This window comes from Panicum virgatum, chromosome 9K (genome assembly GCF_016808335.1).
Source record: "Panicum virgatum strain AP13 chromosome 9K, P.virgatum_v5, whole genome shotgun sequence".
In the NCBI taxonomy this organism is placed as follows: domain Eukaryota; kingdom Viridiplantae; phylum Streptophyta; class Magnoliopsida; order Poales; family Poaceae; genus Panicum; species Panicum virgatum.
Genome location: NC_053144.1, coordinates 20,670,149 through 20,740,220, shown reverse-complemented (window position 1 = coordinate 20,740,220; position 70,072 = coordinate 20,670,149). Strand labels below are relative to the sequence as shown.

General features: G+C 51.5%; 4 protein-coding genes and 1 long non-coding RNA gene across 7 annotated transcripts in view; 4 read left to right on the top strand and 1 right to left on the bottom strand.

The window, feature by feature from the left end:
- LOC120650688 (probable protein arginine N-methyltransferase 6.2) overlaps positions 1–4,514 on the top strand; it is a 5,576-nt gene extending 1,062 nt beyond the window's left edge. For 2 of the 3 annotated variants that reach the window (XM_039927901.1, XM_039927899.1), the window contains 10 exons: positions 1,377–1,412; positions 2,015–2,080; positions 2,307–2,375; positions 2,475–2,552; positions 2,648–2,726; positions 2,838–2,932; positions 3,123–3,207; positions 3,600–3,793; positions 3,912–4,030; positions 4,145–4,514. In XM_039927901.1, the coding sequence (XP_039783835.1) occupies positions 1,377–1,412; positions 2,015–2,080; positions 2,307–2,375; positions 2,475–2,552; positions 2,648–2,726; positions 2,838–2,932; positions 3,123–3,207; positions 3,600–3,793; positions 3,912–4,030; positions 4,145–4,187 (864 nt within the window). In that variant the 3' untranslated portion in view covers positions 4,188–4,514. The remainder of the gene's footprint in view (positions 1–1,376; positions 1,413–2,014; positions 2,081–2,306; positions 2,376–2,474; positions 2,553–2,647; positions 2,727–2,837; positions 2,933–3,122; positions 3,208–3,599; positions 3,794–3,911; positions 4,031–4,144) is intronic. The other variant, XM_039927900.1, reaches the window with a different exon arrangement.
- A 3,633-nt stretch (positions 4,515–8,147) lies between these two features.
- Positions 8,148–9,199, bottom strand: LOC120648575. The gene is made up of 3 exons (XR_005664997.1): positions 9,073–9,199; positions 8,290–8,440; positions 8,148–8,206 (listed from the first exon to the last, which is right to left on the bottom strand). It is a non-coding gene; the product is annotated as an uncharacterized LOC120648575 (long non-coding RNA).
- A 15,546-nt stretch (positions 9,200–24,745) lies between these two features.
- On the top strand, positions 24,746–27,484 carry LOC120647812. Its single transcript, XM_039924647.1, has 4 exons — positions 24,746–25,008; positions 25,176–25,353; positions 25,912–26,357; positions 27,418–27,484. Exons 1-4 carry the CDS (start codon positions 24,746–24,748, stop codon positions 27,482–27,484), a joined length of 954 nt encoding a protein of 317 aa, XP_039780581.1.
- A 22,237-nt stretch (positions 27,485–49,721) lies between these two features.
- On the top strand, positions 49,722–51,557 carry LOC120647811 (BTB/POZ and MATH domain-containing protein 2-like). The gene has a single exon (XM_039924646.1). The coding sequence runs from the start codon at positions 50,514–50,516 to the stop codon at positions 51,555–51,557; it is 1,044 nt and encodes a 347-aa protein (XP_039780580.1). The 5' UTR covers positions 49,722–50,513.
- Positions 51,558–65,152: 13,595 nt separating this feature from the next.
- LOC120648574 (probable eukaryotic translation initiation factor 4H) lies at positions 65,153–66,702 on the top strand. The gene is made up of 3 exons (XM_039925316.1): positions 65,153–65,892; positions 66,007–66,167; positions 66,272–66,702. Exons 1-3 carry the CDS (start codon positions 65,427–65,429, stop codon positions 66,581–66,583), a joined length of 939 nt encoding a protein of 312 aa, XP_039781250.1. The 5' UTR covers positions 65,153–65,426; the 3' UTR covers positions 66,584–66,702.
- The last annotated feature ends 3,370 nt before the right edge of the window (positions 66,703–70,072 follow it).

The window sequence follows — 70,072 nt, the reverse complement described above, 5'->3', positions numbered from 1 at the left end:
TAGTTATTAACTTTGCACGCGTGTATTGCTGTCACATAGGGGAATTTCCTTATATGCTTTTGCGCTAACTGATAGATTTTCTTTGTATCTCTCGCTTACTCTATAGTTTTTTGTTGCATTCCTTATATTTGTTGTTTTTGTGCCTGCACCATCCATCCACATAGAACCTCAGTACTCAAAAGACCCACCACCTTGCTGATACTTAGCTGACAAACATTGATAATTGTATGATGATCTATCCAGATTCAGTTATTTGCATCTTTATTTTCTATTTGAAAGTCATATGCCGAACCAAGAATTCATGTTAAAATAGTAGCATTCTCTATATCACACGCACTGACAAGTGGAACTAGGGGTGGTAATGGGCCATGGCCCTAGTGGCCACTTCACTGCCCAATTTGGCCCTTTAATTTTTTAGCTCAAAATTGTATAAGATTAGAGCCTGGCCTTTTTAGGGCCCGGCCGTCAGATTATCTAGGCCAAATTTGAGGGCCCTTAACCACCCCTAAGTGGAACAGGCCACATCTCAGTAAGTGAATTTGGTGGCAAAAACAGTACTTTCCCTTATGAGCATTCACATGCAAGGCTAAAAAAAAACATTATTCAACGTCATTTAATCGAGATTAAACTCTAAATGGAGGCCTAACGTCTACGTTTAATCTGCGTTTAACCTTCCTAGGCGAGCGCCTAGCGTTTTCTTGAACATTGTTCACATGTCACTGGAAACTGGAAAGTGTCATGATACCAGACATGACTGTTTCTGTGAAAGATTGTTCCTGGACACACATGCCATTGCCCCAATCGATGACATATCTGAGATTGGCACAGTTTCTGGGTGTCATGTAAGGAATGACCCAAAACAATATTTTTTTGTTCAACGTGGCAAAACTATTGCTTTCCACTGCTACTGTTCCAGTAAATGGAACATCGTCTTCATACTTGATTTCCTCCCAAGCCCTGCACTTTGTTGTATGCCAATTAAGTGCGATAAACTTGGACAGTTAAGTGTGATTAACTTTGACATAATTTACTTCACTCTTTTTGAAATCCAAGAGTAATAGTTGAATACTTGGCTTGAGAAGTTGTACATTTTCTCATTTCAATTAGATACAAAGTTGCTTCAATGCATTGCTCATTTTGATCTGTACAACAGCATCTCTAGTACTAGATGTCTACTAAATACTAGCAGCATTCATGTTTAGTCTTAGTTTTTTAAACTTTATGTTTGTTACAGTGAAATTTGACCTTTTCATTTTTTGAGAAAACATGTGGTATGTAGTGTAATATAATTCTTTTTTGCATGAGTGATGTAAATTGTTGTATAGATGAAATATTCTTTAGTTGTTTTATTCATTTATAATTCATCTCCTTGTCAGGTTTATGCCGTCGATGCTAGTGATATTGCAATACAGGTAGATCCGTCTCACCCCCTCTTTTCCCTTTCAGTTGAGATTGCCAATCTACTATCATACATTGCTGAGATACAGTAATTTTTTGCTGCACAGATATATTAATTTACGTTGTCAAATTGGAGAATAAACCTTGTATCGAAAAGGTCCATTCTCCCAGCCCACCTTTGTGCCTACTTAACAACTTATATAACTAAATATATCGGTGTTTACGAGCATTTTGTGTTGGTCCCAGTTGGAAGGGTGCCAGACCAAGGACACCCCACCCTTCTGATATTGTTAGTGAAGTGCGCGCGAAGAACTGAGCAATGGCTTGGTTGATAGAACCTCCAGTTGAGAGACCCTCCCATTCGGGCTCGAACTGGGTTGCTTGCAGGTCTCCTGAATATACCTAAAGGGTTCTGTACTGTCCTGTCCTAAGACAGCCACGGGACTTTTTCTCCCTGTGGTCGAGTTTTTCCCTTTTTCAGATACTATGTTTGTCCTTATCCATAAAATTGCCATTTTCCATTTTTGCTGATAACCATTCGTAGTTTCAGTTTTCTGGATTTTGGTATTAGCTTCTATAAATTCTATTATTGATTCTTAATATTCTTTTAAACTAGGCTATGGAGATTGTGAGAGAGAATGAGCTATCTGATAAAGTTGTGGTTTTGCACGGCCGAATTGAGGTATTTGTTTCTATCTAAACTTAGCTATTTTGTTGCCATTTGTGTATACCTGATGCTTTATTGTACTTTAATGTTAGGCTTTGGATTTTCTCATGCTTTTGAGATCATAGCCTTAAGTTACTATCCATGAAATTTGATCCAGTTGTCATTTGTCATTGTCTTTAAAATTCTACTTCGGGGGCTTCAATGTGTTACACAATATGAGTGTTTGAATATTCAATTCCAGGATGTAATTATTGAAGAAAAAGTTGATGTAATTGTATCTGAATGGATGGGATACATGCTTCTATATGAGGTACCTTTCAATATCTGTATAGTTTGGATAACTGAGCTAATTCCATTCTCATTTTACGCTGGTTTGTGTGTAGTTTTAAATCAAGTCTTGTTAATGCAGAGTATGCTGGGAAGTGTAATTTTTGCTAGGGATAAATGGCTTAAGCCTGGAGGTCTTATTCTTCCATCACATGCATCGGTATGAATTCAAGACAAGTATTATCTAGCAACTAGGTAGTTGAAGTTGGTCTGAACAATTTTAGCTGACATACAAGATATACTTTTTTGTTGAAGCTTTACATGGCACCTATAACAAATTCTCAGAGATATCATGATAGTGTTTACTTCTGGCGGGATGTATATGGTATAAAAAGTGAGTTGCATTGCCACATTCTCTCTCAAAATATATAATATTTCTGTTTAACTACAGCAGATTCCAAAAATACGAGAACTTAACTTTACCCTTTTTTTTACTTCACTTCAGTGTCCTCTATGATGCCTCTTGCAAAACAATGTGCATTCATGGAGCCATCCGTTGAGACAATTAGTGGAGAGAATGTATTGACCTGGCCAACAGTGGTGAGTCCCAATTATAAATTGTTCTAGCAGAAGCGTGTATTCTTGTCTGCTTGCCTTACGTTTTATGCACAGATCACTCTGACGCCTCAGCATATAATGCGTGTTGATTTAATCCTGCCTTTTATCGCTCTCCAAGTGTAAAGTGAGCTTATCTTTTTGGCCGAAGTACTTACTTGAGTTCCTGGAGCAGGTGTCACAGGTGGACTGTTATACCATACAAGCTCAGGAGCTTGAAACCATTATCGCCACATTTAAATTTACATCAATGTTGCAAGGTAAGTTGTACTAGTTCCTTTTGTACATGGTGAAAAGGCAAAAGGGTCCATGACTATTTAACAACTATTTGTCTTGCTGATGATTTGACCAGTAAATACCACATAGTCAAATTATAAACTCCTAACGGGAACAAGTACATTTTTGCTACCCTGTCATGATCTAAAGCGCCCTCTATCTATAGTTTTATTGTTTGGTTGGTCTTTTTCTGTGGTCATGTTAGCTGCTTTCCTAAATCAATCTGTCGGTTACATTGCCTTTAACCTTTGCTTAGCAAATGGTCATTGGAAGTTATGTTGATTTTATGTACCTGATAATTCTCAAGATTGTGTTTGTTTCATGTGTAAGGAGTGTACTAATCTTACTCTCCATGTCTTATTTAATGCCTCCTTAGCTCCGTTACATGGTTTCGCATTTTGGTTTGATGTTGAGTTCAACGGACCAGTTCGCCAGAAATCCAAGAAACAAGCAAACCAATCATTGGATGGGAACACCCAAAATGCTAGCCCGAGCAGTAAAAAGAAAAAACCAGATGTTTCCATTGTTCTCTCAACTGCACCAGAGGATGCCCCTACTCACTGGCAACAGGTGATTGTTTTCTGCAGTACCGACCTCTTTCTGTTTCAGTTTATATTATGGTTAGTTTGATATTTCCACAGGACCGCAATATTAACAACCCCAATATTGACTGGTACTTTTTTTGCAGACCCTTTTGTACTTATTTGAACCCATAGAACTAAAGAAAGACCAGAACATTGAAGGTTCTGTTACCATATCTCAGAGCCAGCAACATGCTCGCTTCCTTAACATCTGTCTGAAATATTTGTGAGTCCCTTTGCTGTGGTGCCACCGTGCTAGTCAGTTCTCTCATGTCATCTTCTGTTACTTGGAAGTTTGATGTTTATAACTCTGAATTCCGCTCTCTTTTTTTTTTTGCAGTACTGGTGATCAATGGTACGTCAAAGAATCCGTGATGCGATAACACAGGGAAACTCCAATGAAATGTTCTTTCTAAATAGATTCCAATCTATTGCTGCGCATCATGAACCTCACTGCCGGTCATTGCAATTTTGGAGCACTCTGGCTTGCAGCGGGGCATCGTGGTCGCGAGTAGATCAGAAAGGAGTGGCATTTGGTGTAAGGATTTTGTTGGAAACCTCTCCAAACTCTAGTGTTCCTTTATACCAAATTGATGACGAACGGGACTTAGGAAAAACTACATGTTGACCAGAGTATTACAGGTCCCCCTCCTGTTGCTTTGACATTTTAGTTCATATATCATTTGATTCGCTGGCACCTCGTTGTTTGTTAAGAACTGTGTGTTGAAAATATTTATGATTTTCCGGATGGTCGTATTAAGGATGAACGGGTGGTTTTTTTTTCCTGTGTGGGCCGGTGAAGCCGAGCAGGAGATCTAGTTATCGGGCAGGGGCGCAAGTGCACGTGGGGCAGGGACCGGTGGAGGGAGCGAGACTGCGAGGACCCAGTGGCCCACCTGCCAGGGATACAGAGACTCGGCGGTTTTTTTATATCTGTTTTTTACAAAAATATATTTTCGAGTTGGAAATTTACAGAAATATACGCCGGCCGCCCCGCTGTCGAGCGGCCGGGACCTGGCTGCCGGGCGGCAGGGGCTAATCTGCAAAAAAAAAGGGAAAACAAAATTGCGGACAGGTCCCTGGGAACCGGCAGTCGGGCGGCCGGATTTTTTTTTTCAATTTAGCCCTTTTCGTGAAATAATTGAACATATGTGTTCTTTTTGTAACTTTTTGCAGAAATAGACCCTAGGGGTGGGCGCTGTAATATGTGGCGCCGAGATAACACGTCTTGACGCCACAGATCACGGCGCCGAGGTGTCACGTACGCACAAGCAATCTAGTGAATTTTCGAACTTGCATTTAATATTTTTGGACATTTTCAGGGGACTAAAATACTGTGAACTACACATAAAATATAACGGTAAGAATTAAGAACTAAAAACTGCATTACACAATATAAATCATAGGAATTACATCATAATACAACGTTAATGAAACACACATCAAACATGCAGTGGCATGGCAGAACCCGTTGCAACTACGGTAAACAGATTCTGAACTAAGCTAACATGCCTTAGGTAATTTAGAAAAACACAACAAACACAACGATGCAGCATGTGACTAGCAATAGATAGTCCTAGTAGCCGTAACCCCACGTAGCAAACTGCGTTGAGCCTTCTCCGCAGTATCCACCCATTGCAGGTGGTGCAGGCGGTGGTGCCGGAGGGGCAGGGGCCTTCTTCTTGTGACAAGGGCAGTTGCAGTAAGGAATAGTGCATGGTTCATCCTGTGAAGCGGCAGCATTGCTGGTATCATCATCTTCGTCGTCTTTGTTACCGTCGCTCAATTCCTCGTAATGGTTTACCTTGCATTCCAGATCAAAGATCTTTATCTAGAGGTACTCGATGAACTCCTGAACTGAATCAATTGGTGCAGGATCGACCCATCTGGTAAAACCACAATTTTCTGGAGCATCTGAAGACTGCAAAATAAATTTCATGTAAGGTATCTCAACGAAGATAAAGAAATAAAACAATCGAGTATTACCCATGCGTGTGGGCATTTGAAGAAACGCCGACCGCCATCCATCCCGTCGGTGCACATCTGCACTAAGCAGTCCTCACCATGTCTGCATTTTGGCCACGGTTCTCTACGGTTATCGTATTGTCGTAGAGGAGTTTCATTGGTAAAATCACTTTTGTGCTGTGGCGGAAACTCAAACACTGGTTCCGGAAAGGAATCAGGTCCAAGAGGCCCCTCCCATATTATGGGGTCTCCCTTTCTTTCCCCTTTTTCTTTCCCAAAACCGTAGTAATTCTTCCCGCTAGACTCACCTCCAGACATTGGGTATACAATGAGCTTTGTTGTTTGAGTGCTGCTGGGAGTTCACAAACTTCGGAGTATTTATAGGCGCACAAATGTCTGATACCCGGAGTGTGGAGTGTAAATGGACCTGAAAAGCCTACATGACAACACAGTGAAGAGGCTAGCTGACCGAACACTGAAAAGGCTAGATTCAATTATCGAACTGACTACTCGATGCATCTCTGTGCATGCAGAGCATCTAAGTGCATGCAGACTCACAGCGCTGCATCGCTGCCGCTCGGTCGATCGTGCCTGGATGCCGCCTTCCCCACTACACGCCACAGACCTTCGCTGTAGAATGACAGTTCCGTCGTCCTCGCCCGAGAGACTGCTTTGAATGTGAGCTGGTGTGGTTGCCGTGTTGTCACATCTTTTCGAAATGGTGAAAGGGCACTACTATTGGGCTGTCGACTTTTGTCACATTTGTCTGGGCAAACAATGCGACATATGCGAAACCCGTGATCGCCGTGCTGAGCAGTGGCAACCTGTGATCTCGTACTCGCAGATAGATACACTATGGTCCCTATTTTGAGCTATACGAGCGTGTCACGAAGTTTACTCTGTATGCGGTAGTCGTCATCATCGTCGGCGGGATCTCGGCCGCTAACTCCTCCAGCAACTAACTTGTCCTTCATTAAATCACGGAAAAAATTCGCAAGAGATTCCCTTATTTCACAAGCATTATAGAACCCACAAACATAACAAGTTCACATCAATAATATCTATAGAAACAAATGACAAGTAAACTACCACAATCATAAACAATCATAATCCGAACAGTCGAAACAGTCCACAATGCCGCCGGAGAAACAAGTGCAAACAACTAATGACCCCTACCATTCCGACCTCTCTTACATTGTGCGTGTACGTGATCTGTAGGGTGGCTATGACGTTCCGGTGGCCCCACATTTCTGGCAGGACGGCGTAACTGAGCTAGAGGTGTATGCAAGCTGGGATCATCGTCCTGGGCAGGCGTAGCAAACAACCGTGTAAACTCGTCCAAGGAGGCCACGACGTTGTCTTCAGACCACCCTACAGATCACAAAAAAAAATTTTAAGTAACATTCAAAAGGTGAATGCAATTCCGTACAAATTATTATACGTACCCTGTGTTGGAGGTGGTGGTGGTGGATAGGAAGAAGCTCCTTCATATCCTCCTGGTGACCATATTTTCTGCAAAAATAAAAATTATGTGTCCATAAGAAAGGTATTGAGGGAACAATGTATGACCATAGTACGCATAGAATATAAATTTTTATCGTGTCCCATTTCATGGTGGGTCTGTCGTCCTCCATGTCACCGTACATATCCGGCGTGTACGGTGACTGGTCAATCATGGGACGACCGATCGCAATCCTCTCGTAAGACCAAAGCTGTAGCAAAATTGGGCACCCCGTTAGGACAACATTCCTATCATTCTGCATCACGCCTTGCAGAGTCCATGATATGTGCATGCAAGAGCCGCTGAACCCCAACTATATAAGGGTATGGTATCCTCATCTGCATCGGCGATCTCCTGTGCGTATGGCAGAAGCACCCTATCCACAAAGTGCCCGTGTGAGTTGTTGAACAGGATGTACCCAAATAACCACAGCAGGTATGCCTCGAGTGATCTAGTCACGCTGTAGTCATCAGCATCGGCTACCAACAGATCCGGCTGCAATGAAGTACGAACATTGAGAATAAGAAACACATGAGTTATTTCAAAGCCATAAAATACATCAATACATCAACACATCATTTTGTATGAAATTGTACCTGAAACTGTAGGAGCCATGACTTGGAAGGGCCTTTAGACTGTGGGTGCTCATTGAAATCTTCAGGATCAACCGTGGTGGCAACACCTGCAAAACGTTCCTCAAGATCCTCCAGCCACGTAGAAGGTACCACGCGGGGCCCGACAGCGTCTCCGGTGATAGGAAGACCAAGCAGCATCGCAACGTCCTGCAGGGTCAGTGCCATCTCCCCACAAGGGAGGTGGAACGTGTGTGTCTCAGGTCTCCATCTGTCAACAAGAGCTGAAAGTAGAGACCTGTCTAGCTTCACCAAAGCACTCTCAGCAAGACGAGCCACTGTGAGAAGACCTGCCTCGCTCAGCCTGCATCATACAGTGCTCAAATGTTAATACATTATATAACGAAATGTATAACGGATAAAAACAGAAAATATACGACATATCACCTGGGCACCCATCGTGGGTCTACAGCAACCAACTCTGCAGGTGGATGTGGACGCAGCACATTTAGTTTTTGGTGCTGAACCTTCGCAAGGAAGGACCGGTGACCCGAGTCTATTGTTGGGTCCAGCAACGCAGGAGTAACCCCGGCCATACCTACCACGTAAGATCAAAACAATACAATACAATCACACACATCTAAATATTTCTAATATTTCCTTATATTTCCTAAATAATTTATAAGATTTTCTAAGCATTAATAATAATTTCTAATATTTTGTAACATTTTAGAAATTTTCTAATATTATCTTGCAATTTTTAAGATTAATTAATTAGATTGCTAATGTACTATATCAACGCTAATCACTACAATTAACTACACCTAAATGTACCACTAATTAGTCCTAATAATAATTAAAATGATTGCTAATCTACTGTTTCAACAAAATAGTTTCTATAATTTCTTATAATTTTCTAACATTCTCTACAATTTTCTAACATTCTCTACAATTTTCTATAATTTTCTAACATTTTCTACAATTTTCTAACATTTTCTACAATTTTCAAATATTATCTTGCATTTTCTAATACTTCTCTAACAATTTTCTAGTATTTTCTAATACTAAATCTAACACTTAATGTATTATATCAACGCTAATCAATATAAGTAAATGCACATAAATGTACCACTAATCACTCCTAACAATAAATGAACTGTAGGTAATCTACTGTTTCAAAAAAATAATTACAACATAATCTATTTATAAAATATGGAAAATTTTAGTTACCTAAAGTCGCCGGCTTGAAAATCCGACAGGGCTTCGCCGCTTTGCCTCTCCCTCACCCCTCCTCTCCCTCCCTCCCTCTCTTTTCTTTTTTCTGGATATTTAGCAAGGCAAATGAGGGGGAGGGGCAACCAACACCCTTATATAGGGGTGGGGGGGCCGGCCGCCCCCCAGTCGGGCGGCCTGGAAGGCCGGCCGCCCGGCTGCCGGGCGGCCGGTTCCCAGGGACCTGTCCACAATTTTGTTTCCTCTTTTTTTTGTAGATTAGCCCCTGCCAGGCGGCCAGGTCCCGGCCGCCCGGCAGCGGGGCGGCTGGGGTATATTTCTGTAAATTTCCAACTCGAAAATATATTTTTTGTAAAAAACAGAAATAAAAAATATAAAAATAAAAAAACCGCCAGAGACTCGTCCGACTGGGAGAGCGCCAAGGGGGTACCAGGAGACAGGCGATAGGGTGACGAAGCTGGGGCTGGATTTTTTTTTATTTTTATATTATTTTTTGTCGATTTGTCAAAAATGTATGTCGTAATTTTTATTTTGCAAATATATCATCCAGCCGCCCGTTCATTCGGCGGAAGAAAGGTACCGCCGGATGAACCGGCGGTAAGTTCCTTGGCCCACGGCCCATCAAACATACCGCCGGATGAACTGGCGGTAGGTGCTACCGCCGGGCTACAGCGCGGCTCTAGCCGGCTGTAGCCGGACTGTAAACGCCCAGTGTCCTATCGCCGTTTGAAACGGCGGTAGGTATTCCCATATTTTTTAATTATTTTATATGTTCTCAGTGCTGTAATTAATTATTTAATTATTTTATAGGCTGTCTGTACTGTAATTATTTTCTTTACGTTTAGAGATATTTCAAAAAATAATAGAGATAGCAGAAGTTAGGGATTTTTTTTAAAAAAAATTAAAACAAATTAGATTTAACTCTAATAGAATGTGAAAATATATTTTTATGAGATATTCATGAGTTTCAATTACAATTTCGATGTCCTGTCACCTTGCATCAGATTCTTCTGCACCCCCACTATAATTAAAAATGTGGGAGGACCTACCGCCGTTCGAAACGGCGATAGACATGCGTGAACCATGCATATAGACCAAATAGCTCCATCTATAAATAGGACATCGCCCCATCTCATATGAAGTCACTAGCCATCCCCGCACTACCACCATGTCTTTCTCTGATTCTACCTACATTCCGTGGAACAAGATTAGAGAACCTGTGCCTCAAGGAGTGCAGGTTCCGATGTGCTTCTGCGGTTCGTTGTGCAAGCTGATGGAGTCCAAAGTTTTGGGCGATGACTTCGGCAGGAGGTTCTTCATGTGTGAGAACTACGAGTACGATCCGCCAAAGCGCTACGACAAGGACAAAGCGAAGGTATCACCTCGCACTATCTAGTTTGCGCCTTCGGAGTTCAGTTAGTTAATTCTAACTCATCTTGGAAATAGAGTCCACCACCTCTTTGTGATTTCATACAGTGGCTGGACACGGAGCAATCGACCGAAGCTAAGGAACACGTTGAGCGCGAAGCAAGGTGGGCTGCGGAAAGGTGGCAGCGAATGCTGCAAGAGAAAAAAATGGAGGAGAAGCGCAAGAAAGATAAAGAAGAGATTCAGAAGAGGTTCGCTGATGTGGAACGTCGGCAGGCGGAGGAGCGTGAAGCTGATAGGGAGAGGAAGCGAGAGAGGGCCCGCCGTGCGAAGGAGGCGGGGCCCGAGGCTATTAGGAAGGGGAAGTATCCTCGGTGCACACAGTAGATGACTATCATGTAATGTTCGAATTTCATATTCCCTAAGGCATGTTAGGTCTAGATGGAACACGACGTTAGCGTGTTCCATATACATGCTAGTGCAATTATTTTTGTAATTTCAATGTCTAATTAATCTGCATTGTGTACTTTCCACTACAAATACCCATTTCATAAAACATAAACTACAACTAGATTTTTCAGAAGCATTGCTCTACAAATAAACTTTTCAGACCGACGTGATGACAACTCCATGGGCATATATCGGCCAGTACACAATAAAAACAAACAAAATAATCACCGTTCATACATTGAACACAAATAAAATAGTGGTCCACACAATTCAACGCACACAACACATGACATGGCATGTCAGGACCTGTTGCAAGCTACGGTAACAAGGTCCAAGACTAAACCTAACATGCCTTAGGTAATTCGAACAAACATTACATTATTTATTCAGACGGAGCAGTACAATATCAATCATTCACGGGCAGTACCCTTATCACGTCCCGTCATGTCTGCTGTCGTGGGCTTTTGGGGGTACCCACAGCCGGGTGGCGAAACGCACCCGCCTTTTCCCCGAGGGGGAGTACTCGGGGAAGTGCTAAGCTATTAGGCCGATCTAGCTTCGGGGCAAGAACGCAAGAACACACGGATTTAGAGTGGTTCGGGCCGCCGGAGCGTAATACCCTACATCCACTGTGGGGTGTAATGCACTATGAATGAGTCTATCCTCTGCCCCGAAGTCTCTCCTTTTTACTTGAGCCTTCCTCTAACGGGCGTCTCCCTTTTATAGAGCAAGGAGGACGCGTACACAGGCGTCGGACCCCGACAGGTGGGCCCAACAAGGATGTATATTTTACTAGACAGTAGTGGTGCTACCGTGATGGAGAATCTCTTGCCGGATACCCTTCATCGTCCTATAGACTCTCTGACCGAGGGGGGGGGGTCTTCTCCTGTCTCATCGGTGAGGCGCCCGTTGAGGCAGTGTAGGTTGCGGCGTAGACTGTTGGGTCTACCGTGTAGGCGTTATGATACTCCGTCGCCGAGTTGTCGTGTCTAACTGGTGTAGCAGACTGACGTGCATGGCGTGAGTGGCGCCAGCGGCTGTACAGTGTGCCTTGGTAACGTGCGGTCAACAGTACAGCCTGGCGAAAGTCTCGTCGGGCTCTGCTGTGGCAGAGCGCTCTTAACGCCTCCCGCATTGAATGCGGTAGGTGGCCAAGTCTTCCCGAGGAAGCTTGGCAGCAGTGCGCGTATCTGCGTCTGCGGACACGTGGCGGCTCCGGACCCCCCAGGCGGGGTGTCTGTTCCCTCCCTGCCGAGGGGTCCGGATAGTATATGGTGGTCCGGGACCCCGTGGGGGGTCCGGGGCACCCGGCCGTTTTGGCCCTGAGCGCTTTCTTCTCCAGGACACGTGGTGACACCGGACCTGTCCCGAGCAGGAAGCGGGTCCGGGGCTGTTGGTCCGGTGAGATGAAGCCGGACCCCAGAGATCCGGCTGCTCAGCTCCTTAGGGCACAGTTACGGATAACTACACGAGTTTTGACATAGCAATAGGGGTACCCCAGACCTGAGGTACCGACAGTGGCCCCCGGGCCCACCTCGGGAGAGGTTCGAACCCGCAGGTGGGGCCATTATCATGACGCAATGCTGATTGCGTTGGCGTGCTCATGTTGAGAGCGGGTGCTCCGGACCCCTTCAAGGCCGTAGCACTTGTTGCCAGGTTCAGGTACTAGAGCGCTCTCCGCAGGGCGGCGAAGGTGCAGGCTTAGGGTACGGAACCGAGCTAAGCGGCTGCTCGGACCTTGAACCACCTAGGGAGCTAGCACTACTTCCCCAGACCCGGCTCCAGGCAACCGTGGCGAGCGGTCTCCGCCGGAGCGGGCCACCGGAGTGGACTTGGAGCGACCGTGGCGAGCGGTCTCCGCCGGAGAAGGCCACCGGACTGGACTTGTAGCGACCGTGGCGAGCGGTCTCCACCGGAGCGGGCCACCAGAGTGGACTTGGAGCGACCGTGGCGAGCGGTCTCCGCCGGAGCGGGCCACCGGAGTGGACTTGGAGCGACCGTGGCGAGCGGTCTCCGCCGGAGCGGGCCACCGGAGTGGACTTGGAATGTTGCTGACGATCGCATGAATTACGTCACCGGGCCTTGCAGCAAGGTGTAGGAAACCAGGCCTTATACTAAAAAGGAGCCCGGGACCTCTAGGGACAGCATACTCGGATACTAGGGGACTCGTAATAGGGCAGTGAAGTACGTAGGCTTAGGGTACATTACCAGGCTAAGCTACGCAGAACTTCTCTACCCCAGGATACGGGCACCACATCTCCTGAGCAGGTCCCTAGGGGTCCGAACTGCCTTCCATCTAGAAGGGGTGTCCCAACCTGACCACAAGCTAGCAACTCAATTTGGATTGTTAGCAAGTAAAGAAAATCTCCGTGCGGGAGAAAGAAACATGCAGGTTGAACGAACAAGTGCTATTAGATAAAAGTATAGATAGGACTGAGAAAGCAAATCTCCTTTATTGCTTGACTCGTGGTGTACATCAGACGTCGGGATTACGAGGGCGGACCTCTACCGCTCTGGACCACTTGCTGGTGTCGCCTGTTTGTGCGATGAAGCCATAGATCGGGTTTACAAGGGCGCACTCGACAGCGCGCAACTCCCATCTCATGGAACTCCTCGCCCACATAGCACGGGGGACTCGGATATCCGGCATCACGCATCACTTCCCAAAGAATGGAGGGAAAACCCTGTCAGTGTGTGCACTCGGAGTGTGCACGCCCATCCTCATCAAACACCAGGAGAGCAGGGACAGCCATCTGTACAAAAGATGGGCACAAGTGAATGATGGTCAAAACAGATTTTGGGTAGTCCACGAAAACGAGTATAACTGAAAGCACATAGCTCTAAAAATTCTCAAAATTTACAGGAACATTCCTAAGGTTCTTGGGCACAACTTTTCTAGTCAACTCAAGAGTTAGATCAGAGCCTAAGAAGGTCTTATCCTTATAGTTTTGCTTGCTGTCAGCCCAGAATTTTCAGTGACCAGAGAGCTAGTAAACTGAGTTCTGAGGACAAACTAATAATCCTAAAATCACCAAATTTTTACAGAAGCTTTGTGAGTAGATTTGGCACAAGTTTTGTGTTGAACACATCTGCAGAAAACATCTCTAGGCAGGCCTAAAAATTCGTGCAACCCAAGTGCTCAAAGCTGACAGAAAAACAGGGTGTCAAAGTTTCTAGTGTACCCCACTGTATACTAGTCGAAAAATTCTCAAATTTAAACAGAAGCTAGTAGACAAGTTTTGAAGCAAAATTATCCACTGGCACTTCTACAGATAGAGTCATCTACCATGCCAAATAAATTCATCTTCCAGGTTATAGCAGAAATGACAGATTTCTAGATGGACCTTAATCGAGAGAAAAATGGACTGTGTTCAAGTGCAAACCTTATCATTCCCGACTAACCCACATATATTTTCATTGACTTTCAATTTTATGAGCATGATGCATGCACGACCTAATCGTCCTCCCAAGGAAAACAATTGTCAAATAGCTTTGGACTTACAGGGTTAGCACCGGTGGCATGGCACAATTTACGTCTCTCCCTATATATATATATATATATATATATATATATATATATATATATATATATATATTTCTAGCCGAGTTCTAACCGTTCTTAACTTACGTAACCGCGGTTAGTGTACCTGCAGAAAAAAGACAGATGTATATTTATTGAACCTTTCATGCCAGCACACATGAAAGCGTCCCCATACATTACCGCTCACTATAGAAGCGGCATCCATGCGTCCAACACTGCATGGACAGCGCTCATACGCTACCGAGGTGACGTATTTATGGTTTGTTTTACTCCCAATATAATCGACCGATGGTCGGTATATTGGCAGCAGCTCAAGTAGGCCACTGCTTGAGCACAGCGTTCGGTTCGCATCACCGACGGGAAGGTCAAACTCTCTCAGTTGACTGAAGATCCTTACCGTCTTACCTTAGCGTAGGTGCATCGTTACATAATGCAAGTACTGAATTTAAAGTACAGAAAGAAAACGTGCTGGAAGTCAATCATAAATAAACCATAAGTTAGATAGCCACCTAATAACTCCCATAATTTTCCCTAGGGCTTTACGTACTATACACAATCCTTAACGAACCAACGTATTTTACCAAACGCGATTATGTGGCTAAGTTTTAAGTAAAACTTTTAAAATCTAGTCGCACCCTCGGGTGTGCGCTTTGTTCGGCTCTGATACCAGTTGTGGTAGTACCGCCCTAATTAATCCGGCTCAAGTGCGCTAACAATCATCTTAAAGATAATCCCGGCTAACACGCACTTCAAACGGAGTAATTTGGCAGTGCTGTCGGGTAAAGTCCCGAAGAATCCACCTGAGCGTCGATCGAACCCAAAGCTTACATGCAACCCACATGAAGGTGAGTCCAGAGAGTACAACATTTCACAGATACATTACATTACAGAGTCTTAACTTAATTATTACAAACCAACTTCGAGATCTCCGAAAGGGTACTTGAAGTTCGAAATGAAAGTAGTTCAGAGTTCATTGCAGCGGAAATAAAACGAGTTCTAAACGACGATACATGATGTCATGATGAAGCCCGTACATGACATCACTCGGCATTGTCATCGTTGGCCGGAGTCGTATCCCACTCTACCGACCAACCAGGCGATAAAACACACGGCCAAGTCAAACTAGCTATCTGATCTTCAAAAGTATCACCTGAAAACAAAGTGGAGCCACAAGCAAGGCTGAGTATACTAATACTCAGCAAGGCTTACCCGACTAGGATATAATTAGCCCTCTAACTAGACATGCAAGGCTTTTGGCTTGAGGGGTTTGTCTTTGCCGAAAAGCAATAAAGAGTAAGTCCTTATTTTCCGATTTTAGCTTTCAAGTTCTAGTTTGATTAACCATTCTACATTAGCATCTACCCTAAAGCATGCATGGTGAAAAACAATTATTTTTCATCATTCAATCATATTTCTCATCATCATTGTTCCACTTCTTACTCTATGTGGCAAAAGGGTTAAGCAGTCTCAATATCCGTGAGAGACGGACGATTCGAATCGAATTTGTTAACCTGGCGAGGCAGACCTAAGCACACGCATGGGGAGTGCAATCACCCACGCGACTTTTCCCCTTTTTCCCCGGGCATGGAACAGGCCCACCGCCCTAGGGTGCCCTGCACCCGTGCGTGATCATAGACCAGACAGTGGGGAGTATGTTCCACGGCCGGTTCCATCAGGTACTTAAGCTTACCGATTACCATATTCTCGGCATGTGGTTAGTACGTTCAAATGCTTAACCACCACTACCACACACCGCGGCCTTATCCATTTTCACTAAACAGACGGGGTATCACGAGTACAACAACCCCGCCCGTAAACCTTATATTGCAGTGTGTAGTAAGCATTCAACTCCTATGAGCTCGCGAGTGACAGGAAATCACTCGACTTCTACCGAACCATTAGCATAGCCAACTAGCGACCTACACATACTAGTGTTCAAGCATAGGTACCTAGGATCATGCAACTAAGGTTCCAAACAATTCCTGCAACTTAAATGCACAAATAATTAGGGATATAATTAGTTGCATAAATTAAAATAGGTAGGACATGCTCCGGGGCTTGCCTTCCTGAGCGGAGCTAGCCTTGGGCTCTTCTGAACTCTGGTTCAGGTCTTCCGTGACTTCAGTTAGATTCACTTGAGCTTCACGCTGCTCACTCTCGGACTCCGGCACCAGCTCGTATGTACCGTCAGGGAGAGTAGTCGAATCTATATGAAATGCATATGCGTGAGTTACTTTAGTGATAACGACTTATTCAATTCTTCACTATAGAGTTGTAATCCAACGCAACTTAAGATGATTTGCAAAATATTCTGTTACATCATTTTGGGCAATCAGTTATAGAGTAATAATCATTATATCTGACTTCACAAAGTAACTAGGGTGGATTTTTCCTTTTTTTTCCCTACGCATCAAAAGAAATGATTCTTCTCGTTTATTACTAGGTTAAGCATGTCCTTATCATAATTAAAGTTACATAGAGATTCTAGGTTTGAAATTTTTATGTAAGGTACATATCTGAGTAACTTGCCTACTGTGAAATTTTCAGCCCATTTCATGCAGCCTATTAACCATGAAAAATAAAACAAACAGCTACTGCTAAAAAAAATGAATTTTACAGGTCAAACTATGCCAGTACTGGTAAAGAAATTTTAACTGAGTGTTGTCTACCTAAAGATGAATATGCCATAAATTTTTCACAATTAAACAAGCATTGTACAGGGCATGAAAAATAGTACAATGCATCTCTGCATGGATCAAAATTAAATTCTACAAACTGTTATAGCAAGTTCCAGAGCCTCATCTTTTACCAGCATGGTTATATACTCAAAGTTAACCCCTACAAAAATTATTAGAATTTTTCATGTACAGAAACTATTTTTAATTATTTAATGTATCTATCCTCTCCATAAATCATTTGGTCCAGATTGACTTAACTAAAAAAATTCTCAAACTTTTTTTGTAGACTCTGGGAACTAAAATACAAGTACTGTAAAAGTTTGAACCCATGAAACATATCATAACAACTTGGATAAATAAAACTATCTATCAAAGGCATACATCAAGATTTAAATAAACTGATAGCTAGGCATGTCAACTGTTCACGAAACTTTTACACAAGGCTATTCATCTAACATGTAACCCACTGACCAAAAAATGGCTAACAGCTCATGCTTATAACTTGAGATCTAACCAAAGGTATATTTTCTTTGTATTTTAATTAAAGCAAAAACTATTGAGCAAAAGAAAAAGTGCATGTAACGAAAGTCGTAGATCTAGTCACAAGGAACTCCAAACAGTTGAGTTTGAATTTTTCCGATTTTTCTACGAATTTACATCGATTTTACAAGTTCACTGGAAAAACTAGAAAACAAAAACTCAGATTTGCAAAGGGGCCCCTGGAACTTTCACAAAACCCCCTGGAAATCTAAAACTAAATATGCCGGGGTCCCTGGCCGGAGGTAGAAGATAGAGGAGGCGGCGGCGGCCCATTTCCCGGCGAGGGAGCTCGCCGGAGGTGGGGAGATGGGGGAAAAGGGAGAGGGGACCGAGAGCTACCCCGTGGTGGGTCGAATCGGAGTCGGGGTGGCTTGTGGAGGGCCGGCCACGGCGAACAGGGAGCGGCGGCGGCGGCTGTAGCGGGCGGCGGCGCTCCGGCGGTCCGGGGCGGAGGCGAGCGGGTCTGGGAGCTTCACGGAGGCGAGTAGAAGCTAACTACGGGGTCCATTGGAGGCGAGGAAGGGCGGGGAAGGGGGCTCCGCGGTGAGGGGGTGCTCGGTGGCGGCAATGGCGTGGGCGGCGGCGTTCCAGGGCGCGGGGAGCGGAGGGGGAGCTCGGTTTGGGGTGGAACGGAGAGGGGAGGAGCGGGACCACGGGGTGGCGAAGCAAAATGGGGAGCAGAGGGCTGCAGAGGGGAGCTCGGCAGGAGAGGAGTTAAGGGCGGGCGCACTGGCGTGGGCGGCGGCTCGTCGCGTCGCCGTCGTCGCGGAGTGTCAGCACTCGAGCATGGGCACAGCGAGGGCAGGCGATCACTCGAACGCGGCGCGGGGTCAACGACGGGGACGGGAGCGTGGTGGCGTGGCCGGGCGGCGGGGCAGTAATGGCACGGCGGCAAGCACAGCGAGCTCTGGTGGCGAGGGCGCTGTGCGGGCGGGCGGCAGCGAGCGGCGTTCGTGCGCGTGCGCACTCGAGCGGGGTAGGGGGGTCAGCGGCGCGGCGAGGCAGCGCGGCGGCAGCAAGCGCAGCGAGCTCGCGGCATCACCGCAGCGAGCCAGCGAGCACACGCGCGGCGCGCTCAAGTGCCTGCGCGCGCGCAGAGTGGGGAGGGGCAGCTAGGGAGAGAGAGAGGAGAGAGAAAAAGGGAGTGGAGAGAGAAAAACAAAGGTCAACCGTTTGACTTAGCCCAAACTCAAGATTTTCAAATGAAACTCGAAAAATTTTGAACACGAAAGTTGTTCAAAATTAAATTTCCTACAACTTTCCTTTCAGGCAAAACTTCATTTGAGCGATGATTTGGAAGTTTAAAATTTGAATTCAAGTTTAATGATCCCGCTTGTTTTTTGGGGTTAACTCCAAATTTCATGTTGTAACTTGAAAAATTTGAACACGAAAGTTGTTTATCTTGTCAAACTCTACAACTTTTGTTTTGGGCAAAAGTTCATTTGAGCAAAGGTGCGAGAGTTGACTTTTTGGTGTATTTAAACGGAACTCGGCTTTTAAGTAATCACCAAAATATGGTTTACTGTGTCATTTGATGTTAATGGCAAGTTTAAACAGTGCTAAACACCGGAGGTGTTACAGAAAGTCTCCTCGGACTCTGCTGTGGCAGAGCGCTCTTAACGCCTCCCGCATTGAATGCGGTAGGTGGCCAAGTCTTTCCGAGGAAGCTTGGCAGCCGTGCGCATATCTGCGTCTGCGGACACGTGGCGGCTCCGGACCCCCCAGGCGGGGTGTCTATTCCCTCCCTGCCGAGGGGTCCGGATAGTATATGGTGGTCCGGGACCCCGTGGGGGGTCCGGGGCACCCGGCCGTTTTGGCCCTGAGCGCTTTCTTCTCCAGGACACGTGGTGACACCGGACCTGTCCCGAGCAGGAAGCGGGTCCGGGGCTGTTGGTCTGGTGAGATGAAGCCGGACCCCAGAGATCGGGCTGCTCAGCTCCTTAGGGCACAGTTATGGATAACTACACGAGTTTTGACATAGCAAGAGGGGGTACCCCAGTCCTGAGGTACCGACAGTGGCCCCCGGGCCCACCTCGGGAGAGGTTCGAACCCGCAGGTGGGGCCATTATCATGACGCAATGCTGATTGCATTGGCGTGCTCATGTTGAGAGCGGGTGCTCCGGACCCCTTCAAGGTCGTAGCACTTGTTGCCAGGTTCAAGTACTAGAGCGCTCTCCGCAGGGCGGCGAAGGTGCAGGCTTAGGGTACGGAACCGAGCTAAGCAGCTGCTCGGACCTTGAACCACCCAGGGAGCCAGCACTACTTCCCCGGACCCGGCTCCAGGCGACCGTGGCGAGCGGTCTCCGCCGGAGGGGGCCACCGGAGTGGACTTGGAACGTTGCTGACGATCGCATGAATTACGTCACCGGGCCTTGCAGCAAGGTGTAGGAAACCAGGCCTTATACTAAAAAGGAGCCCAGGACCTCTAGGGACAGCATACTCGAATACTAGGGGACTCGTAACAGGGCAGTAAAGTACGTAGGCTTAGGGTACATTACCAGGCTAAGCTACGCAGAACTTCTCTACCCCAGGATACGGGCACCACATCTCCTGAGCAGGTCCCTAGGGGTCCGAACTGCCTTCCAGCTAGAAGGGGTGTCCCAACCTGACCACAAGCTAGCAACTCAATTAGGATTGTTAGCAACTAAAGAAAAACTCCGTGCGGGAGAAAGAAACATGCAGGTTGAACGAACAAGTGCTATTAGATAAAAGTATGGATAGGACTGAGAAAGCAAATCCCCTTTATTGCTTGACTCGTGGTGTACATCAGAGGTCGGGATTACGAGGGTGGACCTCTACCGCTCTGGACCACTTGCTGGTGTTGCCTGTTTGTGCGATGAAGCCAGAGATCGGGTTTACAAGGGCAGACCTTTATCGCTCTGGACCACACGTAGGTACCAAATCATTACAAAGGAGAAACACACTCGATCCTGTCGTGGGCTTTTGGTGGTACCCACAGCCGGGTGGCGGGACGCACCCACCTTTTCCCCGAGGGGGAGTACTCGGGGAAGTGCTAAGCTATTTGGCCGATCTAGCTTCGGGGCAAGAACGCAAGAACACACGGATTTAGAGTGGTTTGGGCCGCCGGAGCGTAATACCCTACTTCCATTGTGGGGTGTATTGCACTATGAATGAGTCTATTCTCTGCCCCCATGTCTCTCCTTTTTACTTGAGCCTTCCTCTAACGGGCGTCTCCCTTTTATAGAGCAAGGAGGACACGTACACAGGCGTCGGACCCCGACAGGTGGGCCCAACAAGGATGTATATTATACTAGACAGTAGTGGTGCTACCGTGATGGAGAATCTCTTGCCGGATACCTTTCATCGTCCTGTAGACTCTCTGACCGAGGGGGGGGTCTTCTCCTGTCTCATCGGTGAGGCGCCCGTTGAGTCAGTGTAGGTTGCGGCGTAGACTGTTGAGTCTACCGTGTAGGCGTTATGATACTCCATCGCCAAGTTGTCGTGTCTAATTGGTGTAGCAGACTGACGTGCGTGGCGTGAGTGGCGCCAGCGGCTGTACAGTGTGCCTTGGTAACGCGCGGTCAACAGTACAGCCTGGCGAAAGTCTCCTCGGGTTCTGCTGTGGCAGAGCGCTCTTAACGCCTCCCGCCTTGAATGCGGTAGGTGGCCAAGTCTTCCCGAGAAAGCTTGGCAGTCGTGCGCATATCTGCGTCTGCGGACACGTGGCGGCTCCGGAGCCCCCAGGCGGGGTGTCTATTCCCTTCCTGCCGAGGGGTCCGGATAGTATATGGTGGTCCGGGACCCCGTAGGGGGTCCGGGGCCCCCGGCCGTTTTGGCCCTGAGCGCTTTCTTCTCCAGGACACGTGGTGACACCGGACCTGTCCCGAGCAGGAAGCGGGTCCGGGGCTGTTGGTCCGGTGAGATGAAGCCGGACCCCAGAGATCCGGCTGCTTAGCTCCTTAGGGCATAGTTACGGATAACTACACGAGTTTTGACATAGCAAGAGGGGGTACCCCAGTCCTGAGGTACCGACAGTGACCCCCGGGCCCACCTCGGGAGAGGTTCGAACCCGCAGGTGGGGCCATTATCATGACGCAATGCTGATTGCATTGGCGTGCTCATGTTGAGAGCGGGTGCTCCGGACCCCTTCAAGGCTGTAGCACTTGTTGCCAGGTTCAGGTACTAGAGCGCTCTCCGCAGGGCGGCGAAGGCGCAGGCTTAGGGTACGGAACCGAGCTAAGCAGCTGCTCGGACCTTGAACCACCCAAGGAGCCAGCACTACTTCCCCGGACCCGGCTCCAGGCGACTGTGTTGAGCGGTCTCCGCCGGAGTGGGCCACCGGAGTGGACTTGGAGCGACCGTGGCGAGCGGTCTCCGCCGGAGCGGGCCACCGGAGTGGACTTGGCGCGACCCTGGCGAGCGGTCTCCGCCGGAGCGGGCCACCGGAGTGGACTTGGAGCGACCGTGGCGAGCGGTCTCCGCCGGAGCGGACCACCGGAGTGGACTTGGAGCGACCGTGGCGAGCGGTCTCCGCCGGAGCGGGCCACCGGAGTGGACTTGGAGCGACCGTGGCGAGCGGTCTCCGCCGGAGCGGGCCACCGGAGTGGACTTGGAGCGACCGTGGCGAGCGGTCTCCGCCGAAGCGGGCCACCGGAGTGGACTTGGAGCGACCGTGGCGAGCGGTCTCCGGCGGAGCGGGCCACCGGAGTGGACTTGGAACGTTGCTGACGATCGCATGAATTACGTCACCGGGCCATGCAGCAAGGTGTAGGAAACCAGGCCTTATACTAAAAAGGAGCCCGGGACCTCTAGGGACAGCATACTCGGATACTAGGGGACTCGTAACAGGGCAGTGAAGTACGTAGGCTTAGGGTACATTACCAGGCTAAGCTACGCAGAACTTCTCTACCCCAGGATACGGGCACCACTTCTCCTGAGCAGGTCCCTAGGGGTCCGAACTGCCTTCCAGCTAGAAGGGGTGTCCCAACCTGACCACAAGCTAGCAACTCAATTTGGATTGTTAGCAACTAAAGAAAAAACTCCGTGCGGGAGAAAGAAACATGCAGGTTGAACGAACAAGTGCTATTAGATAAAAGTATAGATAGGACTGAGAAAGCAAATCTCCTTTATTGCTTGACTCGTGGTGTACATCAGAGGTCGGGATTACGAGGGCGGACGTCTACCGCTCTGGACCACTTGCTGGTGTCGCCTTTTTGTGCGATGAAGCCAGAGATCGGGTTTACAAGGGCGGACCTTTACCGCTCTGGACCACACATAGGCACCAAATCATTACAAAGGAGAAACACACTCGATCCTGTCATGGGCTTTTGGGGTACCCATAGCTGGGTGGCGGAACGCACCCACCTTTTCCCCGAGGGGGAGTACTCGGGGAAGTGCTAAGCTATTAGTCCGATCTAGCTTCGGGGCAAGAACGCAATAACACACAGATTTAGAGTGGTTCGGGCCGCCGGAGCGTAATACCCTACATCTACTGTGGGGTGTATTGCACTATGAATGAGTCTATCCTCTGCCCCCCAAGTCTCTCCTTTTTACATGAGCCTTCCTCTAACGGGCGTCTACCTTTTATAGAGCAGGAAGCGGGTCCGGGGCTGTTGGTCCGGTGAGATGAAGCCGGATCCCAGAGATCCGGTTGCTCAGCTCCTTAGGGCACAGTTACGGATAACTACACAAGTTTTGACATAGGAAGAGGGGGTACCCCAGTCCTAAGGTACCGACAGTGGAAATGTCGTGGTGCTGCAAACCACAGCCAGGTGGCGGAAGGCATCCGCCTAAGCCTAGAGGGTGTGTACTCGGGGGTTAGCTAGTCCTAGTTCGATCTCGCTCAAGAACACGATGAACACAGCGGGATTAGAGTGGTTCGGGCCGCCGGAGCGTAATACCCTACGTCCACTGTGTGTTGTATTGCCTTCCCTTGAGAGAGTCCGCGAGAGCTTGTGTGTGTCTGGAGAGCCTTTGTGTACAGCGAACGTCTCCCTTTTATATCTCAAGGGGACACGTACATGACTGTTGGGACCCCGACAGGTGGGCCCGACGATGTAGTACAAGATAACGTACTATTCATAATTATGGCGTCGCAGGCGTAGGAGATCTCTCTCCTGGATCCCATTGTCTGCTCCTGGAGTTCCCCGTTCATCGTGTCCAGGCGCTGTCTTGTCGAAATGGCGCCAGGTATAGCCAGCGGTGTTGCCCGCCGCGTAGCTTGCGGCGTAGGCGGCATGATGAAAAAGTGCCGTGACGTCGTATCCAATTAATGCGGCAGGCGGGCTCTGAGCGGGTGCGGTACAGGCGGCTACACTGTGTACCTTGGTAATACACGGTGCACAGTGTGGCCTGGCAAAGGCTGTCCCGCGTGCTGCGATGACAGAGCACGCCTCAACCATCCGCATTAATTGCAGTGGGTGGGCGAGTCTTCCAGCGGAAGGCTCGCGCACGAGCCCGCGCCCGTGCCTCCGGGACACGTGGCGGCTCCGGACCCCCACGCAGTAAGGGAGGTCCGGATGGGCGTAGGAGGTCCCGGACCCCTATGGGGGGTCCGAGGCCTCGGCTGTCAGCTCAGAGCTTTCCTTCCTTAGGGATACATGGCGTCTCCGGACCCATCCCGCTCGGGGAACGGGTCCGGGGCCTTTGGCTTGGTGAGGAAAGAGCCTGACCCGTGGGGCCTGGCTACTCCGTCCTCTGCGCGCAGTTACAGATAACTACACGGGTCCTACCTTGCCGCAGTAAGATTGGGTATCCCTATTACAGGGTACCGACAGTGGCCCCAGGGCCCACCTTGGGGGAGGTACGAACCCACAGGTGGGGCCACTACTGCGATTTGGCTCTGCATCGGGTTGTTCGCTGCATCGGGTTGTTTTCTGCCTCATAGCATCGCAGCGGCTTACTAACTCATGGCCCCCACGCACAGTGGTTAACCTAGTCACGCGCGTGACGCTCGGCATTGTGGCGGCCGGAGTAAACAGTACATTTACCACCGGCGCAGTTCCCAAAAATCTCGGCCACGCCAGCGCTTAATACGCGCACGTCAGCTCAGCTTCTGCCTCGCTTCGCGCGTGGGCGACAGTTCAGATCCCGCCTTTTCACTCCTTCGTTGGTTAGCCGCTCTCCATGACAGATGGGCCTGGGCCCCCTTGTCATGGGCCGTAGGCTACTCAGGGGCGACGGGACCCGAGTCACGGAGCCCGCCGCGAAGCATCAGAGGTCCGCCGAGGACGTGGGCCAGGGTAGTTCCCGGGCATCCGGTCTTCGCGGGACCTCCGGAGCTGTCGTGCCGCCGCTATCGCCGCCAAAAGATACCTCCCGCCGGCAGCAGCAGCAACAGGAGCAGTCACGAGTTGCACCTGCGTCGCAGCCACAGGAGCAGCAGCAGCGGCGGGAGTAGCCTCAAGTTGCGCCGCAGCCGCGGGAGCAGCAGCAACAAAAACGGACGTCGGGCCTCCGAGGACGCTGGACACCCGGCGCTTCAGGGTTAGTGTTATTCTGATCACGCCCTTTATTCTCGGTGCTCCGCTTATTCTAAAGGCTCCTTTTCTTTGTTTTGCCAGGGCTCCTCACCCAAGCATCCATTCCACCATCGCCGGCTCGTCGGCTGATGCCCAGGCAACCGCGGCCTCGGCGGCGACAGCGGCGGCGATGGAGGGTGCGGGATCCTCGGGTGCAGCAACTTCTGCCAGCCCGGTGGTGCCCGATGCGGTGGTGACAGGCGCGCCGTCACCAGGCTCTGTAGTGCCCAACGCTGCAGCGGCGGGTGCGCCTGTGGCGGGCGTGGCAGACGCAGCGGCGGCGGAGGCGCCGGTGCTGGGCGCAGCCGCACCTGACAAGACGGAGGCGCCGGTGCTGGGCGCCGCTGCACCCGACGCGGCGACGGTGGAGGTACCGGTGCTGGCCGCTGCTGCACCTGACGTGGCGGAGACGCCGGTGCTGAGCGCCGCTGTACCCGACGCGGCGGTGGCAGAGGCGCCGATGCTGGGCGCTGCCACGCCCGACATAGCGGCAGCGAAGGAGGCGCCGAAGACAAGTGCTGCAGCGGAAGCTCCCACCTCCAGCTCCGGTCCTGTTGCAGAGGAGGAGTTGGAGGTGGTCTTTGGCAGGCAGCTCCTGCAGCTCCAACTCCCGGAGGAGGAAGCGACTCCCCTTCCCCAGGTGCTGATCCAGGTTCGGCGGTCGATAGAGGAGGCAACCTCCTCCACCGAGGCGGCCTTCCGGCGGGAGTGGGGACCTCTGGAGAGCGAGCGCCAGCGCCTCTTGGACTGGCACACCCGCCTGGAAGTGCACACGAAGGCTGAAGCCTCCCGTGCTGCAGAAGCCCGGTCAAAGCTCAAAGCCGACCAAGAGGCCTATCGAGCCAACCTTCTGAAGGTGTTCAACCGGGAGCTTGCAGTATCGAGCCGGGAGAAGGCTCTGGCCCAGCGGGAGGAGACTTTTGCGCTGGAGGTGGTTAGCTTTGCAGCTCAGCGGTCCGATCTCGAGAGTCGGCTTGCTACCCAGCAGTCCGAGCTTGAGACCCGCAGCCAGGGTCTCGAGATCCGCAAGCAGGAGCTGGATGAGCTCTCTGGGACCATGGCTGGATGGCAGAAACAGCTGGAGGAGAGGGCCAGCAAGCTGGCCGTTGCCGAGGCGGAGCTGGAGGAGGACTGGAAGTCCCTCTCTAAGCGGGAGTCCCACGCCACCGGCATAGAGAAGGAACTCGGGCGCCAGCGGGACTTCCTCAAGAAGCTGAAGGAGTGGTCGGAGAAGAGGAAGGCCGAGCTCGAGGAGAGGTCCCGCGAGGTGGAGGTGGCCAAGGCGGCTCTGGACTCCCGGATGCAAGAGGCGGTCCAGGAGGCGGTCCGGAAGCACCAGGAGGACCAGCGCGTGGGGGCCCAGCGGATCGCGGACTGGGTGGCCGAAGCGAGCCTAGCACTGGTGCCACTTGGAATGAGCCCAATCTAGGTGGCGGAGCTGCCAGCTTTGATAGCTGACGCCCTCCCAGTGCTGAGTTCTGCTTCGGATAGGCTCCGGCGTCTGGAGCCGGTCCTTGCTTGCCAGCTCGAAGCCGAGGGTCGCGAGCTGATCCGGATGGTAGCGGAGCACATCCTGACCTGCCTCCGGAGCCACGACCCGGCCATCTCGCTGACGCCAGTGGTCGATGGTCCTGTCGCGGAGACGGAGGCCGCCGCTCGGGACAGCGTGCGGGAGGTCGTCGACTTCGTTGCCGCCTACTTCAAGCGGGAGCCTGCAGACCCTTGAGCTGGGCATTATATCTTTGTATCTTCTGCCTTATGTAACAAACATTATACTAGTTGAAAATTTTGAAATAGAAGAAAACTTCAACTTAGCTGTTTGTCAGTTGCTGATTTGCGGTATGCAGCACCCCGGCGCCCTGGCCCCCTGGCGGATAGGTTCAGTTGTTTGGACCTGTCTGCCACCTGAGCCGTAGAAGATACTCCGGACCTCCTTGGGCATAGGTGTCGCATAGTTTGCAAGGCGAGCGAGCGTCTTGTTCCCTGTGTAGCATACAGAACTACAGAGAGAAGAATCAAATTCTCTTATATGGTAGTAATGATACTGCAACTTAGCTGTTTGACGCATGCAGAATCCATCCATGATGTCTGGGACAAAGCGGATACTCCGGGCCCCCTGGGAGATAGACTCAGTTGTTTTGAGTCTGTCTACCACTGAGACTGGACCTTGATCTGCATGAAACCTTTGAAGCGGATGCCAGGACCCCCTGGTAGGTAGGCTCAATGGTTTGGGGCTGGCTACCACCAGTCAAGCCTTAACCTGTGTACCACTTCAAAGTTACAGCTTAGTTGCAGGCCCGCAGGACTCATCCTGGACCGGTCCCAGGCTGGTGCCAGGTCCGGGGCTCTAGATGCACAGGTCCAGGTTCCGGAGCTTCAGGCAGAGGTGAGGCTGACGGGCCCCCGTGTCTGGGGTCCGGCTCACCATCCTTGGCCGGGGAGACCCTGGTGTCCCCCTGGCGAGTTTGCTCCATCCTCTCGGCGACTAGCACCATGCTGACCGCCTCTGCAGACGCAGCAAGATACAGAAACAATGTCTCACCAGGCTCTGGAGCCACCAATACTAGCAGTGAGGTGAGATGTAGCTTCAGTTCCTGGAAGGCTTGCTCAGCCTCTTCGGTCCAAGAGAATGGACCGGACTTCCTCAATAGTTTGAAGAAGGGGAGGGCCCTCTCAGCCAGCCTCGATATGAAGCGGCTAAAAGCGGCGAGAGATCCAGTAAGCTTCTGGACGTCCTTGATGCGGCCGAGAGGCCTCATCGCTTCGATCACCTTGATCTTGGCTGGGTTTGCCTCGATGCCTCGATGAGAGACCAGGAAACCCAGTAGCTTCCCTGCTGAGACGCCGAAGATGCACTTCTCGGGGTTCAGCTTCGTGCGGGTGGCGCGGAGCCGGTCGAAGACGAGGGATAAGTCCTCAACTAGTGTTGACCCTACCTTAGTCTTGACCACAATGTCATCGACATAAACCTCAACAATATCTCTAATTAGATTACAGAAGGTTTTGTTCATAGCCCATACAAACGTGGGCAAGGCATTCCTTAGACCAAACGGCATGACAATGTAGCAATAAAGCCCATCTACTGTTACAAAAGCAGTATGATTCCTATCCTCTCTAGACATCTGAATCTGGTGGAAACCAGAGTATGCATCTAGGAAAGACAAAAGGTCACACCCGGAGGTGGAGTCCACGATCTGATCGATACGTGGAAGAGGATAGGGGTCTCTAGGACATGCCTTGTTGAGGCTGGTGTAGTCGATGCACATCCGAAGCTTCCCGTTGGCCTTCGGGACGACGACCGGATTGGCCAACCACTCGGGGTGGTGGACCTCCTCGATGAAGCCAGCGTGCAGCAGCTTGTGCACTTCTTCGCGGATGAAGTTCCGCCGCTCCACGGACTGCTTCCGAGGCTTCTGGCGCACCGGCGTGGCGTCGGGGTAGAACCTCAGATTGTGCTCGATCACTTCCCTGGGGATCCCGGGCATCTACGACGGTTCCCAGGCGAACACGTCGACATTTGCCCGGAGGAAAGCGGTGAGCACGTCTTCCTATTTCTCCTCCAGGTTCCCCGCGATGCGGGTGGTCCTGGAGGAGTCCGCCCCGATCTGGACCGTCTTCACGGGGACATCGTCCGGATCGGACGGCTGAACCCTGGGTGCCTTTGCAGGCGCCCTGGGTTGCGAGGGGGATGGGTCCTCCTCGGAACGCGCAGCCTCCGCCGCCAGAGCATGCAGTCTCTCGACTGCAGCGACAGCAGCGGTGCGGTAGTCCTGCACGGTGAGGACACCGGCAGGGGAAGGCATCTTCAAGACCAAATACCCGTAATGAGCAATGGCCATGAAGCGGTAGAGTGCTGGCCGGCCAATGATGGCATTGAACGGGAGGTTCACCTCCGCAACATCGAACAGAACGCTCTCTGTGCGGAAGTTTTCCTCGGTCCCGAACGTGACCGGCAGTGTGATGCTCCCCAGAGGGAACACCGGATGTGGGCCCACTCCGGAGACTGGGCGAGAGGGAGTCAGCTTGGACTCCGGGATCTGCTGCTGCTTGAACGCTGCATAGCTGATGACGTTGAGGCCAGCCCCACCGTCGATCAACACGTGATAGAGCCTCACGTTGGATATGACAGGGGCGGTGACTAGAGGTAGTACACCAGCCCCAGCCATATTCTCCGGGCAGTCGGATGGCCCGAAAGAGATGGTGGTGTTCATCCACCTCTGGTGCGGCGCTGCCTTCGGGACCCCGGCTTCACCGAAAGGACCTCTCGGTGAAGGGTCTTCACGTCCTGCTGGGAGACAAGCTCCCAGCTTCCACCGTACATTACGTACAGCTTCTTGCGGCGGTCGCCATTGTCGGAATTGGAGTCGTCGTCGTGGTAGACGCCCTTCAGCTCCTGAGCGGGGGACTAGTACCCCAGCTCCTTCTCCCTAGCAGCAGCTCCGCTGTCGGAGGCTTTCTCCTTGCCAGACCGCTGGCGAGGAGGGGGTGAACCGTCCTTGGAGGACTGCTCACGCCGCCCACTGACCCGCTTCACGAGCTTCTGGATCTCGCAGCAATCAGCGGCGCTGTGGCGAGCGGTGGGATGCACTGGGCATGAACCTCCGCTTCCACCTTGCGGGCGAGGGTGTTTGCCATGTGCATTCTGGCCCCCAGCCGCTGTTGCAGCAGCCGGCGCCGCTACTGGTGCTGCTGCTACAATGACTGGCCCGCCAGAATGTGGCTCCCCGCGACTCCGGTTCTTGTTCTTCTTCTTCTTGCCACCGCCCTGAGCGGTAGCACCGGAGCCACCAGCCTTGGCATCTCCATCTTGGGGGGCTGAGTGCCATGCACGGCCCTCAGCGGCCCTGGCACACTTGTCTGCCAGGGAGAAAAGCGTAGTAACGCTTTCCACCTCGTGCGTCGCCAGCTTCTCTAGCATTTTCTCGTCACGTACCCCCTGGCGGAAAGCAATGATAATAGATGCATCAGAGATACGAGGAATGGTACCCCGTACCTTGGTGAAGCGCGAGATGAAGGCCCGAAGCGGCTCTCCGGGTTTCTGCCTCACGGCGTGGAGGTGTGCCTCCACACCATGCTGCTGGTATGTGCTGGCGAAGTTCGCTGTGAACCTCGCACAGAGCTCCTCCCAGGACTGGATCGTCCCAGGTGTGAGGTTCATGAGCCTAGTCCGGGCTGGCCCAGACAAGGCTACATGAAAGTAGCTCGCCATGACGACATCGTTACCACCAGCTGCTGTGATGGCGGTAACGTACACCTGCAGGAATTCCGACGGGTTAGTGGTACCGTCGTACTTCTCCGGCAGGTGCGGGCGGAACTTGGACGGCCATGCCACTGCGCGGAGGTGCTCTGCCAGCGCAGCGCAGCCCACCCCAGCCACCAGGGCGCACGCCTGTATCCGGGCGTTCACTGGAGGCTTGGGTGCTGCCACGTCCAAGTCGGCATTGAGGTTGCGTCCCTCAATGTTGAGACGGCGCTCTCGCGCCCTCTTGACGGAGATGCGGGCATCCTCTCCCACGCGCCGGCAGTTGAGCTCCGCCCGCAGGTCTTCTGTTCGTGCACCCCTCATGGTGGGGGAGCGCACGGACGCCGACGCACCGCCCTGGCGCTGGTGGTAAGGTACCACCGCATTGCCGGGCGGAGGTCGTTGCCAGTCCTTGTAGAACTGGGGGAGGCCTGAGCCCGATGGAGGAGACGGTCAACATCGTCCCGCCACTGCCTCAGGGCGTCTGGCGAGGCTACAGTAGCCGGAGGGTTGCGAAACAACTCCCTAGCCGCCGCCAGCGCTCCGCGGCTCGCAGCCTGTGAGGGGGCCCGTGACGGCCGCCCTGACCCTTGCCGGCGAGCAGCGCGCGCCGCCGCCGACGGTGGCTGCTCCACGGGCACAGTTGCCCCTGGAGCAGGAACGCGAGAGGCGTGTGGCGTGGAGGACGCCACACCCTCAGTCATCTCCACGTCGTCCACACGAACCATGGAGACGAGGAAGAGATGAACTGCGACCAACTAGTGCCCCTACCTGGCGCGCCAAATGTCGTGGTGCTGCAAACCACAGCCGGGTGGCGGAAGGCACCCGCCTAAGCCCAGAGGGTGTGTACTCGGGGGTTAGCTAGTCCTAGTTCAATCTGGCTCAAGAACGCGATGAACATAGCGGGATTAGAGTGGTTCGGGCCGCCGGAGCGTAATACCCTACGTCCACTGTATGTTGTATTGCCTTGCCTCGAGAGAGTCCGCGAGAGCTTGTGTGTGTCTGGAGAGCCTTTGTGTACAGCGAGCATCTCCCTTTTATATCTCAAGGGGACGCGTACATGGTTGTTGGGACACCGACAGGTGGGCCCAATGATGAAGTATAAGATAACGTACTGTTCATAATTATGGCATCGCAGGCGAAGGAGATCTCTCTCCTGGATCCCATTGTCTGCTCCTGGAGTTCCCCGTTCAGCGTGTCCAAGCGCTGTTTTGTCGGAACGGCGCCAGGTATAGCCAGCGGCGTTGCCCGCCACGTAGCTGAACGGGCCGCGTAGCTTGCGGTGTAGGCGGCATGATGAAAAAGTGTCGTGCCGTCGTATCCAATTAATGCGGCAGGCGGGCTCTGAGCGGGTGCGGTACAGGCGGCTACACTGTGTACCTTGGTAATAAGCGGTGCACAGTGAGGCCTGGTAAAGGCTGTCCCGCATGCTGCGATGACAGAGCACGCCTCAACCATCCGCATTAATTGCGGTGGGTGGGCGAGTCTTCCAGCGGAAGGCTCACGCACGAGCCCGCGCCCGTGCCTCCGGGACACGTGGCGGCTCCGGACCCCCACGCAGTAAGGGAGGTCCGGATGGGCGTAGGAGGTCCCGGACCCCTATGGGGGGGTCCGAGGCCTCGTCTGTCAGCTCGGAGCTTTCCTTCCTTAGGGATACGTGGCGTCTCCGGACCCATCCCGCTCGGGGAATGGGTCCGGGGCCATTGGCCTGGTGAGGAAAGAGCCTGACCCGTGGGGCCTGGCTACTCCGTCCTCTGTGCGCAGTTACGGATAACTACGCAGGTCCTGCCTTGCCGCAGTAAGAGTGGGTATCCCTGTTACAGGGTACCGACAGATGATATCTAGTGATAACCTACAGCCGTCGCCCCGTAAGGCATGCACGTTGCTGGCCGTAGTGGAGCTGCCATCTTGGGGGCTCTTCTGAGTCGTTGGGGCGATGGTGCCCTGGACGTGCTTGTACATCATCATCCAGCATCACCTCGGGAGCTTGCGGGGCTCCTCCCAGCACAAGAATTGTCCTATGCTCAGATAGCATGGGAACAAATTCTTTGGCTTTGAATGGGAGTGGCCCTAACGTTGCCAGCAGTCGCCGTCTATCATCGAAGGCCGGCCCGATGACCGCTCATCACGAGCTAGGTGCTCGTTTGAATGAGGACGGAGAGTGTAGAAGTGCGGTCGTTCGCCGGCTCGACCTTGGTGCTGGCGTTGGGCCCCCGCGCCTGGTGGCGGAGTCCTGTCTGCAGCAGCACCGAGAGAGACTCGGCCCTGGGGAGGGAGGAGTCGACGGTCAACTTCCCCCGGGCGACAGTGGTTGGCTCCAGGCTTCGTGTTGAGAGAAAGCCTTGAGCCGACATCATGCCGCCACCGGGGAACCCTGGCGGTTGATTGAGAGAAAATCTTGAGCCGACGCAGAGGTGTTGTAGGGTGACGCGCAGTGGGTATCTCCGCTGCGCGCCGCCGCGCCGGCCCTGAGGTGTCGCAGTGGCGACGCATAGCAGGCGCCGCTGCCGCGCGCCGCCGCACCGAGGGCATCGTCGTCTCGGTGCCGTGGCATGCGGCGTGGGTGACGCCATGCCTCTCTTCATCTTCTCGTCGCTGTTGCAGAGGATGAGCTCAGCCTCAGAAGCTTGGAGATCTAGCCAACGCCTGCATCCTCCCCACTGACGGTCCCAAATGTCGTGGGCTTTTGGGGGTACCCACAGCCGGGTGGCGGAACGCACCCGCCTTTTCCCCGAGGGGGAGTACTCGGGGAAGTGCTAAGCTATTAGGCCGATCTAGCTTCGGGGCAAGAACGCAAGAACACACGGATTTAGAGTGGTTCGGGCCGCCGGAGCGTAATACCCTACATCCACTGTGGGGTGTATTGCACTATGAATGAGTCTATCCTCTGCCCCTCAAGTCTCTCCTTTTTACTTGAGCCTTCCTCTAACGGGCGTCTCCCTTTTATAGAGCAAGGAGGACGCGTACACAGGCGTCGGACCCTGACAGGTGGGCCCAACAAGGATGTATATTTTACTAGATAGTAGTGGTGCTACCGTGATGGAGAATCTCTTGCCGGATATCCTTCATCGTCCTGTAGACTCTCTGACCGAGGGGGGGTATTCTCCTGTCTCATCGGCGAGGCGCCCGTTGAGGCAGTGTAGGTTGCGGCGTAGACTGTTGGGTCTACCGTGTAGGCGTTATGATACTCCGTTGCGGAGTTGTCGTGTCTAACTGGTGTACCAGACTGACGTGCGTGGCGTGAGTGGCGCCAGCGGCTGTACAGTGTGCCTTGGTAACGCGCGGTCAACAGTACAGCCTGGCGAAAGTCTCCTCGGGCTCTGCTGTGGCAGAGTGCTCTTAACGCCTCCCGCATTGAATGTGGTAGGTGGCCAAGTCTTCCCGAGGAAGCTTGGCAGCCGTGCGCGTATCTGCGTCTGCGGACACGTGGCGGCTCCGGACCCCCCAGGCGGGGTGTCTGTTCCCTCCCTGCCGAGGGGTCCTGATAGTATATGGTGGTCCGGGACCCCGTGGGGATCCGGGGCCCCCGGCCGTTTTGGCCCTGAGCGCTTTCTTCTCCAGGACACGTGGTGACACCGGACCTGTCCCGAGCAGGAAGCGGGTCCGGGGCTGTTGGTCCGGTGAGATGAAGCCGGACCCCAGAGATCCGGCTGCTCAGCTCCTTAGGGCACAGTTACGGATAACTACACGAGTTTTGACATAGCAAGAGGGGGTACCCCAGTCCTGAGGTACCGACATCTGCTTTTGCACGGTCGCATTTGCGTAAATCTTCATTCACCTTCTTCAACCACTCCATATATTGTTGATCACGACGAGTGATCCACGTGTCAATCCACTCATGGAAATGATACCAATGAGTATGCGTGTCATCACCAGTGTACTTTTGCAAACAAGAAACGATTCAAAATTATTAAAAATAACAAAAGCATATTTACAAATTAATCTATACCTATGATGTTGCACCTCTTTTTTGGATTTCCTCGATATTCTTGCAACACCAATACCTATGCGTGTCATCACCAGCGTACTTTTGCAAACAAGAAACGATTCAAAATTATTAAAAATAACAAAAGCATATTTACAAATTAATCTATACCTGTGATGTTGCACCTCTTTTTTGGATTTTCTCGATATTCTTGCAACACCAATACCTCTGGCCAAAAGTCTTGTAATCACGAGATATGTTCGGAACACAACGCATTTGGCAATAGCAATCGGGTGGCTCTACACCTTTCGGCCATACCTTGCAATCTGTAATACATCTATTGGAATCGTTAGGAGAGGGTCCTAAATTAGCCTCCATTTCCCGACGGAAAGCTGTCCGGGAGAATGAGGAGCTCATAGCTGTTTGTTTGGGCTAATTGAAAAAAGTGGAACCTGAATTGCAAGTCTGTCCTCTCGGCAACCACAAGGTGATCTTTTATACACGCAGGGCTGCCTGCATCATCCAAGCACTTTGAACACAGATATTACCTCTCACAGTTCCACAGTCGTCCACGCTTCTGCACTCGCACGCTCCACAGCGCGCACTCATTCCACTTTAAACAACAACATGACCTCTCACTGCTCCTACCTTCAGTACTCGCACGCTCCACAATGCTCACTGCTACCACTTTAAACACGAACACGACCTCTCGTTCCTAACTTCTACCCTCGCACGCTCAACACCGCTCACTCATCCCACTTTAAACAACGACACGACGTCTCACTGCTCATGACTTCAGCACTTCCACGCTCCACAGCGCTCACTGGTATCCCATCGAGTGTACTATCGCACTAACCTAATCGTCGTACTATCACTGCATCGACCTACTTGTGATTATTGCACTGCCCCGACACATCCCATCACCCGGAACACTACACGGCACCGGTCTAATCGTCACAATGTAAACCATAGGAATTACATCATAATACAACGTTAATGAAACACACAGCAGACATGCAGTGGCATGGCAGAACCCGTTGCAACTACGGTAAACAGATTCTGAACTAAGCTAACATGCCTTAGGTAATTTAAAAAAAACACAACAAATACAACGATGCAGCATGTCACTAGAACTAGGTAGTCCTAATAGCCGTACCCCCACGTAGCAAACTGCGTTGAGCCTTCTCCGCAGTATCCACCCATTGCAGGTGGTGCAGGCGGTGGTGCCGAAGGGGCAGGGCCCTTCTTATTGTGACAAGGGCAGTTGCAGTAAGGAATAGTGCAAGGTTTATCCTGTGAAGCGGCAGTATTGCTGGTATCATCCTCTTCGTCGTCTTTGTTACCCTCGCTCACTTCCTCGTAATGGTTCACCTTGCACTCCAGATCAAAGATCTTTATCTGGAGGTACTCGATGAACTCCTGAACTGAATCAATTGGTGCAGGATCGACCCACCTAGTAAAACCACAGTTTTCTGGAGCATCTGAAGACTGCAAAACAAATTTCATGTAAGGTGTCTCAATGAAGATAAAGAAATAAAACAACCGAGTATTAACCCTGCGTGTGGGCATTTGAAGAAACGCCGACCGCCATCCATCCTGTCGGTGCACATCTGCACTAAGCAGTCCTCACCATGTCTGCATTTTGGTCACGGTTCTCTACGGTTATCGTATTGTTGAAGAGGAGTTTCATTGGTAAATTCACTCTTGTGCTGTGGCGGAAACTCAAACACTGGTTTCGGAAAGGAATCAGGTCCAAGAGGCCCCTCCCATATTATGAGGTTTCCCTTTCTTCCCCCTTTTCCTTTCCCAAAACCGTAGTAATTCTTCCCGCTATACCCACCTCCAGACATTGGGTATACAATGAGCTTTGGTGTTTGAGTGCTGCTGGGAGTTCACAAACTTTGGAGTATTTATAGGCACACAAAGGTCTGATACCCGGAGTGCAGAGTGTAAATGCACCTGAAAAGCCTACAGTACTCGCACGCTCCACAGCGCTCACTCCTACCACTTTAAACACGGACACGGCCTCTCGTTGCTCTTGACTTGTACCCTCGCACGCTCAACACCGCTCACTCCTCCCACTTTAAACAACGACACGACGTCTCACTGCTCATGACTTTAGTACTTGCACGCTCCACAGCGCTCACTGGTATCGCATCGAGCGTATTATCACACGAACCTAATCGTCATACTGTCACTGCATCGACCTACTCGTGATTATTGCACTGCCCTGACACATCCCATCGCCCGGAACACTGCACGGCACCGGCCTAATCGTCATAATTTCACTGCACGGACACATACCATCGCCTGAAACACTGCACCGGCCTACTCATCATAATGGTACGTAATGGACACATTTCATCATAGTCTGCACAGGCCTACATAACATAGTATGACGGAACAAAGTAATTAACAAGCTACAACCTGTAAACTAGATGCGTCCGCGCTTGCCCCCTCTCCTCCTGCCACGTCGCTCTGCAGCCTGGGCCGCCCTAGTGTGGTGCTGCGAGTACATCAGTGGATCCGGCGGGATGGTCTCGCGAGTGGACCGACGACCCTGCTCAGGAATAGGTGTCTGCTCCACCTAACTGTAGTCCTGCGTCGCGAGTGGGGCAACCCCCAGCTGTGAAGTGCCGAGGACCTCCTGCGTCGGTGCAGAAGAGAAGAACGTGTTCACGCACTCCATCTGCACGAGGTCGTCCACCTCCAGAATCTCCTCATCGTCGTCTGTCCCTCCCACCTGCCGGTACTCTGATTCACAAACCACCATCCATCAATGTTTAATTAAGTATGTACTTGTTATCGCAAATTAACAACTCGTCTTACACGGATCTATCGATGGAAACAACGACGAGCCGGGTGCTACACGAATAACAAGTACAAGTTAATGAATAAAGTTTTACATGATACGGTATTGTAAGTGACACAAGGTTAGAGTACGATTTACCTGCCGAGTACAAATGTGCCGGCCGCGGCACGTACGTGGGCCGAACTGCAGAACCCGAAGGTGTCGCCATCGTGTCAGGTGGTGGTGGCGGTGGACCTGACTGTGCCGCGGGTGCAGACCATCGTGACGATGGACCGGGCATAGGCACCGGCCCCGAACTGCTAGGTGGGAGGAAGGTGTCATCATCACGACAGGTCACGGCTCATCGAAACCGCTTGCACATGTCGACGATCTTCTGCAATGTGCTCTGGTGCTGCGCGGGCGTCATGTCATGGTACTGGCCCATGCTCGATGAAGCCTCGGACTCAATCGCTCGTATGACATCGTACTGAACCGAGAAAGTAGTAACATCATATGCAATCCATTTGGTAGACTGCAAAATTAATCAGAGAAACGTACCGCTATGGCGAAGTTCTGGTCTCGAACTACGGGGTACGTCTCGGACACCCTTGCGGCCTCGATCCGAGCATCTGGTGGAATGTGCACGACACGTGTGCACGTCCTCGGTAGGTACCACCGTAGGTAGTCCGCGAACGCCTCGTCGCTGTGCGGTCGATCCTCGAAAACGACGTCGTCGAGGGCCGCGGCCCAAGAGTCGACGTAAGGACGGACCTTGTCGGCCCACCGCGAGCCTGGTGGCTGGCCCTGACGTGTCCACTTATAATACAAAGCTTGAGCGATTCAATGCTAAATGGTAGGTTATAAAAAAAAGATGAATTATTAATAGAACTATTTATTCGGTACCTGTGGACGTGGGCCTCCACTGAGTGCACAATCGGGACCGGGGTCTGCTGGTAGAGACCGAACTACCTCATGACACGGTTCACGTGGTACTCCTCGACGTTGATGTCGTAAAGGATCAGCTTCCTCGTCATCCAGTACTCGTGGTCTCGCAGGCATAAGGAAGAAAGACCGCTCGGTGCCCGGGCGTAAATGTCGGCTGCAGTGTATGGAGTCCACCTCACGTCCGTGTCCACAAGAGCGTCAAACTGTCCCACGAAGTCGTGGTACGACTTCCTCGTCTGCACGCCAACCCAAGAAGGTTGCATAACGAAAAAATATGTTAACCGCTAAATCGTACAGTTGTGAAGGCATGTAACAATAAGTAAAACAAATGATATAACGTACTCTCCTGAGGCACCACAACGAACACATCGTAGGTCTGTCGACGTTGTCGTGGTCTGCGGACAGCTGGACGTACGGCTCGAAGTCCATCTCTAGCCTACCGACGGGAAAGCGCTCGTATGACCAGAGCTCTAATAGTAGAGGACACCCAACAAAAATGGGCTCCTCTGCTGAGACCTTCGTCACGCCCGTGCAAAGAACCCTGTAAGTCGCTGCCAAAACGGCAGAACCCCAGCTGAACTGTGGGACATCGTAAAGTGGAGCATCAGCTATCGACCTCGCCAAAGGAATGAGCTGTTTGGGGCACGAGTCACCCTGGGAGCTGCAGAACATGACCCAGCCGAACAGCCACAGTAAGTAGGCCTCGAAGTGCCTGGCAACCGTAAAGTCATCTGCGTCTACCCTCATGTAGTCCGCCTTCAAAATGGTACGAGTCGTCAATGCAAATACGTAGGAATATAAGTACGGAAAGATTCAACATTTATGTACTCACACTGAACTGTAGGAGCCACCTCTTTGTCGGTCCGTGTGCGTGGTTCGCAGGCAAGAGCCGGTACAGCAATGCTAGCTCGTTGCGCTGAACCCCGGCGAACCGAGCCAAAAGGTCGTCGCGCCACGAGAGTCCCACGTCCTCTGCACCCATGGCTCGTCCAGCACACGGCAAGTCTAGAAGCATCGCCATGTCCTGAAGACTACTAGTCATCTCACCGACCGGGAGGTAAAACGTGTGCGTCTCCGGACGCCAACAGTTGAAAAGTGCCGCGAGGAGGGACATGTCGAACTAAAACCGTGGAGCCCTGTCCCTAGGTCGACGTGCAGGACCGGCCATATCTCCCTGCACAAGTCGCGCAATCGGGAGAAGACCTGAAGCGTGTAGCCTGCATCGCGAAAATGAAACATCAAGTTAGAACAAACGGTTACGGAAACAATTAAAATATGTGACAAATGTAACCCGTACCTAGGAACTCAGCGACGGTGTATCGGCATCGTCGACATAGGCACACGAGCCCGAAACGTCCCTAAGCTTATGCCACGGACCGCAGACATGTACGACCGGTGGCGCTTGTCGACGAGAGCATCGAGCAACTCAGGGGTGGCTCCTTCCTCGTGCGCCATACCTGTATAATAAGATTTATTAGAAAAAATTCAGAACATAAATAATAATATTAAGCATAATAACATTAAGTAATACAACAAATACTTAATAAAATACTAAATAAAATATAACATAATAAACTAATAAATGATGCACAACAAATTACATATCATATAACTTCAATTTTCAATTACAGTAACAAAGTTGAACATACGTTTGCGCCACACATTACAACAAATACTCGTACGCCAAGACGAAATCAGTTTATGACATATTAGTTCTTAATATTACATAATTTAACATCGAACATGATTCAATAGCGAATGACACAGATGACAATCGTCATCGATCACATAAGGCCATCGTTGTTCGGACGGCGGCCACGACGACCCGTTGCCTGCGTTGCCGGATTTGGAGCAGCTTCTGATGGGCCCGCTCCATCTGTGCGGCCACCATAACTCAATGCCGTACAATCCTTGTACGTATGACCCGTTTCACGGCACTTCGAGTAGAGGCGGACGTCTCGACCAGCCTCCGATCGATCCATGTTATTTCTAATGTGTTTCTTCTTGCGTCGGCCCACCCCTTGAAACATTTCTGGATCTGGATCCGGAATGTAAGTTGCATTGTGTTCAGGATCAGTTATGAAGTCTCCCAGGATTTGGAACCCATAAATCTCGTGCCTCCAAGTCATCCAAATAGTTTCCTTCATGAAGTAATTTGAGACATACATACGAGGTTGTAGTCCACCAGCTTCAAAACAGGCAGCAATCACATATGTGCACGGCAGGTGCAGCAGCTTTGGCTTATGACATGAGCAAATACAAGCATCGGGACAGAGAACACACTCCTGCACATGCTTCTCACGCCGGCCCCCCATTCGGCCTTTGTCCCTACACATCACCTCGTACCGACGTTCCATAAAGCCAACAGGAGTCACCCGATGTAAATGGGCCTTTTTGAAAGCTGCCTCCATATACTCCGTAACCTTGTATCCGTAAACTTTGCGATTATCGACCATATCTTTCTGTGCCACAGCATAACGGTCCCTAAAGTACTCGCAAGTGCGATACAAGAAGAACTCCACGATCCCAACAAGTGGCAATGATCTTAAATCACGCAGCACCCAATTGTATACCTCGGCTAGGTTCGTAGTCATTAAACCGTACCTAGCACCTCCTTCATCAAACAGTAAAGCCCATTTCTCTTTTGGTTCGTGCTCAATCCACTCCGAGAATGTCTTAATTGCCCTTCTCCTTTTGCGCCTGACATTCGGACCGTCCAAGCCCATGTCTTCAAGTGAGACCTGGTCGTCCTCCTCTGTATTGACAGATCTCTTCGCTAGCTCCGCCGTTTGCTTTTTTGTTAGCTCATCCAATTTTTTCCATAGAAAGTTGAATTTCCTTTCCTGATTCTGACTGCATAACCGCTTGAACAGCTTCATAAGGGTTTTGTTCTTGAACTGACTATGAAAGTTTGCCCCCATATGCCTCATGCACCACCTACTCTTTAGGTCCGGCCAAAGTGCAGTCCTACTACGCTCAGTAGAACCATTCTGTATGTCATCGATTGCTTGTAATATACCCTTGTGCCGATCATGAATCAAACACACGTTCTCTACATCTTTGACAATCATCTGCTTCACCCCCTGCAAAAACCAATACCAAGTATCCCCTGATTATTTCTCCACAAAGGCAATTGCCAAAGGCAATAATTGTCTGTTACCATCAGCTGCAACAGCTGTGAGGATTGTGCCTTTATACCTTCCTGTCAAAAATGTCCCATCTATGCAAATGACTGGCCGGCAGTGCGGAAACGCCTCAATGCAAGCGCCCAAGGCCAAGAACGACCGTTGGAGTACCTGCTTTCCAGGCTTCTGGGCACATGGATACGTTTTCAAGTCGTAGTAGCTACCATGATTTCTAAGACATATGGTGTGCAGCAATGCCGGCATATTGTGATACGAAGCTTTATACGTCCCCCACCTTATCTGCAGCGCTTTCTGTTTCGCTCTGTAAGCTTTGCTGTAGCTAATTTTATATTTAAACTCCTCCTCAACAGCACAAATAATTGACTTAGGTTCATAACTAGGATTGTCCACGATCAAAGGGTACATATAGTTAGCTATGAAATCTGCACTGAGGTTGCGGTGCTGTGGTTCTAATTGCTCAAGTAGGCATGTGTGCTCCACAATTTTTTTGACCTCCCAGAAATCCTGCCACTTGCCCATAGAAGCATACACCCTGAAAGGACATTCGCTTCTCACACAACGCACGTCATACGTTCTCAGACTGCTCTTGACAACTTTGAACTGTCTTTGCAAAGAGAGAGTCGACTAACATTTTATAGCTTCCTTCATGTTGTCACTGTTGGCATACACCGAACCGATGCATACCTCATTTTTGCCTGTACTCACAAAGGACCGCTTCACCTTCATTTACACTTAGTTTTGAAAAATCATACCCGGACCAGTTGTGTGGGACATGATAATCTTCGTCATCATCATCCGAGGAGTCATCATTCATTGCATTGTGCTGTTGTTCACCCTCCCTATGAAACTCTTCAACTATCTCTGGAATGTTTTCCCCTTCATCAGCCTGACCAGTTGCTTGACGAGGTTCGTGTGCAGTATGACTATCATCTTCTAAAATCTCGAGTTCACCACATTCTTCATGAGGTTCATGCATCGTCTCAGTTTCTTCCGATACTATATCTCCCTGCCCTTCATGATCCCCGCCCGCTTCAGTTCTAAAACTAATCTTCTCGAATGCTTGAACAAACAACACAAGCGGTAAGGCTCGGCTACAACTTATATTGACATAGTTCCTCCAGTTTTGCGTCCCTTCAAGCGGCAATAGCTCCCAAAATACTGGTTCCCTTCGAATGACCACTGCCACGACAGAGATCTCATGTTCATCTCAACTAAGAGCGAAAGCTTTAAATAGCCAATTGGATATTGAAATCCAAGTCCTCTCTCTAGCTCGGGGTACTTTTTTTATGATCGAGCTAAACTCTGACAAATCTACCCCTTCAGGACCATATCTAACTTCTCCTGACCCATAGAACACTTGAAAATACAAATCATCTGACATGCCTGCCAATATTTACGACAATAATTACTCGTCCTTAGAATTTAATCAACACTAATAAATATTTCTCCTATTTTTACATCTATCTTAATTGTTTCTCTATAATTTCTATTACTGACATATATTCGTAGGTTTTCTATGTAATATAATATCAATTAATAATATTTTTATGAGACTAATATGTCTGTTTGAACTCATTAATATTTATATATGAAATTATATTCGTATGTAAACTAATATTTTCAATTTCCTGTTCTACGATTTTATATTAAAAATAATTATTTCTAAATCACTAATATTTATTAGAATTATTTCTACATCTAAAACTATATCTAAATCACTAATATTACTAATACTAATCTACTAATTATTTTTAACAAAACTAAATCGTAAAATATACCTGACAGCGCGCACGGCCGGGGAGCGCCGGCCGGCCAAACCACAGCGCGCGGGGGCCGGGCGCAGGCCGCCGCGCTCCAGCCGGGGCGCGGCCCTGACCAGGCGCGACGCGGGCGGCGGAGCGGGCGGGTCGCGGCGCTTGGCGGGCGGTGGCGCGGGAGAGCGAGTGCGGGTGGCGGTGCGGGGGACTAAGCGGGTGGGCGGCGGCGCTTGAGGAGCCGGGCCGGATTAATGGGGGACATTACCGCCGGTTGGTCCGGCGGTAGGTACTTACCGCCGGCTCATCTGGCGGTAAGCACCACCTACCGCCGGTTCAACTGGCGGTACGTTCCCGGCCCACCACGGCCCGCTGGCCTGGCCTGCTACCGCCGGTTCAACGCGCGGGGGCCCACAGCTCCTACCGCCGGTTCATCTGGCGGTATCTCCTTACCACCAAATGAACCGGCGGCATGGTGACAATTTTGCAAAAAAAAACTTTTTGATATATATTTTTGATAAATCAAAAAAAATAAAAAAATAAAAAAACTCCTGGGGCTGGGTGGCTTGGGCTGGGTACGCGTCCCCGGCGGTGTCCCTGTCGGGCTGTTCCCCAATGCGCCCATTGGTGTATACGATAGAGCACCAGCCGCAGCCGCTCCAGTTAGCTATAGCCGTAGGGCGTAGGCCCTGTTTATTTGGTAAGAGCAAGTATTACAATGAAAGACTAGCCAATTTATATCTGTGGATTATCTGCGTGGATGAGAGAGAAGTACTAGATGGGTGTTTCGCGAAACGCATGCGGAGGCCGGCGAAGAGATGATGTACGTGCTGCTACTGAGCAACTCTCTATACATTTAATAGCGGCGGCCCTCCATCACGTCACGTGCCGCCCGCAGCGGGCGAGGAGGCGGTTCAGGCTGTTCGCACCGGCGCCCTCCAAAGGATCCTAGAGGACGCCGATACCAGAAACATGCCTGCAGCGGCGTTCGGTACAGCCTCCCGTACCGTCAAGGACGAGCGCGGATCCCCTATTCCTGGGGGGCTTCCGGGATGTCCCCTGTCGGCGAGCGTGGCGCGGAGAGGGAAGGTGGAAGGAGCAAGGGGCCGAGGCCGCGCCGGCGGCGACAAGGCCCGGCAGGGAGAGGAGAGGGGGAGGGAGGAGGCCATGGCCCAAGAGCAGGACGCCGCCGCATCCTCGGCCAGCGCCGCCTCATCCTCGGTCGAGCTCCAGGGGATGGGAGGCGATGGGGAGCCTCGCCGCCGCGTCCTCGGTCAGTGCCCGCCGCGCCGCCGACTCCGCGCGCACGCAGCCCCGCGAGCCCGCCTGCGCGCGCGCACTTGCGCCGCGGTCCGCCCTCGAGGCCGCCGCCCAAATCTCGCCTGCTCGCCACCGCCGCGGCCGCTCGGCCACCCCACCGCTCCGAATCGAGGGAGGTGAGGGGCGCCGGCCCGCGCACGAGCAGGGCCAAGGAATAGGGGCCGCCTGCTCGCAGCCGCCGCCGCCGCGCGCGGAGCAGGAAGGAAGGGGGGAGCCGGCCGAGCCTCGCCTACCGGCCCACGCCGGGGCAGATCCTTCCGCTCGCCACGCCCTCGTCGGGGCGGATCCGTCCGCTCGCCATGCTCGCCGCCGAGGGCGGGGCCCCTGCTCCGCGCCCGCCCGGTGCGGCGAGGTAGGCACCGGGGAGGAGGAGCAGAGAGAGGCGTCGGGGAGGGAGATGCGCTCGAGGTGGGGAGAGTGGAGGACCGTCCCCGGCGATGGGCGAGGGAGCGCCGGCGTCCGCTGCCCCGCGCCATGGCCCTTCGCACGCCATGCATGCGGGGATGGGCGGGGCTGGACGAGGGAGAGAGTAGAGAGCAGGGGAGGAGCAGAAAGGAGAGAGCCGGCGGAGAAAATGAGGAGAGGAGGGGGAAAAAGGAAAGAAGAGAAAAAGGAAAAGGAAGGGGGAGAAAAAAATTGGTAGTTGGAGATGATTGAATAAAATATAAGGTAATAGGTATACGGGGGAGATTTAGAGGATGATTGAGTGCGGCGAAATTGAGTATAGAGAAGAGAATTTCGATGACTAGAATAGAAATATTGTTTTAGAGGAGGAAAATAAAAGAGAATGAGTGTGGATAGCCTCAGTCGTTGCCGTGTCTGTGCCTCGGGACGGGACAAGAGGGGGTAATTGCAGCCGGCAAGGAGAAGACGCACGCAGAACAAGGTATCAGGAAGTACGATCTCTTGCTCCCTACTGACTACGCCTGCCTCCGTTGGGCCGTGCACGGCCCGTATGACTGGCAGCCCAATCTATAGCCCGGAAGGTCCTCAATGTGATTAATCCGTAAGCCACGCTCGCAACCCTCTCTATCTCTCTTCATTTCACGCCAACACCCACCCGCGCTCCTCTCTGTCCTCAGTCCTCCCCTAAGTACCTCCTCGCGGGGCAGCAGAGGATGGTGCGCGGGTGGCAGATCCGTGGGCGCCGGACGGAGCCGCGGAGACTGCGGCGGAGCTCCAGGCGCGCGGGGACGCCGAGGTCGCTCGTCGTCAGCGCTCCAACCCACGGCAACTCCACCGCTCGCCGGTCCGGCAACCCAGCCTTCCACTCCGGCCTTGGAGCTGGGACGGGGCGATCGTCTGGCCGTCGGGCAGTTCGGGCTCACGACGAGCACCATCGGTCCATCGCCCGCCAGATGATGGAGGTAACGAATATCATCATCCCATCGTCTCCGCTCTGCTGGTTAATTGGAGCGCTCGATTATTCGGGGTAGCGTGCCATCGCCGGCAGCTACCCCCAAGGTTCTCCTCCGCCCTGTGCGGGCGAGCCGCGAGCCAAGTGGCCAGGGCGTGGTTCCGCGCTCAGGGCCGTGGAAACCATATCCAGTACAATCAAAAGGAAATTAACCCTTCAAAAATCAAATCACAACCATACACGTTTGCAAGGTATGAATCTTTTTTGGATTAAGTTGCAAGGTATGATTTATGTCAAACAGAGCGCACAAATGTAATCTCACAGCTTTCACAATTGTTAGTAGAATGCATCAAAACACTGCATTATCCACTGCTAGTGCATATAAGTGTCTTAACTCAGCTAGAAGTCTAAAACACACACCAAAAAATGGATCACTGCACAGACATAACAACCGCTTAATCTGTTCTAGAAAGCTCAGAGAAACATAAGAGAAAATGCAATCGGTCTCACAGAATAGAGCAGGCCTACAAATTTTGAGCCTACTGGCCTGTCACAAAACAGTCAGAATGCCTTTTGTAATTCAGTCAGAGAGGGGACATGAGATGAGAATATGAGAGACTTCTTGAAACCCAATTCAAAACAACAAAAAATCACCTTCAGTCAGAGAAACAGGTGTCAGTTACATATCAGTTGTTCAATTCCAGTGACATATTGCAACAAGTATCATAACTGTGCTTCTCTTTTCAGCGACAGATTGACAATAAGAGAATTCACAATCTTAAGGAACTTAGCTGATCAGAAATCACAATCACACACACATATGGCCTTACTTACAGAGTGCAGTAAATGATATTATATTAGTATTGACTGATGATGATTTAGTATGTGAAAACAGAGAATCCAAAGAGACAAGTGCATCCATCAAAATCACCTAACCTCTGCATTCCCCCAGACGATATTGCATCGCAATCATACTAACTCTGACAGAAACCAAAAAAAAATCTGAAAGAGCCAATTACTGCAAGAATGTAACCACTGCCTAATCAGTTCCAAAACCACAGAAACCTATCATAGAAGACGCAACCTTCTGACAGAAACCTGAGAAGGCCCCTACTGATCGTAGGTGCACACCAAACAGTGGACGCCGCCCGAGCGGCAGTTAGCGCACAGGCAGGCATGCCTCCGTGGTTGAGGCCGCACGGGCGCCGGACGCTTACCACAGGCCGAGCAGCTATCGAATTCATCTTCGTTGCTGGGGCCGTGACCGGGCTGATCGGCGGGGAGCACCGTGTCACAGACCGTGGGCCGGTTAGGCCGGACCGAATACGCGACACTGTAGCAAAAAGATATTGTAGCGCCGCGGGTTACTTTCCCAGTTAGTCTCATACCGGAAACACGGAACGAGAAACAGACCAGTTTAAAAATGTGAGCCTGGGAAGCTAGTAACTCCGGTTCGAAATTTTTGCGCGAAGCGAGGACAAAAACGCAAAAGAGTTATTTAGCAGGTGTGGTTTACTCAAAGTGTAGAGTAGATCTTAGCCGTTATCCCGGGCCGGGTCGTTACAGGGGTATCATATCCATACTCTCGCGGTTTCACGCCACGTACGGGCAGAAGTGCGCATACATGAGCACGTCGGCGCGTGAAAACACAGATGCCAACAGGTGGACGGATACACATGGGCTGCTGGCAGTGAACCCACGGACGTGGCACATGGGATCGTTAGCACTAGACGTATGGGACGTGGCCCAAGAGAGGAGGTCCTGCTCCTTTGTCCCATATGGGTAAGCTGGTTCGACGTCTCGACGAGGATGTCGAGTCCTCAACGGGGGGTGATTATCACAGCCCGGGGCCGTTTGGGCCGGACCGAATACGCGACACTGTAGGAAAAAACTACTGTAGCGTCGCGGGTACTGTAGTAGCGGCACAGTACTTCTCAGTTAGTCCCATACCGGAAACGGAACAAAAGACAGACCAGCTTGAAAACATGAGTCTGGGAAGTTAGTAACTCCGGTTCGAACCTTTTGCGCGAAGCGAGGACGAAAGCCCAAGAAAATTATTTAGCAGGTGTGATTTACTCAAAATGTAAAATAGATCTTAGCCGTCATCTCGGACCTGATGGTTACACACCGGATGATCAAGTGGGGCGGCGTCCCCTCCGGGCGCCTCGCCGTGCTGCCCCACCGGGTGGTTGCCGGCCGTCGCAGCTGTCCCGTCGGGAGGCCGTGCCGGTAGTTGACGACCGGTGCGAGGCGCGGGGCGTCCTGGCCAGGGGTCCCTGCAGCAAAGCAAGGAATGGAGATCGTGCTGCCCCACCGGGTGGTTGCCGGCCGTCGCAGCTGTCCCGTCGGGAGGCCGTGCCGGTAGTTGACGACCGGTGCGAGGCGCGGGGCGTCCTGGCCAGGGGTCCCTGCAGCAAAGCAAGGAATGGAGAGACTAGAAGTTCAAAAGCCCGCAAGAAGAGGGGAGCAAGAAGGCGCAAGTCGGCGGTTTTCTTGGGCGCCCACCTCGGATTTGCAGTGGCCCGGCCGCGCCTCCCATGATCATCCTCTGGAGACCTTGCAGGGGTTGGCCGTGATGGAATTGGAACCCTCCGGGGAGCGGCGCGTTCCCCTGCAGCAGACCCCGGAAGGGGTTGGCCGTGATGGAATTGGAACCCTCCGGGGAGCGTCGCGTTCCCTGCAGCAGACCCCGGAAGGGGTTGGCCGTGATGAAATTGGAACCCTCCGGGGAGCGGCGCGTTCCCTGCAGCAGACCCCGGAAGGGGTTGGCCGTGATGGAATTGGAACTCTCCGGGGAGCGGCGCGTTCCCTGCAGCTAGCGAAACCAGGAAACGAACCATAACTCAGAACAGCCGGCGCAAGAAGAGAGGAGAAAGAACAAGGCGCCGCCACCATCGTCGTCCTCTGACCTTGCAGCTGGTATGGCGGAAGCGGAGGAGGGGGATGGCGAACCTGCTGCCCCATCAGGTGGCCGTGCGGCTGGTTGGCGACCGGTGCGAGGCGGGGGGCGGGCATCCCTGCAGCTAGCGAAACCAAGAAACGAACCATAACTCAGAACAGCCGGCGCAAGAAGAGAAGAGAAAGAACAAGGCGGGCGCTCGATGTCAGGCAGGCACGCACCTCGGATTTGCAGCGGCCAGGCCGCGCCCACGGAGTACTGGCCGCCATATGCCCCCATCATCGTCCTCTGAGGACCTTGCAGCTGGTATGGCGGAAGCGGAGGCGGCGGCTGGCGAGCCTGCTGCCCCGGTGCAAAGCGCGAGGCGTCCTGGGCGAAGGTACCTACAGCGAAACCAAGAGAGCTTCAGAACCGCAAGAAACAAGAGGGAAGCAAGAGAGAAGAAACACGGCAGGGGCTCGGGTTTTCTCAATCCTGCACACACCTGGTTCCGGTCCTCCCATGGGCTGCAGGTTGCCGCTGCCATATTGCCTTGTCAACTCCCTCACCACCCTCCTCACGACGGCCGCGATGACGACTCGCCGTCCTCGTACTCGTCCGCCTTCCTCTTGCCCTTCTTGTCCCTGCGCGTGGGGTCCTGGTCGCCCATGCTTGAACACCTTGTCTTCTTTGCTTCTCCCACGACGAGGAGTTCAAGGGAGCGGGAGAACCAGAAGGAACGGGAGGGGGTAGAGGTGCTGCAACAACGACGAGGGAGACGATGCTTTATAGAGGCCAGCACTCGGGATTGCCGAGGCGGTTGACGACGAGCGAAATCGATTTTGGGGATCAGAGTTGGGCTGCCAAGCCGACCGATGGGCCACAAGGAGCCCGCTTAGAAATTCTATTCAAACGGCAAACCAGCGTTCGCCTGTGCTTAGCTATTTAGGAATTCATGGGCCTTTCTTCCTGTCAGGTTAGCTGAATGAAGACCACAGACGACGACGCTTTGATAAATTCAGGGGCATGAAATGGGACTGTAGGACGGATCTCGAATTTCAGTTGCACGGTTATACTGATATATGAAAAGAAAGGAAATTATGGTAGTTGTGCTTCTGTTTTCAGAGGCTGAGAGAAACAACCGAAACACCATTTATGCAGTTTCTTTTTTTTTTCATGGCCATTTGTGCAGTTTCAGTTTAAGAGCATGGCAAATAAGAACAGTGTCTTCCTCCTTTCAGTGGGAAAACATATCCGACACCGTTTACAGTTCATCAGCCGCAGGAAGATAGACCATCAGCCGGGAGAATGCACAATCACACACATATATCATCAAAGGATGCAGGAACAAAATACTTCTGAAGCCAGTATTTTCTGATGATGATTGTTAAGTCAAAAACAGAGGACGCAACTGAGTCAAATTACTCTCACATCATCGCACAAAACTACTGCATTACTTGGCATAAACATCTAACTCTGCTAGAAGCCTAAAAACCCATCAGAAAAAAAGGGGAAACGTAACAACTGCTTAATCTGTCCTGAGAAGCTCATAAAAGAACCAGAGGACGGAATCCTAATCACTGCGTGTTTGATTTGGAGAGCGAGAGCCCTGTCCAGCATCAATTGGTGGCTTCAAAATGGGATGCTAATGAGATTTAAAAAAAATCCATTTTTGACCATCCAATTCTGGCCTCAGTTTGGTTTTGGCCATCGAACTCTAAAACCGGATATCTTTGGCCATCCAACTATCAAAACCGTTCAAATTTGACAATCGGATTGTTTTGGTATATGATTTTAATTTTTTATTTATAATTAAATCCTTAAATCTTAAAATAATTATTACTTTTTGTCCGTACCTTTTTTTTTTAAAAAAAAGATGCTAATGGGCTCGACTCCTCGACCCACATGGTAGGACCTAGATAGACCATCATCAGCACGACGACAGCACCTGCTGCCTAGCAAGTTTCCATTCCATAGTCTCTCTCGTCTCGTCAAAATCCCCCGCCACGGGCCCACGGCGCCATGCCGAAGGCGAACGATTGCGCAGCCGCCTCGGCCGCCGTAGGGGCCAGGTCGACCGGGCGCCACCTGCCGCACATCGAGGGCTACTCGCACACCAAGGCGCTCTTCGCCGGCGAGTTCATCCCGTCCCAATCTTTCACCGTCGGGGGCCGCGCGTGGTGCATCTGGTACTACCCTCGCGGCGCCGGCGACGACCAGGACGGGTACGCCGCCCTCTACATCGCCGTCTTCCTCGTCCTCGACGACAGCGTCCCGGAGCCCGCCTACGCGGAGGCCACCTTCCACCTGCTCGACCGGGCGGAGAGACCCGTGCCGGGGTGCACCCACTCCACAGGCCTGAACGAGTACTCGGCCGCCGGCGGCGCCAGGCACGGCGTCCGGGCTTTCGTCCCCAGGGACTTCCTGGAGGCGTCGGGCCACCTCGTGGACGAGTGCTTCAGGATCAGGTGCGACGTCTCTGTCCGGAGGCCGTGGCGCACCGAGCCCAGGCCGGACGCGCCGCCGTCCGACCTGCGCTGTCATCTCGGGGACCTCCTCGCGTCGGGAGAAGGTGCGGACGTCACGTTCCAGGTCGCCGGCGAGGCGTTCAGCGCGCACAGGAGCGTCGTTGCCGCCCGTTCGCCGGTGCTGAAGGCGAAGCTCTCCGTCGGCACGGCCGCCGCCGTAAGGATCGACGATGTGGCGCCCCAGGTGTTCGAGGCCCTGCTGCACTTCGTGTACACCGATTCGCTGCCGGAGGAGGCGCCGGGGCAGGACGGCGCTTTCATGGCGCAGCGTTTGCTGGAGGCGGCGGGCAGGTACGGCGTGCCGAGGCTGAGGGCGATCTGCGAGGAGAAGCTTTGCAGGCTCGTGGAGGTCGAGACGGCTGCGACCATGTTGCTGTTTGCTCAGCAGCACCGCTGCCATGGGCTCAGGGAGGCCTGTGTGGACTTTCTGAGATGTCCCCGGGCACTGAACGCGGTCATGGCGACCGATGGCTTTGAGCGTCTTGTTAAGAGCTGCCCTGCTCTCTTGAAGGACTTGATCTCCAAGTTGGCTGTCTAGATGGGAATGGGCCGACCCGGCCCTGGCCTTGACCCGGCCCCATGGGCTCGAGGCCAATTTTAGGGGTTATGGGTCGACCCATTTCTCCTAAATGTTATAGTCTTGATGGCCCATTGGGTATTATGGGCCGACCCAAATATTTTTTTATAATTCTAAACCATGAATACTATGAACACTTTTAGAAAAGATAAGATTCAAGATTAACATATATCATAATAATATGTTAAGATTGTTAGCAATGCATCAAATTAAACATATTTACTAGCGGTTCATGATTTTAATTTTATCCATTTTCACTTCCAATATATGATATTCCTCATTATATTTTGAAGTATATAGAATCTAATAATTTATGATCAGTTGTATTTATTCAAAAGAATGAAGAAAACTAATAAATTTAATAAAAAAATTATTAATATGACATGTGGGTCGACCCATAATACACATCGGGTCAATAGGTACCGGCCCTATTAACCCATTTTGAAATTTAGGGTCGGCCCTATAACCCATTGGTCCTATTTTTGTGGGTCGGGTCAACTACCCAATGGGTCGACCCGACCCATTTCCATTCATAGTTGGCTGCCTGTTGATATACATGAAAAGTTAGGACAATAGCCTTAATTTGGCTCATTACTAAACATTTATTTGCAAGTCACTAAGAACAGCACGTACAGTGCATCTATTGATAGTCTGGGTACATTATTTTACTGATGTTGATTTGAATGTCGTGAGATTAATTTGCTGTTACCTTTGAATCTGAATGAACTCGCCTAATTTCTAATCCATTAATTAAGCTGGCATGGCAGTATGCTGCACGCTTCGAACGCACAGTTGTAGCACCATCTTATAGCATGCCCCGGAAATGACACTTATTCCTGTCTTGAGACGCATTTTGTCGAATTTTTCCCTTGTTTAGTCTCACTACAACACTCGAATTGTGCCAAACGGAAAGTTTGCAACAAGTAAGGTACAAAGCACGATAGAATGAAATGTGCAATTGGACCTGTATTATTCTAATTCAAAAGCATCAAGAAATGTATATATATTGGTATACCACATATGCATTAGTACAATATCTGCTAGATACTCATATTCTCATGGTGTTATTTTCGAGAAGAAGAAAGTTTATTTTCCTAAATAGTTCTCACAAAAGGACCCATGGAGTACCTATTGTTCTTTTATCATCCAACAATGGATCGCACAATGGCTTATTTGTATAAAGTAGCATTTATTGTGGCATTGACGGGTTGGTCATGCATCATGGATCACGCAGATGGTGGTAGCTAGCATTTGGGTCTGCACAACGCGCAATTGGCCCTGCACTCTTTCTTTGTCAGGTGGCAATACTCTTTCCGGTTTCCATCTGGGCAGCAATAACATTCTTTCCAGCCATGTCCGAAGAAAGTGCACAGCACAGCACAACAGAACAAAATATTATGGTAATCTTGCTCTCATCAAATGATTTTGAGGATATGGTGTTATTAGCTGTAAAACTTCTAGCATTTAATAATTGTGGTCGACCACCTACACAGATAGTTTTATTTTCATCAATATTTGTGTCACTCATATGAAATTTTCTGAAATAGGTTTAATGACAAGAACATTACCTTGTGCAGTCAGTGATAGGGATCCAAAAAGCAGAGTGAAGAAGAACATCTTCATCAGGTACATCGGCATGTTGTTGGTAGTATCCTTTGCACCAGCTCTAGCCAACGTTAATGACTATGGGTACTAATAACTGGCTTGATGCCCGTTACTAAAGACCGTTACCAATGACCACGTGCGGCTTCTTCACTTGGCCCACTGTCGTTATTGGTGGTACCTTTGATTGGTCACTGACAACGGGCCTCACTTAAAGCCCATTACCAATGACATATCAAAGGTAATGGGTTTCACTTGATGAACGTTACCAGTGAGACAGCAAAATTAATGGTCATCACTTGAAGCCCGTTACCATTGATCTATGAAAGGTAGCAGACTGCCTGTCAAAGGTAAATGGCTAAACAAGATGCCCATTACCTATAGACTAGGTGAAGAACGCGCTCCGCCGCGTAGGAAGAAAACATGAAAAGAAATTGAAAAGGGAAAAAATTAAGGAAAAAAAGGAAAATTGTGAGAAAAAAGGAAACACGGCACCGCAAGGCGGTGGACGCCACCGGGCGTTCCCGCCGCCCGCGTCTCTGTCTGTATGTCGCCTCCGTCCGTCTCGCTCCCGCCGCCGTTCGCGCTGACGCCTTGACATCAGCGTCGCCGCCGACACCATCGCTTCGACACCAGCATTTGGATCCGCCGCCCGCTCCATGCCGTCACCCGGATCTGCCGACCACTGCACCGCCTCGACACCGCCGCCCGGATCCGCCGCCCACCGATCCACCTCGACGCTGCTGGACCAGATCCGCCGCCCATTGCTTCGTCTTGACGTCGCCGGCCGAGATCCGCCATCTGCGCCCTCCACGGCGGGCGGAGGGCGGTGCGCTGAAGCGGCATGGGGAGGGACGGTGGCAGCGTCCTGGAAGGGTAGGGCGGCGACGACGTGGAGACGGCAAAGGGGACGGATGGAGGGCGGTGACTGCCGGGAGGCGGCGGGATGGAGGCCGGGGAGGAAGGGGGCACGTTGCGATGGGGAGGGTGGAGAGGGTGGGTTTTTTGCAAAAAAAAAATGGACGGCGGGTTCAAATAACAAAACTTGAAGGGTCTATTTGCGAAAAAACCCAAGGAACGGTGTGGATCGATCTCGCACGACGGATCGGACGGCCAGCGTTGCGCTACTTTTCTCCGGGGACACGTGTCGCTCCGTGGGCAGCCGGGTGCTCCTAAGCCTCCCTCTCCATGGTGTATAGTTGTAACACCCTAACTTTTAAATTCCAGCATTTAGTAATAAATTTAAATTGCTTTATTCTATTTCTAAGGTTTATTGTGTTTAGCCTTGCATTTAATTTAATTTTGTTTCATAAGTATTAAAATTTTGCCATAGGTTTAAATTTTGTGTTGCATTCATGCTGGTGCATGGCTTTTAATTGATTGAGTGTGGTTTGAATTCGAATTGGTATTTGAATTCAACCTTTGTTTGAACTAGAAATAGAAAAGATTAGAAATGGAAAAAGAATGGCAAAACCCAAAACCCAGCTAAACCCAAAACCCCAGCCCAACCCAACAGCCCAGGCCCACTCCTCCCCGGCCCGACCTCAGGCGGCCCACCCCCTCTCTCCCCCGCTCGGCCCGCACCTGACAGCCCGAGCCGGCCCAACGCTCGCCCCGCCCTCCACGCGCAGCCCAGCCAGCGCCGCAGCGCCCGTCTCTCTGACCGCCCGGGCCCGCTCGTCAGCGGCCTCCTCTCCACCTTCCTTCTTCCACCTCGCGCCCGAACTCCTCTGCTCCGCTCCGCCTGCACCCCCGCTGCCCGTGGCCCCGCTCCGCCCCGTGCGCACGCCCGTGGCCCACTGGGCAGCTGTACCTGCGCCCTACCCTTCTAGAAGCGTCAACCCCGGGCAAATCGGTTGCTCGAGTTCCGCCTTCGCCGCGCTAAGCCCGCGATCCTCGCCGGACTTCTTTCCGCAGGCACACACGCCCGAATCCACGGCCCTGTCTATAATTGGCCCCCACGTACCTCATCTGCACTCCATCTTCCGTTCCGCGCCATCCAGAGCCCGAGATCCACCCCGCCGCTCCGCTCCGCCGCGCCGACCTCCCTGCGCCGCCGCAGACCGGCCTCGCCACTGCCTCCCAGGCCCTGCACCGCACCGCAGGAGAACCGCCGTGCACCCGGGGACCTCCCCAAGGTCTTTGCCCCAGAGACCAGGCCCCACCTCGCCGGAATTCGCGCGCGAATCGCTCGACGGTGAGTTACGCCGTTCGCTTGGGTTCACGCCGCCGGCGTCTCCCGTGCCCCGCTGACCCCCGGTCTTGCTTCGTAGAGCCGCCACGCGTCGATCCAAGGAATCCAGGCGCCTGGAGGAACCCCGCGCCGCCCGGACCACGAACGCCGCCCCTTCACCGCCGCCGGTCGAAGTCGCCGGGCCTCTACGCTGCAAGTCCGACCGCCTCGACCCCCTCGGTGAGCTGCGCCCCGACCCCTCTTGCTTCTGCGCTACTTCCCGTAGCCAAGGCACACCCTGGGCGCCAGAACGCGCGCACGCCGGCGAGCCTGTCCGCTCTGAGCCGCCACCTCAGTCGAATACACCGCCCTGAACCCCGCCAACCCTCGCTGTGGCCCTAGGTCGATCACGCATGGCGTGATGAGCCGCCCAGACCCAAGCTCGGGTCGATTTGACGCCCGGAGCACCAAGTTTGGAGAAATCCGGCGAGCTTTTCCCCACGCGCCGCCGCGGGAGAAGAATTCCGGCGCGTTCCGCCGCCCCGCGCCCAAAACCGCTGGAGCCGTCCGATCCGGAACCCATGGTCAAGATTAGATCACCCCCATTTAGATCCATACCACCAGATCGCGATCCAACGGCCAATATCCTAGGATACCGGTTCGGCCTGGAAAACTTGCTAAAGAGCCCCTGTCCTTTTGGGTAATCAACCCGCAGTCCACCCAGTTCAAAAATTAATTCCTGTTAGGTCCCTATTTTAACACTTTAGCCCCTGAGCTTCTTTAAAATAGAACCCGCCGTCCAGCCCTGATTCTTTTGTAAGTTAGACCCTGAAGCTTTAGTTTAATTACGTTTTAGCCCTCGGTTTTTGCAGAAAACCCCCTGGAACTTAGTTTTTCTTACAAATAAGCCCCTAGAACTTGTTTTAGGCCTAGATTTCGCGTTTTAGCTCCGTTTTTTAGCGTTCTTTGTGTCCACGCGATCGTTGTAACGCGTAGAATAGTTCTAGAGTAGTTTTGTGCGCTGTTTTTATGTATTGATGTATTGTTTCTTAGTTTTTGTTAGTGTTTGCTTGTATGCTTACTTCTGTGCATTGTTTTGGCCCTGTGTTCGTGAGTAGACGTTGATCCCTCTGAGGAGCCCCAGTACCAGTACCCGGAGCAGCCGTCTTCGGAGCACTTTGAGCAGCAGCAGGAGCAGTACGAGGAAGGCAAGTGTAACATGAACAACCCATCACTTTTAAATACATTTTCATACTGCATTTTAATACTGTATGCCTATAAGGATTTCCTAGCCACTTTATATCCTTTATATATACCTTGGTTTGCATTTTGGTTAGTTGTGCTAGGTTGCTGCGCTATAACACACTTTGGTCCTTTTAATTAAATTGATTAATGGTTTACTTGAACTTAATTCTGAGAGTGGCACTCTGTGTGGCTTGAGTGGCTCACGTCTCGTTAAAAGATGGTTTTTGTAGAAACATGGTTTAGGGGGCCAGCACGGTGCTTAGTGCTTGGTTGGCCACTCTCCATAAGGACCGGTTCATAGAGCGACAACCTGGGACAACAGCGCTACCACAAGGTTAGAATGGGATAGACTTGGCTTATTAATTAGGTCTTTTTGGTTTGGAGTAACTTACCTGCGGGGCAAGAGTAGTAAGCTTCAATGGTCCCTGCTCCTCCGGCTTGGTCTGTGCTTGGATTGCGCTCCTGTGCTTGTACCCCCGGAGGTGGGCCCCATCGTCGCCGACCTAACTCTCGCGGTTACGCCTTACCAACGAGATTCTTTTTAAAGGTCTCGTAGTGAGTCGCTGGCCATCTCACCTAAGGAAGTGTGATGAACAACTGGCGTAGCTCACGACTTGTGGGTAAAGATGTGCAACCTCTGCAGAGTGTAAAACTGGTATACTAGCCGTGCTCACGGTTATGAGCGGAGCGGAACGGTTATGGCTAGTACGAGGAAGGCAAGTGTAACACTCTGCAGGAGCACACGGTTATGGCTAGTACGGTTATGGATCTCGGGCTCTGGATGGCGCGGAACGGAAGATGGAGTGCAGATGAGGTACGTGGGGGCCAATTATAGACAGGGCCGTGGATTCGGGCGTGTGTGCCTGCGGAAAGAAGTCCGGCGAGGATCGCGGGCTCAGCGCGGCGAAGGCGGAACTCGAGCAACCGATTTGCCCGGGGTTGACGCTTCTAGAAGGGTAGGGCGCAGGTACAGCTGGCCAGTGGGCCACGGGCGTGCGCACGGGGCGGAGCGGGGCCACGGGCAGCGGGGGTGCAGGCGGAGCGGAGCAGAGGAGTTCGGGCGCGAGGTGGAAGAAGGAAGGTGGAGAGGAGGCCGCTGACGAGCGGGCCCGGGCGGTCAGAGAGACGGGCGCTGCGGCGCTGGCTGGGCTGCGCGTGGAGGGCGGGGCGAGCGTTGGGCCGGCTCGGGCTGTCAGGTGCGGGCCGAGCGGGGGAGAGAGGGGGTGGGCCGCCTGAGGTCGGGCCGGGGAGGAGTGGGCCTGGGCTGTTGGGTTGGGCTGGGGTTTTGGGTTTAGCTGGGTTTTGGGTTTTGCCATTCTTTTTCCATTTCTAATCTTTTCTATTTCTAGTTCAAACAAAGGTTGAATTCAAATACCAATTCGAATTCAAACCACACTCAATCAATTAAAAGCCATGCACCAGCATGAATGCAACACAAAATTTAAACCTATGGCAAAATTTTAATACTTATGAAACAAAATTAAATTAAATGCAAGGCTAAACACAATAAACCTTAGAAATAGAATAAAGCCATTTAAATTTATTACTAAATGCTGGAATTTAAAAGTTAGGGTGTTACAATAGTATATAACATATGTTGAGCTGGCATGTTTCCTGGCTGCAACCTGGAACTAGCTAAGATTTGGTAGCCACATTGAACCTGCAAGCAATATATATACTCCATGGTGTTTTTGATTTACCTGGTAGGATAACAAAAGGCCAGAAGGGAAGTCGCGCCATCATCACCACCTCAGCAACCTCGGCCATCATATCACCACAAGGTGCATGGATCATCATGGCAGAGTCCAAGCACAGAGGAGTGGGCATGACAAGCCCAAGGGCACTGGTCCACCAGCTCCAGATCCAATAGGGTCCGGCACCTCGCACGTCGTACAACCTCATCCCGAGTTGTTGACGGTCCTTAAGTGTGAAATATGACCGCCAACTATACTCAATAATAAAGAAAAATTATACACCTTACTCACATATTTGTATCAATAATCTAGCTCCATAGTTGTTTTACTCATCTAACCATTTCAGGAATGCAAGTTCGGAATTAGATGAAAACATGCAGAAGACACCATAAGAATGCATGAAAGATCCTATCCCGCATCTCACTCCCAAAGATGGACCACAATCATGACCAAACGGCCCCGCCAAAAAATGTTCCTATGAAGATTAGGCCCACGGGTCAGCGAGCCATTGGAGGTAGAGTCGAGGAGTCGCCACCTACTCTTCCTCAAGACCGTGGCTCAAGTTTCCTTATGGAGATGAGGGATGGCGGGAACCTATGACACCCTAGGTATTTAAATTGCTAAACAAAGGTTAGCAACCTTCTAAACAAAGATTAGCAACCAATGTTACGCAAAGGTTCAAGAAAAATTTAAATGAAAGCATCACACTTCATTTTTGCAAAAATATGTATGGGTATATATGCTTTGCGTGTAGACCTGTCAGACCCAGGGCCACAGGATACCTGACGTGACACGGATCAGTACCCGATATGAGATGGGGCATGTCTTATATCCATTTGGCATGTAAACTAGTCGGTACAGAAAGAAATCACCCGAATAGTACTCGGTGCAGACTCTTAGGCCCATACCAATCTAGGGTTTCCTTGTAACCTTACTCCCCCAGACTATATAAGGGCGGGCAAGGACCCCTCCAGGGGTAGAAGACATCCATAACCCAGCGCATACGCATCCATCTTCATCCAAGGTAATACACACCACCCAACAGGATGTAGGGTATTACGCATTCTTGCGGTCCGAACCATTCTAAACCCTTGTGTTGCTTGCACCGTCGTGTTCTAAATCTTAGTGTCTTCTCATGATCATCCATCTTCCTAAGGGTATCCCTAGGTAGACGTGACGGTAAAACACCAACAGCTGGCATGGCAGCTAATATTGTTTGAAGAGCAATGCTTGATTAATCGATGCAAAGCTTGTGCTGCTACTAGTCTGTTGAACATTTAGTTAGTTTACATTTACACGATAGGAAATGGCGTGCAATGTTAATTCATTGAATGAAAACTATTATTAATTAAGTGGATGTCTTTCACGACTTCACATCCTCTCCTAGATAATATAACAAAGAAAAAATTGAACATTACCCCGCACCTTGAACAAAACTGAACAGTGAACGCCACAATTTCCTCAGATCACCAGTCACAACTCACAAGGGAAAACCATCATCATTCAAAGTAGTGGCAGATGGAGGTCAAACCAGCATGGCATGCTCATACCTAGTCGGTCGGTTACCCGTTGCAAAACTCGACAAAAAAAAAGAAAACAAAAACAAAAAAAAAGAGAGCAAAAACTTTGCAAAAGAAAGCGAAAAAAGAAAGAGAGAAAGAGAAGGCCTCAATCTAGAAGAGAATTGTTGTCTGGGCTTTGGAACAGCCCACATAGGCACATACTGGGTACCAAGCCCATTTAGTTTGAATTGCAGCCCAGGATCAGTCAAAATAGCAATTTGCCACTTTTCACAAAAAAATTAGGTGCAGAAGGGATGCAAACTAACCCTGGGCATTCGGTTCGGTTCTTCAATTCTTGAAGAAGTTCGGTTCCTAAAAAAACAAGAACCATTTGGTTCTTTTCAGGACGAAGAACCGAAAAACTTCGGATTCGTTTCATTCGGTTCGGTTCCGGTTATAACCGATGCAACCAAACTTCCAAGATGAAAAAAATAGCCCATTCAGTAAGGGCGTCGTAGCCGTGAGCGCCGCGTCCCTCCATCCCACACCACCACCGCCATCGTTGACGTTGGCCGGGGCAGCGGACACCTTCGCCTTCGCCTCGGGGGACCCCTTGGGCGAGAGGGGCGTGGCGGCGGGTGGGATGGGCAGGGAGGGACGGGACCCTAGTGCTCGGGGATGGGGGCGGGTGGGGGCAAGGGAGGGACCGAGTGGGGGCGGCGGCTCGGGTGGAAACTAGGTGGGATGGGGGTTACTAGGTTTTGTATATGGGCCGGATGGATTGGGCCCAATTGGGCTAAATTTGGTATGAGCTCGGTTCTTCGGTTAACCGAGCCTAGGAACCAAAACCGAACCGAGTACTTCGGTTCCCGAGAACTAGGAACCGAAGAGGAAACAAAATTCTCGATTTCGGTTTGGTTCGATTTGGCTCTGGTTCTCGGTTTGGTCCTCGGTTCTCGATTATATTTGCCCAGGGCGACTGCAAACCCCCTCCATTGTAGCGGTGGTTCCTATAACTTCTGGAATAATATTTGTTATCTACCTTCCGATGTTTGAGATCCGTACATGTCACACCCTGAATTTTTTGAATTTCAGGATGTGATTAAAATTAAAAATAAAACAACAATTTCCTCATAATTTTAAATTTTACTTAACATTTAATTTCTTTACAGAGAATTTAGTGTAAAAGAAAATAGATTGGTTGTTTTTTTTCAAATTAAATAAGGTTGTTCTTTTGTGTTGCATTCATGCCGCAATGCATTATTTTATTGCTTGTTGTTCAACTCGAATTTAAATTCTCTTGAATTTAAATTTGAATTGAATTGTTTGAATCTCTTGTTGAAAAAAGAAGAAGAAACCTCTCCCTCACCCTATCTCCTTTCAGCCCAACCGGCCCATCTCCCTTTTTCCCTCTCCTTTTTTTTCTTCTCCCGCGGCCCAAACTCCCCCTCCCGTCGGCCCACTTTCCTCTCTCGGCCCAGATCGGCGCCCCCTCCTCTCTGCCGCCGACAGGCGGGCCCCGCCTGTCGGGGTCGTCTTCCTTCCCGTGGGCGACGCGGACTCAGGGAGTTCGGCCGCCGCACGCCTCCTCACGCCGTGCCTTGGTCCACACGCCAAGGATCCCCTACGGGCCCTATAAATAGCGCCCGCATGACCCCCTTAGCCTCCCCTAGTCACAGCCGCCGCCTCGCAAACCCTAGCCCTAAATCGTCGCCGCCATTGGAGCTCCTCTCGAGCTCGATTCTGCCGCAAATCTCGCCGCTCCGCCGCTCGCTCGCCTCCACAAGCCGCCTCCAGATCTCCGCGTTGTGGTGAGAACCTTCACTGGTCACCTTCCCCTCTCCCTCTCGCTCCCGTGCATGCCCGTTCGCTCGCCATCGCCCTGCCGAGCAACCTCGCCGTCAAGTGCGCCCTCCGCCACGTCTAGGCTTCGCGCAGACCCCGCCCTCACGTTCCCCGTATCGTGGTCGAGCTCCCTGACCTAGCCGCGCCCAAATCTGAGCCCAGATGGCCGATTTTGGCCAACGCCGGTGAGCCGCTGCCGTGCACGCCTCGCCGCCGGCCACCACAGCATCGCCGCTCCGCCCCGATCGACCTAAGCCGCTCGATCGTGATCCAACAATCCAGATCGAATCTAGCCCAAGTCAATTAGATCAGATACCAGTCAACCCTAGGGAGTTTTGCAAAAAAGCCCCCAGTTTCTAGGAAATCAAGCCGCAGTCCATGCCAGTTCAAAAGTATTTACAAACCAGTCCTTTCTTTTTTGTTTTAGCCCCTAGACTTTTCTAAATTAGAACCCGCCGTCCAGGAAGTGTAGTTTTGCTTTCTAACCCTCGCGAGTTGGTTTAATTTTGTTTTAGCCCTCAGATTCTTCACTCAGAGCCCCTATTCTTTCAAAACTTTTACAAATAAGTCCCTAGAACCTTGTTTAAGCCATATCTTTTTCGTTTTAGCTCCGTTTTCATCGATTCTTGCGCTCACGTGATCCTTGCAACGTGTGCGATAGCTTTAACCCTGTTGTCCTATGTGAGCACAGTTTTTTGTGTCTTGCAAATCTTTTCCGCTAGCTCTTAACTCTATAGTTAATTGCGACTAGATCCCTAAAGCATCGTTTATCCCATAGAATCGCCGTTTTAGTTCCATTTTCCGCGTTTCTTGAGCTCTCGTAACCATAACAGCGAGCCCTATCCTTTAGTACATTCTTTTAAAGCCTTTCTTTTGTTATGGTGTAATGTTCTTAGTTGTATCTTTTTGTTTGCTTTGTATGGTGCTCGTTGATTGCTCCGAGTAGAAGGATCGTTGTTTGAAGATTGAAGATCAAGAGTTCCAAGTGAGCAAAAGCTGAAGAGCAATAAGAGTAGCTTTTTGTTGGAGAAAGGCAAGTGACCCTAACCATACTTCTATCTATGCTTTATTTACAAGAGTATTATGATTTAATTGGAACATGGAGAACCACCCGAGAAAATAGTACAACCACAATACTATATGGCTCTGGTCTTGGCTAAGTAACTAGATGATCTATATGTCATGCCTGGGGCATTTGATTGGTGGATTTTCGGGTTATCGTGCTTTGAGGAGCGGGTGAAGGAAGCTTTGTCTTCTGAGGCACCGCAAAAAGCAAGGGACCAGTGCGTACATATAGTGATTCTTTGGAAATGCATCGTAGTGAATCCCTAGCCACTCACCAAAGGAAGTGTTTAAGGGCTTTGCAAACCCGGGCGACATGGGAAACACGAATTGTGGGTAAAGTGTACAACCTCTGCAGAGTTAAAACTAACCGGTTAGCCGTGCTCACGGTCAAGAGCGGCTTGGACCCTCACATGATTAATAAACTTAAAGATGGATATAAATCACATTCTGGTTATTTCTTGTGGCCTTGCTAAGTACCAACCATAAGTGTACTCACCCTTGCTTATTGCTGCTCAGAAGGAAAAGTTGTTGTGAAGTCTTTTGAAGATGATGCTGAGTTCTAGGCGTACGCAACCCCCAGTCGATTGCCTGTGAAGTATAGAGCCTTCGTTTCCAGGATAAGCTATATAACTCTGATAGTCTCTTAATTGTTTTAATTCTCTTTTACTTGATACTGTTACTGATTATTCACTTATGATGTCTCTATATGTATGAAACTTGATCCTGTCATACATATAGCTATGCATTCGGTTTTGTCCTTAAAACCGGGTGTGACAGTACAGGGGAACCGATGCATGAGATTAAAACTCGTGGGACAACTAGTTCAGCGCAAATCTTGTTTGGGGAGGAGGAGCGAACAGATGTCGCCACGTGGATGACTGGTGTGGAAGGGTTGTACGATAGGTTTCTTTTGAACGGCAAATTTTGATCTTATTTTTCTTCCAAATTATAAATGTGTTTTGAATTCCTTTTGAACCATGGTGTTACATAGATTTTACACAACAAAATAAGATCCAATATAAATATTTTATTATTTTTTGAAAACAACATTTTGAATATACGAACTCAACATTTTCTATATACTATTTCAACATTTTACATAAAATGTTGAACCACTTTAGTGAAATTGTTGAACTGAGTTTAAATAGATGTTGACTATACTATTTTAAGAAAAAAATCAAAATACTAACATAGATTACCCACCATTTGTCCTGGGCCGCATCCCCACGAGCTGATTACGGCATGGACCTGCATGCATGCTACCAGATTCAAAACACACACTTTGCATAGTTGGCTGGGTGATGGCTTGATGGGACTGAGTCATCATGGGCTGTGGTGGGCTGTTCGATACATAGCATCCACAAGATGAATGAGCCCCCCATTGCAGCCCCTCCCCGGATTGCCAACGCGTGGCCCTTCGTGGGAGAGGCATGGCTCGGCTCGGCTCAGGATGGCAGTTCTCTACCAGTGTACCTCTCTGGCCAGGGCCGCACCTCCGACACAGTGACACTGCCTGTGTACTCCCCGCCGCGGCGGGCTCCAGCTCTTCTATCAGCAATTCAGCATCATCTGGAACGAGGCATAGGCGCACGGCACCAATCGTCGGAGCTAATTCAGCACCAACCCAAGGCCGTACCTTCAGCACCTGAACGAGCTTCATGCACCACCACCACCACATCAGTGCTCCGTCTCAATTGTTAATTGTACCTCATCACCTGCTCATTCAGGCACGGTCGGCCATCTCTCCGGCTCATTGCGGCGCAGGAAATCAAAGCAAGGTGGCTCTTTTTGTATCTGTACGGTATCTGGATGGCCAAGAATTGTAGTATTGCAGAAATGAACGAACTTCACAACCGAATTCGGAGCTTCGGCCAAGAATGTCATTGCAGCTGCAAATTATTGCGGTGATCTTGTAGAATTTAGTTGCAGATAGATTTTGTATTGTCAAGATCAGTTGGCAATGGTACAATTGGCGCAAGTCGATCTCAAATCTGGTGGTGGTGTCATTTCGATACGCCTAGAGCTGATGCATGTGTATCTGTTGCCCGCGCGGCTCCGCTCCCAGTCCCAGCAGGCAGAACGTAAGCTCGAGCCGGCTGACTGCAGGAGGATGCCGCTCCCACGCTGCCCATCGGGTCCCACGAAGAGCCACGCGGCATCCATCCGGGGAGAGGCTGCAATGGAGGAGGTTTGCAGCCCTCCTGCACCAAATTTTTCGCACACATTGCAGTAGCCGACTTTGCATAGGAGGATGACCATAAATCGGAATGCGAAAATTTCTTTGCTTCTTGTGAGAATTCTGCAAAATCATCCAAAATTCGTTTGTTCTGAATATGCCACAATAAGCATCTGGATGAGTATTTCAAAATGTCCTGGTACGATTCTTGTGGGCAAACATTTCAATTTCTGCAATTAAGATTATATCTCAAAAAACACACATGGATGATTCCTGGAATCGCAGCGGCAGCGCCAACCGCCAAGCCGTAGCCGGCAAGCCCAGCGCCGGCCTTCTATATAGCCTCGCCGCCCTCGCCGGGGCGATGCCAAAGCCCCCCTCTCCCCCACCCACCCCCTTCCCCTTCTCGCACTTTCTTCCACGCGCGCCCTTGCCCCCTCGAGCGCCGCCCTCGACGAGAAGCACGCAAGGTGTTCGACCGATTGCCCGGCCCCCACCCCGCCAGCTCGGTCGTTCGGCGAGGAGGGGATGGCCGACGGGAAGGGCAAGGGTATCATCCGGTACTGGATCGACGACCCGGCGCGCGAGAGCGTCGGGAGCACGTCGACCAGGGCGGCGGGCACGTCCGGCGGCGGCTCCGCCTCCACGAGCGCGTCCGGGGGCTCACCCGTCCAAAGCTTTGGAGTTTTTCTGACTTCTGAGCCCATTTCTTGGTTTGCTGCAGACAACCCCGGCCTGAACGCCTGGTGCTCCACCGCCCCGGCGGCCGCCAACCAGTCGCACACCCACCAGGTGGAGCAGCAGCCCGCAGCGCACCATGGGGGAGCACTCGTCGTCCACGACTCGCCGCCCCATAGTATGGGGGGCGCGTCGGCCATGGATTCGTGGTCCCAGACCAGGGTGGAGACGTATACCACGTGGACGTATGGCTCTGGCAGCGAGGACGGCAGCAGCGCTGCCTCCACGATCGAGTCCGAGCGATCGCCCAACCAAGGTGGGTGGGCGTCCAAGACGTCACTCGCGCCTTCTTCTTGCTTCTTCCCTTTTGTTGCGATTGTGAGGCTTTGGAGTTGTTATGGCTCATGTCATTTCTTGGTTTCTGCCGCAGCCAACCGGTTGCAGAACGAACGCCGGAACGCCTGGCTCTCCGCCCTGGTCGCCCGGTCGGACACGGACAGCAGCCCGCCCCGCACCACGGGGGAGCAGCGACGTACGGCGGCGAGGACGCCGGCAGCTCCACCTCCAGGACCCCGCGCGTCCGACTCCGAGGTCGGTGCCCATCAAAATCGACGCACGCCGCGTTCTTGCTTCCCTCTTTCTTGTCGCATGCAGTTTATGGAGTTCTGGCTCGTTTCTTGGTTTGTTTGCTGCAGCCAACCCCGGCCAGAAGTCCAGAACGCGTCGCGCGCCGCCCCGGTCGCCGCCGACGAGCCGCGCGTCCGCCCGGTGGTACTGCAGCGCGGCGTCGTGCTCGGAGGCAGCAGCAATCCCCGTCAGGACCTCCCGGGGCAGGCGCCGCCTCCGCCCGAGGTGTGCCCGAGGTGCCGCAACTCCGTCTTCTACAACAACGTCTGCGTGTGCTGCGGCATGGCGGCCGGAGGGTGGCCCGCCGCCCAGCTCGGGCTTCCCGTCGGCCTCCAGCGGACACCGCCGCAGGTGGCGCCCCTCGGCTGTTGGGATCTTAGCTTAGCTTGTTTGTTAGATGCCCAAACAAAAAAGCATGAACCGTATAAAAATAGCAATGAGAGTAGGCGCTTAATTCTCTAGTAATAACTAGAAAATTCAACCCTTTACACTGTGGAGAGAGGGGGCTATTTATACCCCTAGCCCTCGGCCGGGTTTTCCCAAATTGCCCCCTTCCAACTCATTTACAGCTCACTTACAGCCGGTTTCAGAGTAAAATTACAAGGTGAGAGGTGTACAAATCCGACCTTCTCACGTACTCACGTTTTACACGCACACTTACACCCGACGAAGGTCGCTGTGTCCTTCGGGGTACTTCAGAAGTCACGGCCATAAAGGTTCCGTCTTCGAGCGATCATACGTCACCTTCGTTCTCGAAGGCGATCCCCTTAGCCCCGAAGGTCCTGGTCTTTAAGCTCGTGCTTCCGAGTGACTATTCGTCACATTCGGCCATCCGAATGTGAGATCCGTCATTTCTCGCAGGTCTTGGTCTTTAAGCTTGTGCTACTGAGTGACCCGTCGCCACCTTCGGCCACCCGAAGGTGGGCTCCTTCATTCATCGCAGGTCTTGGGAGGCGCCAATTATCCTTCGGGCGCAATTGCTCCCCAATGCCGGGGCCCTGCAGACAGGTTAGATGTTTTTGAGTCTGAGATAAACCTCCGGGCGCGTTCCCGAAGGTCCAATCCCCAACAGTAGCCCCTCGAGGGCGAGGTCTGAAGCCGACGGTCCGAACCCGCGTTAAAGGAGAAGATTGCGTGTAACCTTTGGGAAGCTCCCGAGGAAAAACGTCTCCCGAACCGTCGGCTGCAACGTTCGGTTTTGTTTGTGCACGTGTCAGGCTCCGATTGAGTTGCTTGGGCAGCTGACTCCTCGATTTTACCGTTGGTACTATTGCTTTTACCCCGCCTATTTAAGCGGAGGGGGGTAGAATCTGTGCCCTCCTGAGCTTTGCTTACCTTCGACGCTTTTTGCTATAAAGCGTTTCTTCCGAAGGTTCCGCTTCGTGTGTGATCAAGCTGCTCGTTTTTCTCGGTGTAAGTAAAATAGTGGTTCATGGCTCGCACTAAGCAAACAGCGAGATTGATCGAAGGTTCATTTGAACCCTTTTTTCTAATTCGCCTTTCTTCGTTTTCATGTAGATATGGCATTTATTAAGAGGGCGGTTCTCCATGCAGACTCTGGTCCGGCTCCTGAAGGAGAGACGGGTGCTTTACGGCCGCCTCAGCAGCAGCAGTCCAGCGAGAGCCTTTCGGCGGTGTCCGCGGACGTGTCGGAACTGATGGCTCCGGAGAAACGTAAGACTTTGCTTTTCGAGCCATCTGTCGTTTCTCAGAGCACAATAGACTTCTACATTTCGAAAGGCTATTTTGCCGAAGGTGTTTGTCGCCCTCCAGGGGCGGAAGTGATTCCTGTACCGGAGACCGGCGAGGTTGTGGTTTTTAAGGATTTTTTTACTGCGGGGCTTAGACTTCCGATGGATCCAATTGTGCCGAAGCTTTTGGAGCCGTTCAACGTGAAGCTGCATCACTTTACCCCGAACGGGATTGTTGCTTTGTCCAAGTTTTTGTGGGTGGTGCGGACCTTCGGAGGGGAAGTGCCCGTGGATGCCGTTTGTAGGCTTTTTTCAGCTGCACTGCCAGCCTCGCAAGGTCTATGTGGACGAGGACGCTGAGCTTAGCGAGGTTTAGAACGGCTGTTGCACCTTCATTCCTCGCAAGCCGAACAAAAAGATTGGCCTCGAGAAGGTTATGCTTTCGACGGCTTATAAGAACAAGTGGGAGGGGAACTGGTTGGGATACTGGTTTTACGCCAAGATTGGCTTTCCTGATCCCGAAGGTTCTGACGAGGAGAAGTATCTGCTGGCTTCGGACATCGAGATGTTCGAACACATCTATCAGCCTGTCTTCAGCAAGTGTGGGCCAGGATTCAAATCATGCCTGGAGGCCTTCATGACGGCTTGCCAGATTTGTGGTGGTAGGGATGTGGTGGAGGAGTTTTTGGCTGCGAAGGTTTGGCCTTTGTCTGCTGGCTGGTCTCCTTTGAGATTCGAGCGTAAGCGTTTTGCTGGTTTGAAGTATGATGTGACGTCTTCGGTTTTTGGGCTTCGGAGACCCGAAGGTTCCAGCGATGAGGTTGTTGTGGCTGAGCTGGAGCGGCAGGCTGCGGAAATATTGGGTCCTTGGAACAAGAAGGAGTATGGTTCTATGGTGGAGGTGTGTGGAGTAAACCTTCGGTTGAACCGGTGTTTGGCTGAGATGGGCATGGCTTACGAGCCTCGGCCGGTGCCGGCGAACGCCATTCCAAGAATGACGCCGCCTGGGAACGTTGGTTCGGAGGTTCCCGGGTCGAAGTCTAAAGGTAAAGCTAAGGTGGAGGAGGTGGGGAGCTCCGGGGCTACTGGCACGCGGGGGCGCGAGCATGGCCGGAAACCTTCGAGCACGAGGGTTTCTGTTGCAAGGGCTGAGAGCGCCAAGAGGAAGGCACGAGATGAGGAGGTTTCTTCAGGCGATAGCGGTACGCCCTCATTCATGGAAGAGCTCATGGGGACGGTGGGCGGGGGGGTCGTCGTTCCCGAAGGGAGGCTTTTTAGATCGCGTTATGATCTCAGCGATGAGTACGGGACCATGCTTTTTGGTTCCGGCCGTCGGGTTGAGGTGGCGAAAGCGTTGATTAACCTTCATTGTTCCTCCGAAGGTACGACGAAACGAAGGAGGATTCAAAGCCTCGTCAAGACTGGGGCCAGGCCTGCGGACCTTCCGAAGCCGCCTGAGCCGAAGCCCACTGGGCCTACAGCCGGTGCTCCGAAGGATCCGGCGCCGGTGTCGGTGGTCGCCATTCCTACCCCTACGGCTAGCATCGAGGAGGGGGAGGTTTTGGTTGGTGAGACGCTGCTCTCTCTTAGGGGCGGGGATATCCCGGGTGGGTCCTCGGCTCCTGCGGATAAAGAGCTGGAGATGCTGGAGGGGTTGAACTTCGACGAACCCGGTAAGCTTCGTTACTTTGTTTCGCGTGGGCACTTGGTTTGTTTGTAACCTGAGGGCTCCCTTTTTGTTGTCTTTGCAGTTGTGTCTGCGTCTATGCAGCAGCTTTTGGCCGTGATGCACGGGCCTGGCACGACCAGGATTTTGTTCAATTTTTGTTGTCCCCGGAGGTGATTTGGTGTTTGATTCAGTGTTTAATGCAGCCGTGGCAGAGACATCCACCTCTGATGCTGCCTTCATTGTTGCTGACTTGAGCAAGAAGCTTGCCGAGGCCAGCCGTATTTTGATGCAGAAGGCCAAGGCGGATGCGAACCTTCGGGTCAAGAGCGCCACTGAGAGATTGAGCCTAGCGGAAAAACTGCGGCAGGCTGAGGCGGAGATTCTCGCTCTGAAGGACAAGAACGAGCAAATGAAGGCCAAGTGTGGAAAGGGACGCGAACGAGAATGCTGCCCTCAAGGGAAGGATCACCGATTTGGAGAGGGTTCACGCTAAAGTGGGTGAGCTCGAG

Coding starts and splice junctions, on each gene's coding strand:
- LOC120647812 (XM_039924647.1), top strand. CDS start 24,746: ATGGGCCTGGGCCCCCTTGTCATGGGCCGTAGGCTACTCAGGGGCGAC. Junction 25,009..25,175: donor GAGCAGCAGCAGCGGCGGGA/GTAGCCTCAAGT, acceptor TTGTTTTGCCAG/GGCTCCTCACCCAAGCATCC. Junction 25,354..25,911: donor GCGCGCCGTCACCAGGCTCT/GTAGTGCCCAAC, acceptor GTGCACACGAAG/GCTGAAGCCTCCCGTGCTGC.
- LOC120647811 (XM_039924646.1), top strand. CDS start 50,514: ATGCCGAAGGCGAACGATTGCGCAGCCGCCTCGGCCGCCGTAGGGGCC.
- LOC120648574 (XM_039925316.1), top strand. CDS start 65,427: ATGGCCGACGGGAAGGGCAAGGGTATCATCCGGTACTGGATCGACGAC. Junction 65,893..66,006: donor CGAGCGATCGCCCAACCAAG/GTGGGTGGGCGT, acceptor TTTCTGCCGCAG/CCAACCGGTTGCAGAACGAA. Junction 66,168..66,271: donor CCCGCGCGTCCGACTCCGAG/GTCGGTGCCCAT, acceptor TGTTTGCTGCAG/CCAACCCCGGCCAGAAGTCC.